The following is a 71,729-nucleotide window of genomic DNA, read 5'->3' on the forward strand; positions in this document are numbered from 1 at the left end:
TTGGTGTCCCAGACACTTAAGAGCACACGTGGGATTGTATTGTCACGACGGACTTGAGAGCCCAATCATTGCGATCAAAGGGGCGAAGACGCCCAACGACTAGGCGCTGACCATTACTTGAGTCGGCACATGTCGTTTGCGTGAGTACATTAGGTAATGCAAACATATCTTTACGGTAAAAGTGGCTGTTAGACGAATCGGTCCGCGATTGTACAAGAAGGATTAGTTGTTAGGCTGTGCACCGTAATGCTGTATGCATTAAAGCTGCAGTGTGCTCACAGCGCTTCTGCAATTCTTTCAATAACGGCATCCAGTTATCCAGGACATATAGGGTGAGGTTTGTAATCCCTAACTCCCCGCCACGCCACGCTACGCAACCGTTCGCCAACAACTTTCAACTTCGAAAGTGGTGGCTTGGACGGCAGAGCAGGATATATGTCACCTGCAGCAGCTACAAACTCAGCATAACAGCCGCGGTATACGTTCCCAATTCGCAGACTTATCAGTGTTGCGCAAAGGCGCGCTTGGCCAACTGTTTTACACCGCCAGTTTCAGAAGGTTTATTTTTCTCCTGGCGCCAAACTCCCACCAAATTCGTGGTACATCCCGCGTTTCAGGGTTTACTTGAGCCCTGTTCCCTGTAAAAAATAACATTTCTGCGCGTGTATAAAACTTCCAAATCCACCTTTTGCGTGACAGAAAAATGCGCGATTTGTTCCGCTGTCTCCACCTACAGGAACGAAAACAGCGCAGAGTTTTTGGTAAGGTAGTAATCACAACAAAAAAATAGCAAGGAAAACGCGCGAAGTCAAGTAACTGTTATGCTGCCTGCCAAACAAACGATCTTTCTCTAGCGTGCATTGATGCGGCAGGTACTCAGCTATAGGTTGTATGTTCTTGCATCCCAAAGCCCGGTTTTTAAACTTTTCCTTTTATTGCGAAGCAGCAAAAAAAAAAAACGAAGCTTACGAAAAAGAGGATTTTAACGAAGCTCGTCAGCCCTGTTTGCAACAAGGAATCGTGTTAGTGTAGAAGAGGAGAGGCAACGAATGAGCCCGACACACGTTCGTCCTTTCAGAGATTACAGACGGTGCGAAGGGCGTGTTCGTCGAAAGTGCAACGGAAACCTGGGCGAACGCAGAGGGGGTGTCTCGTCGACGCAGCGGCGTTCGAGAAATGATGACAGGATGAAGAGCGCGCATCGAGCAGTCATTAACAGCCGCCCTGCGTCGGAAGAGCGTTTGGCCGCGCTGCTCGACGTGGCGTCGATGGCAACGCTTCATACCGGTCGAAATATGCATATACGATGCTGCGCGGCTTAGTGCGAATGCGTCGCTGCCGGTGTTTTGCAACGCTGCGCTTTTCGCCTTGTTAGGCTCCCCGTCGCAGTCTGCAACAACACGCATTCGCGGTCCGCACTCTTGGGCATAATGCGGGAACACGTCCGTCGCCTCTGAGATTACAAGGTGTATGAAGGGGCTCATCTACTTGAGTTATTCCTAGCTTACAGAGCTAAGGAATCGAGTTGCAGAGTTTATATTTTGGTGCGTAGACGTGACACAATATTGGGCCAGTGACACAACATCGCCTACGGGCTGCACAACCTTTCCATATCCCTTCCTCTCTGCCTAGCATTTTACGGCGGTGTAATAAGCCGCAGTGCTCGACGAAGATCGCCATATGCCAAATGCTTGCTCGGTTATAAAAGCTAGGGCTGCGGAAGAAGAAAGTACTCAGCAGTATTGTGACGAACATGGAAGGAAAGTTGTAAGCCGGCTTCCGCCTTTCCTACACTGCTGCAGCTGTAACCGCAACCTGCCGGAGGGAAACAATCGCAGTTTATTCGTTAAAGTTACCACGGGAAAACTGCATGGATATAACGATAGTCTGCGGGTCACAAGCGTTGGTAGCTCTTTCGACTGAAATGAAGCGCTGCGCTGAGCCCGTAAAAAGTTTGTGGATCTGTATGGATTGGAATCAGACCACTTTCGCCGTGTACACTGCATGTTCACCCTCTGCGCGGGAATCGACACGCTTAAAGGGACACTGAAGTGATTTGTAAACAATGTGGGATTACGAGCGCAAACTGTAGTCCGGAGTCCCTGGGCCCTGTTTCGACCACTCTGTGCGCGTTTACGCGAATTTATTTAGTAGAAAAATCTATTCGAAAATGCTGTCCTCCTCTCTTTACGCTCGCCCATTTTCTGTGGCGTTTTCGTGTGACGTCAGCAGGAGAGGAGCTGACAATTGGCTGCGCTACTGCACGGCTCGCCGACCTTCCGCGACCGAGTCAGTCGGCCCACCGTTTAGTCCGCCGGCCGCCAACGGGTCGTCGCAATTCGCTCGATCAGTTGAAACTAAGCCACAACACGTTTGGGAATGGAAGAATGCGCCTTTATTTACTTCGTTAGTTTGTACACTCCAAGTCAAGGTCGCTTCACACAAGCGCTGCACAAGCGCACATGCGACGCTTCGCTGACTGGTACGCCAGTAGGAAAATATAAGGCCTCTTGAAGGGGGAGAAGAGTGAGCGAAGTCAATATAGGTACTAAGGAAATAAAATCAACTGATATTTTTACCGTACAGCGTAAAACTAGGGTGCTGGAAGCACTTTTTTGCGCTGGGCAAACAAGCAGAGCGGTCAGCAGCACGACTACGCATATGCGAACGCTTTCCCGTCTACGAAATGCAATCGCTAGACGTGAGCTATTGTGGAAACTCGGGGGACGCTTACTGCACGAGCGCAATACAACAAATAGTCACCTAAGCTGCTTGAAATACTAAAACTAAATAAAAGTGTAAACTGGTTATACATTATATACCTTATCTTTTCCATTGCCGCCACCGGCCCTTTGTGGCCTAGTCGTCTGGGGTGCTAGGTATGTCGTCCCAAGTGTTTTGCCAGTCACAAGTTCGAATCGCCGCGGGTACATCCTTTTTTTTTTTTAATGAGTTAACTTTTTTGTTTTTCGCCGATGTTTTCTATACTGAGTTCACCTTTTTGGGGCCGCAACGTTCATTGCTCCACGAACTAGTCCACAGAACTCGCGCAGGCTGGCACCGCCGCGCTAGCGAGTTCTCGTTGGCGTGCTGTTGCCATAAGCACCGACTGCTTGCGGGCAGTGGGCACAGGCCAGAATCAACAGACCCTTGGCATGGTGGGAACACGCTTTTTACGATACAGGCATGAGCGAGGCAAGCTCCAAATATGGAGGAAAAGCGCATGCATTTGAGCGTCTGCGGGGACGCGGAGGGCGTTTATGCACTGCGTAGGCCTCAGATAGTGAATGCTACGATTCCAAGCCGTCCTGGGAGGCTTATCTTATGCATTTTACAGCCGACAACATGGCAGAAGCGCGGTACTACGATAACTGGGATATTGATAATGCCCATCCAACGACGCCCTCGAATGTCAAACATGTTGTTTTACAGACCGAAACCGAAACCGAAACTTGTTTGATTGCTAACCTTGGGCATCGTCCAATCACGGCGCCCCCTCCTCCTAACGTCACAGCTTAGTTTGTGCGGCCGCCGCAAACCGCGCATGGTATATTTTCTTCTTTCGCGCTTTGTAAAATAATTACCGATTTGTCAACCGGATAAACGATGAAAAGTGTGCTAATTTGAGCCAGTCTACACAGTGCAAGCAAAAACGGGAGCTTGACAAATTCACTTCAGTGGCCCTTTAAAGGAGCCATGAAGAGAAAATACAACTTCGTTTAATTTGAAAGAACTAGGATTCAGTACCTCACTCAGTTCCACTAGAGCCACAAAAGTGGTTTTTTAAACAAAAAAAAAAGGATGAAGTATTTAAAAACTTTCAAATTTTGCGCCACAGTGACGTGTTATGAGCAAGAATGACGTCATACGGGCCAACAATAAAACATAATTTTCAGTCTGTTAACTGCACGTTAGCATTCAAGTGAAGCGGTCAAATGGAACTAGAGGCCCCATTACAGACGTCCAGTCATGTGTCGTCGCGACAGGTCAGTTAGGCGGCCGCCAATCGCACAAACAAGGTTCCGTGACGTCATAGGAAAGTTTTGGGAAATTGGCTAGGGGGTCGCGACTGCTTCACACGTTTTCTTTAATATCTCCGTTATTTGTTCGAAGATTGCGATGATATTGGTATCATTGTTATCAGGACTAAGCAGTCTTTGTAATAAACCCAACTTGTATTTTGTCTTCATGGCTCCTTTAAAGCGTAAATAATGGCAGTGGAATATTCTGATTAAATTATGTTTAGAACGAGCTCTTGAATGGTTAAACGCGCATACACCCATCAGTTGAAGCCCAGGTGCCTCCGGCATCAAACCATCACCATTCAACGCTGAAAATATTAGGCACCAAATGATTTTAGTGAAACTTAACACCGGCAGTTTTTGTGCTCACGTGGACGTTCACATTCCACTGGTGAAAATGGGCGGGTTACTTGAGAATTTTGTGGTATTTAAAGTAGATTCAAATGACATGCTCGACCAATTTCTTTGCCGAACGGTCGGGATTTTTTTGCAGCGTTAGCTGCTATGGCTGACAGGGATACACGTATGGAAATATGGAATGTCTTAACGAAGATGATAGGAATCATTAACGTTATAGAGCTTTTCATCCAGTTCGCTCACATATCGTCATCAGCATCATAATAATCATCATCATCAGAGTTGTCGTCGGGACGTTCCTTGAAAGGGGGCTTCACCACAAGTTAACTTATGCGACAGGGAAGGCATCAATACAGCAAGGAGGCAAGCTATTATATCGATGTCTGATAATTACAATTGTAATTTAGGGTGACTGCAGTGATAAAATATGAAATGTCATGCCAGAGCCGTCAAGAGCTGCACAATGGCATTACGTTTGTGTAATAGTCAGCCATGTTTAATGCGTCGCGCGTTACTTGAGTGAGTTCGCTATAAACGAGCCGACGCCAAATACGGGTAAACCCAGGGCGGTGAAGAAACCTCGAGAAAAAAAAATGTAAGAAATTGTACTTGGGCCTTATTACTTGGATATGGTAGCTTTTGTTGACTTTCAAAAAGTGTGTTTCTATAGGAATGATCTTGTGTAAAATAGTGAAGCCATCTTCAAAAGCCTTATCAAGAAACTTGCTTTCTGTAAAGCTTACTCTTTTCCGCATGAAAAATTGCAGTGAAGCCAACTGCTAAGGAAATAAATACAGTATTTTTGAGATTCTAAGCGCCCTCCGATCCTAACCACCCTCCCCTTGTTTCGAAAAAAATGAATTGGAAAAAAAATTTTCATGCGCATCTGAGCAACCCCTTTTCTAAGCAGCCCTCCCAAGCTATATTTCAGACGAGGGGAACCGGGCCCGAGTCGACGTTCTGGCCAAGTCATTCATGTTTTTAATAACAGACCACTTCAACGGAGCAGAAGACGACCTGCTTGGGGATACTGAGAGCAGCGGCCCAAGCGGCACAGCGGACTCGAATAATGAGAGTGAGGGTGGCTGAGTATCAGACGGAAACGGTCAGTTCACTGTCTGTACGTATTTTTTTTTAAATGTTTGACAAATAAAACATTATTCCTTGCGGCCTTCACGTCGAGGTACGGCCGCGAAAAGAGTGTGTGTGTGTGTGTGTGTGGGGGGGGGGGGGGTAGTTTGTGTTTGTCGAATCAAAGCCCCTCAGTTTCGGCATTGCGATCGTGGAAAAAAATGGGGTGGTTAGAATCTAGTAAATACAGTAGTTGTTGGCTGTTTCGAGGCAACATGCACTCAGCAGCCCAAAACTCAGCGAAACTGAATTCAGCGACGTAACTGGGGGATATATCTGAGCGACACGTAATGCTAGCGCATTCTCAAACGATGAGAGATGCTTGAACGTCCCCATAACTTCGCAACAAGCGAGCCGCGTCAAGCCGCCGCTTTGCCCCTAATATGACTTTATTTTTGCAGTTTTTCTCGCCTCTCGCGTGGTCACAGGACTCTCCAGCCAAGAAAACATGCATTTCTCCCGCCAAAGCCTCGTCAATCCGAAATGTCGCTGCCGCTTCACGGAAATCTGCCCCAGGACACACAGTCTCCGTTGCAAGAGAAGTCTGCAACATGAAGCACGTGTGCAGTGACTGTTATGCAAAAGGAGCGCCGATGACGCGGGAAAAGTAAGTGTGCCGCTCACGCGGCGTGGCTCGCCGGAGGAAAAAGGGGCGCCAACTTGGCCGGTTATAAAAGCCGAGGAGTGGCCGCCGCGCGTTCCGATTCCGTTCGCCGGGCCGCCTGGATCGGCGGCTCCGCCCGGCGTCGCTCTCCCCGCTCAACGAAGAGAGGCCTCGGTGGCCGCGGCGGCGCCGTTCTCAACAGGGCGACACGCCGAACACGCGCGTGAACAAGACTCGCAGCCGACGTCCTTCGAGCGACCTTCCCGGGGAAATGGGCGTCTTTCGATTCATTTCGGCAGAGAGAGTGAGAGAAAAACCCGGGGATGGCAACCAACTTGGCTCGTTCAATGAGCAGCCACAAAGCTGTACAAAGTAAAAACAGTGAATCGATTTTAAAGGGATCGGTCGCACCTGTACCCACACACACGAATAACAGATGAAAGCGCTTATCGGGGGATGTAGTGCCTGCACCGCGAGAATAAGCAACCGGCGTACGACGATTCGCTCGCCGCCAAATTGCGGCTGGTGGCGGCGCTAAGTACGGCGGCGCGTTGCGTTCGGGGATGACCATCGGCGGCCGCTGAGGCGAGCATGGTCGCCGTGAACAAAGCAGGTCGTCGTCTCTGTGGGGCGGCTCCTTCGCCCGCGGGTGGGTGGCCCCGATCGCCGCTTATACTTAAGCCGAGTGGGCAGCCCAAGGGAAGTCAGTGCGCGCCAGAGCCTTTCCGGAAGCCCAGCACGCGCGCCGTGCTACTGCCCTCCGCCGCCGCGCCCAAGCCGACCGCTGCCACCATGCGAGGCGCCACGATACCCGTGAGTCAAGACCGCTGCGCCTGCGCCGCCCCACTCGCGGAAGGGGGGTTCCTGTGACAGTTTTATGATCGAAACGGAACGTTTGTATTTCTTTAGCGTTCGCTAATGTATTAGGCAATTTGTCCCAGTCAGACGCCGCCGCTTCTTGAACAGCCCGCGAGTGAGGCCGTGGGAAACGCGCACAACAATACCGCGTCTTTCTCCTTGTTTTAAATGCATTGTCTTTCTTTTCTTTTGCTCGTGCTTCGTTGTTGAGTGTACGCCCCCACGTTACACGTTGAACATGCGCGTGCACGTCACCCATTTCTCTAGACTTAGCTGAATAACGTTTGCACCCATTTGACAAAGCCGAGAACCATATGTTCATATCACCGGACGTGTGAGAAAAAGGCCACGAGGGATAATTGCTACAGGCGTCTGAAACAAGACTAGCTTCGCTGTTGTGGACACTTCATTGACTAATTGGAGCGCAACGGATCCAAGAGGGAAGCAATGATCCGGCATGAAGCCAGCTGGATGGGAAGGCCTTGATGGCTTGCTCATTAACGGAGGGGAGGGTCCAAGTGACACCAATTCGCGCAGGCGCCAGGGACATTTGGTTCTACGTTACGTGCCTGTTGCCGGTCAATGACCAGGTATATGACAAGTTCAATGATACGGTCGTTGCCTGGGTTGCAGCGACCATGCTCCGAAACTCAACTCTTTCGATAAACTCTATTCAGGGTATTCGTTAGCATTGTGTTACCATTTTTATGGTAGACATTATCTTTTCCCTCTCCGTAACCCTTTCTATCGTCAACTAAACTTTCAACGCTATGTAATGCAAGGTAAATGTTCGATTTTAAGACAGGCATTAGAAAATAGCTCGAAGTACCTTTGCTCTACGTGACTTTAAAAGACCTTAGCAACATAATTTAGGCGTAGCTGCTTGCACGATGAAGACACTGAGCCTAAGCACAATAGTATTGGTAGCGTAGCCGCTGTCGCATTCTGCTACCACCCACAAGATGGCAGAAGCGGTATTTCGCAGCGGCTCCGTTTCCGGCAGAAGCGCATGATGTTAGAAGCATGGATTTCGGCAAACCTCAAGGAATTTAGATCTTCCCAATAATTCCACAGCTTTATGCCATGATGCGGATAGCCGGAGGTAGCGTCGGCACATAATATGACAAACTTGAAGTTGAGACTCCAGTTGCGGTAGTATAACGCTGCAGGTTCGAGTTGCGTAGAATCTAAACCTGATTGTGCGTTTTAAAAAGAACCAGGTTAAGGCAACGGGGCTGCAGTAATGAAAATCTCACGCGGAGGGAAGTCTTGCCTCCAAGGCTGCTGGCGAGCATCAGTGACGAGGAAAGTGGAGACTTTCACCGCGTGAAAGTAGGTGCCCGCCGTGGCTTGCGTAATAAGAGTATTCAGGAAACTTTCTGCTAGGCTCAACGACCGATTATTTGCCAACTGCGGATCGGAAAGAGCAGCACCGTGATGCAGTTTCAAAGCGAAGCCCTATCTGGCCAGGCGAAAGGAAAATGCGGCGGTCATATGTACGCAGAAAACTCCTCTGTCGGTTCTCCATGCGCATGCCCGAAAAAAAAAAACGGGTTGAAGAGAAGTTAGAAGTGAGGGGAGGGAGATTAGCTGGGTTTTTTAGATGATGTAGCTACACTCTGGCATCTTCCGACAGTGGAAAGTGGCAGCGGCACAACGGAGGGAGCAAAACACACGGCTAACCACTGGAGCCTCGCTGGTTTACCATCTGGGCTTAGTGCACGGGCGCAATTTTTTTTTTATACAATGGGTACGCTAGAACAACAAGTAGACTACTGAGCGTACCACTCTTGTTTCTATGTAACACGTTATATGCGTGTGCCCAAAGTACACCGCGCACAGACAGAAACGCATACTATCTTTGTGCAGGCAGCTTGGTGCGGGACTTGAGCTGAGGGCTGTTTTGGGTCCTTGGTCGGGTCGCAGTCAGGCTACACGGGCAATCAAAGCTATCTTGGAGTTTTTTCCGGAGCACAGAACTAGACAGAGTTTTGTGATTGAAAATATTGGGTGCATCAAATGACATCTTTTCGTTTTCACATTTTTTTTCTTTTTCTTTTATCACCAAACGTAACAAACCAGCGAGACGGCTGGGCTAACATTGGTGGTCGTCATTAAAGGGGTGTAGGAAAAAATGGTCCCGGAAAAAATGGTCCCGGAAAAAATGGTCCTGGAAAAAATGGCCCCGGAAGAAATGGTCCCGGAAAAAATGGTCCCAAATCCAAGGTAGGAAAAAATGGTCCCGGAAAAATTGGTCCCGAAGCCAAGGCACGAAAAAGTCTTGTTCGAGTAAAGCCGGTTAATCGAACCAAGAACGTTTGCCTTGCTAAAATGGACGAGGTATTAAAGAAAAATATAAGAATGTTCAGTTTCTAAAAATATCCGGAAAGAATTGAAGACGGCACCAATCTAAAAATGCAAGTGCTGCGCTAGATTGTTGTCTATTACCCATGTTAAGCGAAAATAAAAATATAATGGCTGTTTCAAACAAGCAAGCACACGATAATTCGGTCGCCGAAATGTTTGCGCACGGAGGTGTCCGTGCAGGTATCCATACACCGATATGTACGTACACCAAATTGTCTGCACCGAAACGTCCTACACCGATATGCCTTGCACCGAAATGTCCTAGACCCGAGACGACGCTGTGCGCTTCTTTGATGGAGCTCCCACGGCTTTTTGTGCAATTTTCACCGATACTGACGAAACCTCGCAGCGTAGAGCTTCTATGACCTTCCAGACACTGAGATGGCTGTGTTCGACTAAGCTACTAAACCGACGGTTCCAGGCCTCGGAGTCGCTTGTGTGGTTTTAATCCAATCACTTGCATTAAAATATTTAATCCATGCTCAGCCCTACCATCCATCCATCCATCCATCCATCCATCCATCCATCCATCCATCCATCCATCCATCCATCCATCCATCCATCCATCCATCCATCCATCCATCCATCCATCCATCCATCCATCCATCCATCCATCCATCAAAGCGTCCGTCCGTCCGTCTGTCTGTCTACCCAATTTTCTTTGTTAGATTTTAGCCTCCAAAGGCTTTAATTTCGGCCCCTAATAGGAATATTAAAGCATTCGATCTTTCTCAAACCTTTACCTAAAACGCAAAGGGACAAAATCAAACCGCAACATCAGGTCGGTTCAGATCGGACTAACTTGAAGGGAAACACGTTGGCTGGGCCATGGGACCATTTTTTCCTAGATGGTCACTGGGACCATTTTTTCCGGGACCATTTTTTCCGGGACCATTTTCTCCGGGACCATTTTTTCCGAGACCATTTTTTCCGGGACCATTTTTTCCGTTTCCGCATTAAAGTTATTCTCTCTCTCTCTCTCTCTCTCTCTCTCTCTCTCTCTCTCTCTCTCTCTCTCTCGTGCAACACCGACTGACGTTACTTGCTATCGCTACACGAGGACTCCCTACCTAAAGCGACAATAAAGAAGTGAAAGTACGTGTACGGCAAACTAGATTTCAATGGATTCCAGCTACCGAACAAATTAATTTCAGTGTGGGTATTTCAATGCTGCAGCTGGGCATATGCGAATCGTAGCGCAGTAGATGGTTCCCAAACAAATCTACCGGCAGGCGTTCATATTCATTAGCTGCAAACTTTGGTGGCTCAAAATTTCCTGTCTTTCGCATCATCTAACTGAAACACGCATGAAGTTAATGATTTTAAACAATGGATTCATGCGGAATACGAAAGTGTCTTAGCCTCAATGTCCCACAAGGAAATATAAGAAAGTGCCTTGTATGGTTCTCCGACATGCGCACTAACGTGACATGGGCATACGTGACATTAACAAGTTCTGGAGGCGTGTTAGTCTTAATTCAAGTTTAATCAACTGGCAGCCATATAGTGCGAGAAGACATTCGTGTGGGACTTGAGATACGGTGAATCCCTGCGGTATATTGTCGGGGAAGCGACCTTCATTCATGCACCGCAACAACGTAAGAAACTGAAAGCCAGCTTGTGGAATGAGACCTTTCCGCTTGTACTGTGGCTTACACGGCAATTCGTTTAACGTGAAAATTCCAGATCGCATGCCGGGTCAATCTGCAAAAGTAAGACTATATGCATTCAGGTCGCTGTCTCATCTTCCTCTGTTCTTTATTATGCAAAAATTCCCACTCATGCTCTGCATTAGCCTGGTTTGAAATAGTGATTCCAATGTACCGGTGGGCTATAAAGAGGTCCGTGGGGATCTCTCGTAGGTTCACATTTTCACGTAGGTTGCAAGTCTACGCCCTTCAGTAATTTTTTTGCTGTCGATACTGCGATAACAAATCCATTGGTGATGCGGCATTCATTTCATGCACTGTGTTAGTCGCCTACTGTTACACGAAGCCATGTACAATCATGAGCAAATGAAACGCGAACACGAAAGTATGAACCAGGACACGCAAAATTGAAAAATACTTTTCGCTAAGGCCCAATAATTGTGTGCTATGGCTATATTTGAAAAGCCCCATTTCCCAACTTTGTTTCTGTAACATCGCCACGCGTCATTTTGACTTGCATGAAAAGAAATCGAGCTATTTCTGCGTTCTGGCACATATTTTTGTGTTCGCGTTTAATTTGCTCATGACTGTACGTATTTCAAATGTTCGACATAACGCACGTTGCGTGCACCATAAATATACAGGAATAATACAGGAATGGATTTCTGATCAACTGCTTTTTTGCGTCCAGGTCCTGGGCGTCCTTCTCCTTCTGTGCTCCCGTGGAGCGCACGTCCTAGCTGGCGATCCATCCCAGGGCAGCGCCGGCGGTGGCGCCCCTTCAGCCGGCGGTGGCCATGCTTCCGGGGGACCGGTATACAAGTTGGCCCAAGAATTAGCGCCCGGCGCCCCCTCCGGCCAAGTGGCTAAGGTTCCCGCCTCCGTACTGGCCGGTGGCCAGGGCGGCCATCACGGCGGGGCACCGGCTCACGTTCCCGTCCACGGCCCGGCCGGGGCCCCGGCGCCCGGTGGCCTTCCGGGATTGTCTTACGGCGCCAACGGCTTTCCCGTCAACGCGGCCGCTTTCCCCGCTGCCGGCGGCCACGGATTGCCTCCCGGCTACGGCTTCCAGCTGGGCGGTCTCGGTGGAGCGGGAGGAGCCCCCGCTTCAGCTTACGGCGGCGGCCAGTCGGCCCACCCGTATGCCGGCGCCGGGGGTCCCCAGCAGCTCTTCGCCGGGCCACCACCTTCGTACGGCGCTCAGCAAGGTTACGCCGGCCAACAAGCCTTCCCCGCTCAGCAAGCCTACGCTGGTCCGCAGGCATTCGCAGGTCCGCAAGCCTATGCAGGCAACGGGGCCGCGACTGGGGCGTTTGCTCCACAGTTTGCTGGACATGTCGGGGCGGGCCAGGGCGGGGCTGGACCTCAGGCGCTTGGACTGGCGGGCCCTAGCTACGGCGGCCACCTTTCAGCTCCCGGTGCTGGGTATGCTGGAGTAGGCGCTCCGTCAGCGGGTGGACCTGGAGGAGCTACGGCACAAGGCTACGCTCTGCCCCAAGGTGGGCACACAGCTGGTGGCAGTTCCGGCGTATCTTTCCCGGCCGGAGCCTACCTAGGACCAGCGGGGGCTCAGTTTGTGAGCGCCGGAGGACACACCGCTGGCCCAGCCCTGGCTGCTGGCCTTGTGCGAGGTCCGCCAGTTCTTCAGTATGGCGGGGGCGTCGGCGGAGCAGCTGGACAGTATCCGCTGGGCCAAGGGGGTCACCAGGCAGGAGTTCCTGCCCAAGCTCTAACCTACGGCGGTTTCCCTTACGGAGGCCAGGGTGCTCCCTATGGCGGAGCCGGAGCAGCATCTGGTGCTGGGGCAACAGCTGTGTACGGTTATGCCAATCCAGCAGTAGCAGCCCCGCTCCAACAAGGCTTCCAAGGTCACCAAGGTCACGCAGCCGCGTACCAGCCAGCGCAGGCAGCTTACGGCGGGCCCGCAGTGAGTTCCGGCGCACCGTCATCGGCTGCTCAGGCTGGCCTCGGGGTGTCGTATGGCCATGGAAAGCCAAAGTCCTCGTGATGAATGTGAATTTCGTTGGCGCTGTTGACAGCAATACAGCGGAGACCACGAATACAAGACGCGTCTCTCGTGTGTGGCAAGTTTCTATTATGCGTTGTGTGAACTCCGTGCATGCACTTAGACGCAACGAGAGACTTGTCCTGTTTTTTCCCTGGTGTTCCTTCCTTTTCATTGTGCAATCGTTTGGTTTCACCGCGTGGGTTATTCACTGTATTATGTCCACCCGTAAAGTTGGTGAGAGCCTTCACCGTTTCGGCTGGCCTCATTAGCATTTGCAAATACAGGGCAACCTCTCTCATCGCAGCAAGCTTTCTGGCTGTAGGGTGTATCTATGGGTTGCGTTTGGCTGGCATGATATGTTGCATAAAAAGCATTCCTACCACCATTTGTTGTTGTGTCTCATTGCATACAATTGTGCTTTTCTGTTCACTTTACCCAGCAGCACAACCAGGAAGTTTGTAATTAAAAACCACGCAACCCTGACAAAGTCTCCAGCTACTTTAGGTACATTTCCATAGCAACACCTACCCGCCTTCAAAAAAAGAAATAAAGGAAATGTTGACTGAAAGCTGGGATAAAACACATACAGAGGAAGTATCGCAAAATACTCACACGCTGCTATAAATTATTTAACGCCATTCGTTTCGTAAGACAAAAAAAAAGTAACTGAGACACTAGCACAAAACTTCTGCTTCGTAAATATAGAAAATATGGAGCGAGAGGTACAGCTGTAGCGGGTACTAGTACCATTAATTACTAAACGGCAACACTTTCACGCTTGATTCACTGTATGTCTTGCTCCACCAAGATGACGCAAGCACCACGGCATGGGTAGGGTTAAATGGGCTCGAGAGGGATGTTTCTGTGATAGCATCAAATTGGACTCCCTTGAGAGACATGCCGGCCCCTCGGCTACGTGGGGGAGTCACTTGCAGGGATTTATAAACACCCCAGAAGGATATAACCCCCCTCCCCCCCCCCCCCCCCCCCCACCAAACAGATTCTACAACCACGAGCACCCTGCCCAGGAACTTATACACCCCCCCTAACACCCCCCCCCTCCCCCCAAATTCGAAATTCATGATAAACCCCTGGTAACTTGTATGACTGGCTGTGGGGGAGGCAGTTCTTGTACCCAGAAGCGCAACGCATTGTGTAGCTGGTTTGTGTTCGCTATGCACCTTAAGTACGCGCGCGCGAAACGTTCACGCCGCTGGGCTTGCACTATCATTTCTCGGCGTGGCGCGGCACGATCCTAATGCATCCCCGAGCCTGTACGCAAATCGTACGAGCCCCCGGCGAACAAACTGGGACAACTCGTGCCAGCACCATTGTTTCTAGCCGCCCGCTGTTGAACTTGAAGCTAAGCAGCGACGAAATGGCGGCCGCTGCGAGTCCGCCAGCTCCCCGCCCAAGTGGGTCGCATGATCGGAAAGCAGCCGAATCGTGAAAGCGACGCAATAAACATTTTCCCAACAAACCGACGAGGTTTGCACGAGCAACTTGCAAAAGCGTTTTTCTTTTCTGCTCCGTCACCCAAGGTTGCCGCGCGTGCAGCCGCCCGAGGCCCACGGGAGCGCTCGTTGGCCTTCCAGGTGGGGCGCCGGCGTGCTTGTCCAGGGGCGGGCAGGGTGACTGGGAGTGAAAGATATTCGATATCGCGGCCACCTTCTGGTGTTTGTCGAGCAGTACGAGCGAACACTCGCTTACGCTGCTACGCGCTTGCGGGGAAACGCAGTCATTACGAGGCCGTCCGGGACAATCGAAGCTCCGTTCAATGCATTAGGGTTTGTTGTTGAAGTTGTTGAAGTTTATTTTTTTCTTTCCGCATACAGGGCGAAATGACGGAAAGACCGGGGGAAAAGCAAAAGGCTAGAAGCCTGACAGAGGCTTTTCCCCCGATGGCAGTTTTGCACAGCTATGCATTTACACAAGAACATGTTAGGAAAAGTTACACAGCACACATCTTTGATGTACCCCGAAACACTATTTCAGAATTGCACACATGAACAATAAGAACGCAGTCTCTAAAAAACGTACAACTTGTAATAAATCAAAATATGCGATGTTAGCATGATACATAAAGGCAGCAAAAGACACAGAAAAAAGATACAAGATACAAAGTTTGCCCGAAAGTGAAGCAGCTGGAAACAAAAAACAAGTTCGAGAATGCTGTTTACATACACAATCTGAAACATTACAACAATTCTATGTCATTTTTTATAAGTAGTATTTTATATTTCTTCTTTGATCTTATATTACTAAGGTCGATTAGGTGGCCAACTTTATTTAGAAGGGTAGGAACTTGGTAGTTTACGTGTTGCTTGCCATAGTTAGTTCTAGTGAGTGGTTTCTTTAATTGCGGTTCACGGAAAGTATAATGCGGAGTTAGGGCGCTAGTGTCGCTAACGTGTAATTTGTTGCAGCTGATGTAATGTAATAACTTGACATAGTAAACTTGGGTTGCTCGCAATATATCATGTTTTTTAAACAGTGGGCTGGTATGGAGAAGTCGAGGTGGGCCTGTATATCCTTCGAATAGCCTTAAAATCTTTTTCTGAAGTATAGTTAGTTTGTTGTAGTTTCTACAGGTCGTGGTGCCCCATACTAGCGTGCAGTAAGTTAACTTAGAATAGAACAATGTGTAATACAGAACTTTCTTTAACCATAGTGGAATAAGTCGTGACAATTTGAATAAGCAACCAATCGATTTGCTAAGTTGCACAGCTAGTTTATCGACATGAGTGTTCCAACTCAAGTTTTCCTGGAACCACACGCCTAAGAATTTTTCCGTTTTTACACGCTCAAGCTTATCTCCACGAAAAACAATATCAATTTTTTTAATCAATGGTTTGTTAATAGGTGCAAAGATTATGTATTTGGTTTTTTTAGCGTTCAGCTGTAACTTATTTATGTGAAGCCATAGAGATAATTGTTTTAGATAAGCATTCACTATCTTTTGGAGTTGGATAAGCGAAGATGCTGTAAAAAATATATTGGTGTCATCGGCATACATGATCAATTTGGGGGAGTGAGGAATATGGCACAGATCATTTATGTATATGATGAACAGCAATGGCCCAAGTATGGATCCCTGGGGTACACCATTTTTTATGCCTAAAATTGATGACGACGCTTGGTTCACTTTCACAAATTGGTTGCGGTTGGCTAAGTAGCTTGCAATTAATTTTAGCACAACGCCTCGAACACCGTATTTTTGTAACTTAGTCAAGAGAACATCGTGGCATACAGAATCAAATGCTTTGCGTAGGTCAACGAATAGTCCTAGAGTGTACAGTCTATTCTCAAAATTAAGTATAATGTCATGTTTGATACTTAGAAGCGCTTGTTCTGTTGATTTCCCTCTCTGAAAACCATACTGCATATTGCTAATTACCTCGTGTTTATTAAAAAAAATTCTCTAATCTGTTTTTTATGGCACCCTCAAATACTTTCGACAAGACAGGTAGGACAGAAATCGGTCGATAGTTTGACAATTCCTTTACGTTGCCGCCTTTATGTACAGGAGATATTCTGGCTATTTTAAGACGGTCGGGGAAAATTCCAGTTTCAAAAGTTGTATTTATGATGGCGGTTAAAACTGGAGATATGATGTCGGACACATATTTAATTGGAATTGCTTTTATCTCGTCGATACCAGCGGCAACATTATTCCTAATGTTGTTGATGCTTGTTTCAATTTCGGACGGTGTGACAGGTGTTAGGGCTACTTAATTCATAAGCGCAAACTCGGTCAAGCAGAGTGTTTGTACATCGACACCAATAAGAGGAGTTTCATCGTAATTAGCACTATTTACAAAATATGTGTTCATTGCTGAAGCAGCACTGTCACCGGTCAACGCTCCAGTGGGCGTTTCTATATTAAGTGTAGGGCTACTATGCTTTTTTGAAGTCAGATTTTTTATCTCATTCCACACTTTTTTAGGGTCACCACTAATTTTGGAGAATAAGTTTTCGTAATATCTGATTTTCTCTTTTTTTATCTCAGCGTTTAACTGATTCCGAAATTTTTTATAAGAGTTGAACTTATTTATATCGCCGGTTTTTACGAAAGAATGATACATTTTATTGTTCCTTTTAATTTTTTTCAACAAATCTGCGCTAATCCAGGGCTTTCGTGTTTTACTAAGGCCTGCTTTACTTCGCTTGAGAGGAAATGCTAAGTCATAACATGTAAAAAGCTTTTCATAGAACTTGTTGTACGCAGTGTTTGGGTCTTTTTCAATGAGTATGCACCTCCAATCTGTATTGCATACAAGTAAGCGAAAGCGGTTCAGACTGTGCTCATAAATCCTACGCTCAGCTCATGCTGTTTATTTTCTCTTTTTCGTGATACCGGCAAGAAGAAAAAATAGGCAAGTGATCACTTATGTCAAGTGATAAGAGACCTGCAGCGATATCAGGTGGATGTACATTTGAAATGCACAAGTCCAATAGCGTTGCGGTTTTCCCAGTGAGTCGTGTTGCCTTAGTAATAAGGCTTGTGCAAGCGAAGGAATTAATAAGTTCTTTAAGCTGTAGGGATGGAGCATCATCTACCAGCATATTTATGTTTAAATCACCCATAATTACAAAGGACCTGCGGTTGCTGCAAAGGTGGCAAAATAGGTCTTCTAGAAATTCAAAAAAATGAAGTTTGTTCCCAGCGGGTGGGCGATAAATAACAACAACGGTACAAATACCCATATTCACAGTTAAGCATTCGATGTCAGGGTTGATAAAAGAAAATTCTGCTACTACTTCATGAGGTATTGTTTGCTGAACATAAATGGCAACGCCCCCACCCCTGCCATGTGTACGCGTCAGCCCGTTATATACATAATTGGGAAAATTTGGGGCTTTTTTATCACCCACCCATGTCTCCGTAAAAAGCAAGACATCAAAAGTGTAGGAAATGGATTGGAATAGACTACACAATTCATCTTGTTTGTTCCTGAGGCTCCGAGCGTTTAAATGGAACACAGAAAACTGCTTAGGACGATCCTTAAACAAATTATTTAGAGCACATACATCATGATATTCACTTGCTTCAGAAACTTGCATTTGTGACTGAACACTGTAATAGCCACGTCATGTCAACGAACACCTTTTACCCCGGCAGCGAGGTCATCTTGTCCAGGTCTGCCATGCTAGCAATACGCAAGGCGGGAGCCTGTTCGTCTCTCCGCACGTACACCTTCCCTCCAGCAGCAGCAGCAACAAGCTGCAGACCAGACATGGAAGCTGCAGACCAGACATGGGAAGGGGAAGAGTGCAGCCATAACGTGTTGCAGACATTTTGTGAAAGGACCTTGTTTAAAGACCAGTGGTCCTTTTCCTTTGCTATAGGAAAATTTTACACGTTTCACTGTTTCGTATGCCCAGGCGTATAGGGCAAGCCACTTAACAATAACAACAAAAAAAGCGGAAGAGTTCTCCAGGGTGCCACAAGTGTAGCTTTAGATGCGCAACTGAGATCTTTTAAACCTTATATTGATGGAGATTCATATAGGTAAAGGAGCTTTTAAAGGAGCCGCTGTGGAATGGACATCCCGTGGTGTTTTTTCTTTAATATTTACACCCTCGCCTATACATCCAGTCTCATCAAAAACTGATTTCGCTCGTTCGGGAAATCTTTGAATGCATGTATGTATGTGTTGTTAGATGAGGTGGACTTAGACTTGCATAACTACCGGTAATTGCTCCGCCTAATCGTCCCCATTATCGTATCGGAGACACGGAGAATCACCACGCATAACTTTGACATGTGGACGGCAAAAATCCCCGGATAAGACGAGACACCTCCCATCGCGAAGTTCATTGGCGCCTATAGAAAAAATGATGCCTCCCATGTAGCAAGAGGCACTCCAAGCAGCCGGAGATAACGAAAAAAATGTTCGTCCGCTCAAGGTTGGTTTTGGAGCATTTCATAGCATAATGATCAATGCCACCAGGCACACTGCACGAGGGGCACAAAGGGGATGAGACAATGTTGATTTTACATAGCCAAGCTGGTGTACGGGCTGTTCTTACTCGGTGCAGCAGACAGACGCCGGCGCTCATCAAACATTTCGCCATGGCAGTATGATGTACCGGTCTACACAGCCGCCTAAGGTGCTCGCTATCTGTCTATTTCTGCATCCGTTGGAACCTTGTACTCCAAAGGCGTCCCTCGCTTGGCTTCCATCATGTTCGTTTCCCGGTACACCGACGTGCGACGGGATCCACTAAAATTGCACGGTGGAGCCTTCATGATTGAGCCGCTTTAGTAAAAGTAGGAATTGCTGACAGGGATTTTTCACGGGTACAGCCCGTTGCAACATGTAAAGAGCTGACTTTGAACCGCTGAATATTGCAAATTTGGCCCTTCAAATGATGACATTTTGCGCAGTTGCGAAGCTTCGGTCGCAACACACTCATTCCGGCTGCATGAAACCAAAGGCGTCACCTTGGCAGCCCACGAAATATTCAAACTGGGTATGAAAAATGCCTCTGCGCACATCCCTCCTTCTGTGTCAACAGAGCCATCACTGTGTATGTGCAGGGAGTCGCCGTAGGCACGTTAGAAATGCTTCAGCACCAATGATCAGGCTTCAGTGTGGCCCCAATGGTCAGGGAAAAGGGCTATTTTAAACCCGCCTTAGTCTCACGAGAGCGTGGACTGTGCACTGACATCTCTCATATTCACCCGAAATCTTTGAATCTACTCAGTAGCCTCTTTCGGCTCCCTTGCTTGGAATAAAACCAGTCATTCGAGGTTTGCTGTAACATTGTTTCACATGGTACGACTTTATTCCTTGGTGTGTTGTGCGTGCGATAGTTAACGCGACCCTGACCGACAAAGAAACGCCAGAGTCGGCGCTGAATGGTGATTTCAACAGAGACGTCCATTGTTACCACTCTCTGCTTGCAAGCCTTTGATACAATGTCGTTTCGAATCGCAAGGAGGATTGAAACAGGTATGACAGCTTGTGTTGATGAAATGAGGTTACCACATTATGTGCGTGGTGCGTTCAAGGCACATTCAGTCACACGCAATCGTCTCGATACCCCAACTTCTTGCGGCCCGATCCCTGTTGGGTTGAGCCACTCGGCCCCGACGTGCATTTCACTCTTTCGCCATTCCTTATTGCTGCCCACAAAACTACAGTTAAACCCGGATGTAATGAATACCTGTGTAACGAATTCCTGGGGTTACGAATTTTTGAAAATTCCCCACTTGTAGCCCTATTATAACACATGGATCGGCGACCTCTATGTAACAAAGGCATTGCGACGGTTAATCTTGATGTAAAGAATTTGCGACGCTGATGACTCATTGTTTTTTGCGCTTTTTCTGAAAAATTGAATGGACAAATGCCCAAATTTGGCGGATTTTGCCCGCACCGCAAACTACAGTGCGTTTCCACGTGTGAGTGCGAGTATGTCTGTCGGCGTGTTGGCGCGCGTCTCCAGTACTATCTGTGGTGTCGGTTCGTGGACGATGGTTTCTGCTGCACGAAAACGACAAGTTCTGTTTTTCCAGGACGGGCTCCAAATTTAAAAAGAGGTGTCCTCCGGCGAGAAAGGAGAACGCCGCCGCCTGGTACAGTATCACAGCTAATACCCTATCATCAATTTTGCGTGCGGATATGAGCATCAAGGTCTCTAAAAGGCGTCCCTTCAACATAAGTTTGGTCTTTGAAATGCGTTAAGGCACCGAGAAGTGTCAAAAGCAAAATAAATAAGAAAGTTACGTTTGTGAATACCAGGTTGAGTGACCTTGCTTCTTCGTGGGGCCGCGTAATGACTACGCTCGTGGGAAAGCAGCAGGCGTAAGTCATATTGAACTCCCTAGCTTTTCTAAGTGGAGGGAAACAGAACAAAGCCTGACGTTTTGACAATTTTCGGTTAAGTGTGAAGTTTGTAATTTCTTTATAAAAATAGTTTTAGTCCAAAACATAAAATAACTACGTGAGCTCATTTTACAGTATGCAAAGTCTCCGCATTAAAATTATAACGGGAATAGCTGCAATACTTCGTGTTTTGGAGCCAAAAAGTTGCGAATTTCGCGCGACTCTTCAAATGCACTTGCCACCAGAGACGGCTATAGGAATTTTTTCCTGGTTGGGGGACCTTTTTTTTCTGAAAACTAATTTCAGATATGTTTTCCCCTTGTGCACAAAAGGCTATATATAAGTTTTCCTGAAATTTAAAAATGCCCACCGAACCCGCCGGTCCTGTCTCTCGTGATAATACCCCGTGGGAAGTCTCTTAAAAGTGTTTCGCTCAACACACGGACACACGTCAACGCAGGCCCACCCTGCTTTTAATCGTGCTCTGGTTACGTTTCACTGTTAGGGACAGCCAGGCACGGGAATTAAAAGTAACGAAAGGGAGATGACAAGTGATAGCAAAAATAATAATTTCACCTAATGCATGAACTCTCCGTCAAGTAAGTTATGTCATTAGCAGTTTGGAAGCCACATTTTGCACTTCAAATTAGAATTATTGTTGGTAAGCTTTCCAGGGACAGGATTTGTGCACGTTAATTTCAAAAATGCCAATTTGGAGTCTATTTCGGCCGTGACGTAATTGCACTGGCGAGGCCTTAATAGTCGTCTGCTTTAGTGACGGTTGTTTTGGGCCCGTTTAGGCGCAGCTTCGCGTCCATTGCGCGCTTCCTTCGCACGGCTTGATTAAATTGTTCGACAGCACCTCCTGGGTAACTCCGACACGACGGAACTATCTGGTCGTACGGGAAAGATACGTTAAAGATTGGTTTGCAGGGCGGGAAAACAAAATGTAGAGACCATATACAGACATCTGGCAACTAGACAAACACTACCTTTAGCGCACTGCTTGCCACGAATGGGACCCTGTTTTCTAAATTGGTGAATACCAATTCAGTTGTGTTTTAACAGGCATTACAAAAGGCGAAAGGAGCAACTGGTTCTGATAAATAGCGATTATTAGAGTTCCCTCAGCTTTCTCGCAATTCTCGAACTAACTAATTTCTCTGTAATGCCAATTTTCTCAACGTGTAACTCCTTTTGTTTCTCTCTTATTCCTATTTTTCTATTGTGTTTTATATTTACCCTTGTGCGTGGTATATACATGGTAATGTCAACCTTCTCCCCTGTCCTCCTATTCCTATGTATTCTTTCCTCCCTATCCCCCCCTCCCCTACACCAGGAGGTGTTGCGGTGTGCGCCCCATAGGCGAGACAATTTACGCCTGTTGGTGGATCTTCCTTTTCCAATGAACAATCAATACATACATACATACATACATACATACATACATACATACATACATACATACATACATACATACATACATACATACATACATACATACATACATGCATACATACATACATACATACATACATACATACATACATACATACATACATACACACATACATACATACATACTAACTAAACTAGTTTAAATAGGTAGAAATGGGAATCGCTAAGTTCACATGCCGAATTGTTTCGGTGTCCGTGCTCGAGTCACGCGGTGGTGTAGCCCCGAGCTAGCCCATCAGGATGGCTAGGTTCCGCTGTCCCCCCTTGGAATGACGCTCCTCGCTGTTTTCTTTCTGTCGACGCACGTCCGTGCTACAGCAGCGGCGTCGTCCGCCGCTCTAGCCAGGCCGTGGCCAACACTTTTGCGTTCGGCACGGCGCCCCTGCGAATTCTAAGTAAAAGCAGGCAGAATGGGTGGTTTCACTCTTTGTAGAGCCACGTGTGTGAATTCTAGTGACGTCGCATGAGCAATTGTCGTGGGTGTCGTTTACAGCTGTGCTTTCCAACCACCTTCACAGCGTGGACTGGAGACAATTTTCTGAGAAATAAATGGGCAGAGAGAGAGGCAGAGAGAGAGAGAAAGTAAGAAAGAGATGCCTTTAATTTGGTCAGGAGGACTGTAGGTCAAGTGCGGGAACAGGAGGTGTAATGTGTGATCTGTTTGTCCTGGGACGTCTTGAAACTGGACAGTTCTAACAGTAATACAGGCGGGCCTCTTGAGAAGGCTGGATATGCCACGGGGGAGAAGTGAGCAGGTTCCCAGCTCTCGCGTCAGACCACTTCCTATAGAGTAAAGTCAGCGTGGAGGGTTCCAATGTATGAGAGTCCATGCATGAGGGAGGGGCATTGAAGGTTCTGTAGCGCGTAAATTTCTGGCAGTGTCAAATTAGTTGCTGGAGAATTGCCGGTGGGGGGGATGCGCAATAGGGTCATGGAGGCGACGGCGGTGAGGTGTACGATTCGGAAGTTCTCTGCGATAAAGCTGGCATTGGGGTAGGCAAAATATTTGTTGGTGAAAATTTCGGCTGATATAGGGCGCGGGGCCGAGCGGATAGAAAGCCGATTGGAATGAGAACCTTGAGACGGCCATTTTTATTTCTTTTTGTACCGTAGGAGCTGAATTAAATAGCAGCATGGTGAATTGATGTTTTAATGCGTAGCGTTCTTTTCCCAGTACTCCCACAGCCAGGACCGTGTAACTCCCTGCATTTCCACAAAAATGCAGATATCGCGGAAGTTCCACCGGTAATCGCTTTAATGGCGTAAATGGAGATAACTGGTCGCACGAAATTTCGAAAAACTAAAAAATAAGACAAATATCAGAAATTACGGAAAATGGCGAAACGTGTAACGCCCTGCATTTACACAATAATGCAGGTTTCGGAAAAGTTCCAAATGTATGCAATTGTTGCAGTAACGTAAATGGAGATAATTGGTCGGACAAAATTTAGAAAAACAAGAAAAAGAAAAATATTTGAAAATACAGAAAAGAACCGAAAATATACCGCTCGCCATTTCCCCAATAATGCATATTTCGCGAAAATTCCACCTGTAATCGTTGTAGTAGCGTAAATGGACATTAGTGGTCTACCGAAAATTTGAAAAACTAGAAAATGAAGAAAATAAAAAATAATTACGGAGAATGATGAGGCCTGTAACGCCCTGCATTTCCACAATCACACATTTCGCGAAAGTTACCAAACATAATCGTTGTGATAACGTAAATAGAAGTAATTGCTAGGACGATATTTTGAAAAACTAAAAATAACAAGAAATATTAATAAATAACGGAAAATGTCAAAACGTATACCGCGTGGCATTTTCACAATAATGCAGATTTCTAGAATGTTGCACCTGTAATCGTCGTTATAAAAGCGCAAATGGATATAATTGGCCGAAAGAAATTTTGAAAATATAAAATATAGTGAAAATGGAAAATAATTATGGAAAATGGCGAACCGTGTTACGCCCTGTATTTCCACACTAATGAAAATTTCGCGATAGTTCTAAATCCAATTCTTAGAATAACGTAAACGGAGATAATCGCTCGGCCGAAATTTTGAAGAGCCAAAAAAATAAGAAAAATACTAACAAATTACGGAAAATGGCAAAAACATATAACGCAGGATATTTCCGCAGCATTGAAGACTTCGGGGAAGTTCCACCTGTAATCGTTATAATTGTGTGAAGGGATATAATTGGTCGAACGAAATTTTGAAATGCTAAAAATAAGAAAAATATCAAATAATTGCGGAAAATGGCCCAGCATTTTCACAATATTTCAGATTTCGCGAAAGTTTCCCTTGTAATCGTTATGATAGCGTAATTAGGGATAGTTGGTCGGATAGGATTCAGAAAAAACAAAAAAATTGGCTGAAAAAATACTTGCACTCAAGACAGGCGGCGTAAGAATGCTACGAATTCGTCGATTATTCTCTGAATTTCTGCAGAATCTTTTTTCTCCGCGCGAGCCCTCTGCAGCTGTCACACAGCTTGTTTGAATAATAAACTGACAGCGTGGCCTTCTGAGGGGGTAAACAAACTAGATATTTGCCTTCAACAATGGCATTCTTTTTGATTAGTATAGAATAAATAACTGTTTTTACACGCGGGATAACCGATTAGGGCAGCCTCCAGTCATAGGGCAGCTTGCGGTGATGGTTGGGGAGGTCGATATAATGGGACGAAAGGAGGGGCGATTTATCAGAGGTAAACGCACTACTTACAACTATACTACACAAACACGACACGCACGCGCACGCACATACACGTTAACTGGATCAGTATCGAGGCCAGGCCGCAAAGAGGACAATTGGGGCGGGATTACCTGACATTACACTGCTTCCCGGTGCTGATAAAGGACATGTATTCAATCGAAGCTTGAAATAACTGACTTGTACGTGTGACGTGTGTATGCTAAACGTCATGCAGTAAAGCCCACCTTAGTGGGCTTCACCTAAGTAAGGCCCACCTTACTCATGCTGTAAAGCCCACCTCATCATCATCATCCTCTGATGATGATGATGATGATGACCTGAATTCACGTTCGCAGGTCTATGTGCAGGCTACGGGTCATTCTTTTAGCCCCAGAACAGGCCGTTATGCTCATAGCGTAAAAAAAAAAGAGAACAAGAAGAAAAGTTACGCAGGTAAAACTTGATCTAAGGAAACCCAATCTTCCGAATTTCCCGATCTAACGAACAAATTCGCATTTCCGGCAAATGCCCATGCGGCTCAATGTTTTTATGAACACAAACTAACGAAGCAGATTCAGCGCCATTCCGGATGTAATGAAGAATTTCGAGAAACAAACGCATTTAAAAGAGCAACTTCGAATCTGTTTAGTCAGAACACCACAAAGTTTTTCGCGTAACAAAATAAAAAAATGGAATAAAAGGGGCATGTGGTTTGTTTTTACAGAAGTTTTGCATGATTAAAAAGTCATATATTGAGTTTCGGGCGCACAAGAGGTGTCAGAGGATGCTGAGGATCCATACACCGTGTAAGCTCCTCTTCTTGGTCAGAAGCAGGTGATAGGCATTAGTGACTTGCTCAGGCGCTTTGCTGGGGATCACGAAGGAACCGGGGACGCGTTGAACGCGCTTGCATGCTCCGAAAAGTCTGTGCGGCCAATGTTAACGTAGCGCAAGAAGGCGAAAGTCCCAGGTGTTTTTGCATGGAGATAAATTCGTATCCCCCGGAACCCCTAGCGTTTTATCGTTATTATTTTCATCTCATACTTACAGCGCTTGCAATGCTAAATTATCGGCCGGGGAGTGCCGCGGCCCACGCAATGACGATGTCATGGCAGCTGATGGGATGCGCCTCACTTCAGACATCGATTTAGACGTAACGTGCCTCCCTTTATGGAATCAACTGCTTGTAAAAGGACCGTCCTGATTTTACGAAGTTACCCATTTAACGAAATAATTGGTAGTTCCCGGTGAGTTTGGTAGATCGGGTTTTAACTCTATAGGTAGAAGCAACACTAAACACTTGAATTGAATTCGTATATAAAATAATATTAAAATTGAAATTTTAAAAATTAGAAGGAAGCAAATCATATAAATAGAGGCAACATTCAACATAGATGTACTTGTCAGGTGTGTTGGATGAAGCTCAGCGTGAGTGGTCGTTGCGAAGTGCGTGTTTACCATCAAGCTTCGGGTGTTTTACATTTCAGTTTAGGGAAGGCACGTTTGAGTATTTTTTACACACCGAATCAGTTCCCCGAAGAAGACGGTAAAGAGTATCGGCGGCAGATGGCTATCGCTACCCGATCATGCCAGTCGCCTTCGAGCAAGTCCGCTACCCGGCCTCTCCAATTAATCTCGTCGCCAAATAAATAAGGTTCCTGCTTGCCCTCTAACAACCTGGCTATTTATGTATGTATGTATGTGTATGTATGTATGTATGTATGTATGTATGTATGTATGTATGTATGTATGTATGTATGTATGTATGTATGTATGTATGTATGTATGTATGTATGTATGTATGTATGTATGTATGTATGTATGTATGTATGTATGTATGTATGTATGTATATATGTATGTATGTATGTATGTATGTATGTATGTATGTATGTATATGTATGTGTATGTACGTACGTGTGGTTCTCGATTCAGCGGACCGGCTTAAAAGTTGAAAATAATTTTCGAACGAAACGTTTATAAACGCAAAACAAATTAAATCTACAAATCTGGTAGGATACTTCCCACTTGTCGACACAGTCCATCAGAAAGAGAGCATTACGTATATTTTGAAGGGGCAATACATAAATACGTAACTGGTACTGGTAGTGTTTTCTTAATAATAAATAGACGTGTGTCTAATTTTCGAACTGATAAAAAACCCGTGTAAAGAATATTTAAGCCGAAAAATACCAATGGGCTCGTACCCAAGCCTCCAGCTATCGGCCAGAGTGCCAAGCACTACAAAAGTTCCCAAAAGATGGCGCTCTAGGAACGCTATCTTTTGGAATTGACTTAACCAAAACTGCACTGCGTTCATTATGGGGGGAGCTAGATAGGAGGGGAACACCATGAGATGTGGGCGGGGGATAGAGTGGCGGCAGTTACCCAGCAGAAACGACAGAAGGCTATCGTCTTTCGACGACATTTGCAACGAATTGAGGGGATGTGAGGCCAACTGTTTATATATCTCCTCCATGTTCTCGAAAACAATATTCACCTACCTGACCTCTGCATTATCTGGGCCCAAAGTCATTCGGGCATAGCCGGCAATGAAGCGGCACAAACCTCGGCTCGAAAGGCAGTACACCGGGCCATTGCGGACAGCCACAACCCTATGCCAACCACCTACATTCACTATCTGCCCCAACCCCTGCTAACATACAACGACATCCTCCCTCACTACCGACTATCCCGACAACAGTTTCCTCCCCCACATAAGCTACTCACCAAAGAAGGAAGAGTTATACTCGCCAGCTCCAAACGAATACCTTCCCCCACCCACAACACACTCTGGAACAAAATATTCCCTACTCAATACTCCCCTCAGTGCATCTTCTGACCCGCATTAGGAACACTATACCCCGTAGTGTGGGCATGCCCGAACACCCCAGACCTCCCTCCCAATTCCAACCCTACCCCTTCACAGTGGGAGGCGACGCTGACCAGCTCCGACCCCTGCTCCCAGCTTCGGTTGGTGAATAGGACGCGGAAAGCCGCCTACAGCCAGGGAGTCCTGGACTGAGTACACCCCTGACTAGTCCGGGCTGACTGCACGTACACGGATGGGATAAATAAAGTTTTTCCTATTCCTCCTCCTCTGTTTACAGCAGCGGCCATTTTGGTGCCGTTTCGGTAGCCATTTGGCCATTTTGGTGACGACGACGACGACGACTACCGTCACAGTTCGCGTTTGATGAGAAATCTAAGGATTTTGGCTTGAGTACTATGCAATAATTTCAACGGAATTTTCTGATTCATGGCACTCACCACGTACCTCTGCTGCAAAATAGGCGCTTGTTAGCGTCACTTGTTAGTACAGATAAAACTGTCGTATGGGAATGTGTATGAAACGCCCGTTTTAGTGTTCCCATTTTTATATGAGCCTACTCGTGTCCCTGTGACACTTCTCTGAGCTAGGCTCTTATATTTCGGAAGAACAACAATCGATCATTTGCGTGCATTGAAGGAGGGGTCATTCAGCGTCGGAATGATCTGAAGATTTCCAATCACAGGCGCTAGCAATTGACCACTTGCCGCCCTAAGTTCAATGTGTTGTTCACCATAGCACCCACGAAAAATATTTCTACCGGTGCAGCGACTCCAAACTGCTTCCCCCACGTCCATTCTATCCTATCATTTCAACTTTTAAAGCAAGTAACTCTTATTCACTGTCACTGGCCACGCCTCTGCGCTCGAAACTCTTTTTGAACGTGACACTGAACATCGGCGAAACAATGTTTAAAGCGGGCTCATCTTGCTCAAACGCCCCGTCGCGGAGGCCTTGGTGGCAGGGCTTCTCTGCCACGAAGCGGAAATGCAAGCTGATGTAAAGATAAGGCACATGGATGACATAACTTCTGTTTTCGCATATTGGGAATGGCTACTAAGCTTACAAGAGAGTAGCGCGGCGAACCCACCTGGAAATGAGAAAAGCAGAACGAAGATTTGCAAATTAATGTAAGGTCCTAGATTTGGCGACGACTTCTTCAGTTATAAAGCTTTACATTCTTTAGGCCTCCCTAAGGGACCGAGAAGGGGTTACTACCTTTTCCTCGTTACGGCGGCAGTTCGTCAAGTATTTATTTACAGACCAAAACTATATATATTATATCATTTTAGGACACTTAATTTTAACCAATGTTTTGTATCTTTGACCTGCACATACCGTTGCTTGAGCATAAAATTGGTACCGAATTCGCTGTTTTTTTTTGCAGTCGGGAATCGCGTAACGACTGAGAACTGCGCTGTAGGGAGGATGCCGAAAAAACTAGAGCAAGAGCAATTATTTCTCTTTTTTTTAGCATTTGCCCCAAGTTGAATGGCACATAATGTTTCTTCCACAATTGTTTCCCCTAGAGGCAGAGTAAGAAACATCACGGTTAGAAGTTCTTTTGAAATTCTTCTTAATTTCTGCGTTCTGAAAGCTTCCGTTAGTCTGCTTTGCCATAGTGCGCCTAAACAGACAGTCTCTTTGCCAAAAAGGAAATACATTTTACAAATAAACAGGCCAGGCGTATGTAGTATTGAAATTGAGTCTTGGACGTGACACCATGGAACGATGAAACGCACCTCTTTCATTGCGTGATGTCACGTACCAGAAAACATTTATCGCGTCAGAACTCGTCATTGGGCCATTTTTATTTTTGCATCGTCATTCAGAAGCGTAGCTTCACGTTTCGACTCAGTGTTGTCGCAATTGCCGTAATGACTTTACAACATGACGCTACCTTACATTTCAGTTAACAGAATTACGTGGAACGGTCTTCCCAACATCTGTTCCTTACAATATGCTTTTCGCGTTAGCAACTCTAAAAATAGCATTATGTACGTAAGCATGCTTGTTTGAGCTTAAGCTAGCTTGGAGCGCTTCATGCTTTCTAATGTAACATGCAAAGGTGGGTCACACATGGCTTGTAGTAAACCCTTTTCCGGGGCATCTCTGTTACAACGGAGCGGAGCTCCCACCCTTTCTCTTAGAGCATATGCTCCGCGAAGGTCGGCACGTGCTCCTGGAACACCTGCTTTGGACCATGCAATGAACACCAGGAAGTGGAGTCGCAGTCAACCCGCTTAGATATACACCTGGAAACCCGAAATCGCATCGGGCCGGCGCCGGCGACTCCAAGGCTGACCGGCCCGCCGCTCATACCCGCGCGAGAAGGACCAAGCGTCGCCGGCGAGCAAGCGTGTCAAGAACAAGCGTTACCTAATCGGGCTATGATATATCCGACGGTGGCCGCAGCGGGGCGAGCCGCCCCGGGCGGTACTCCGGCGGCCGCGCAATCGAAAGCGAGCGCGTATCTGATGAACGGCAACTCAACGGGAGCGCTCGACGGCGCCGGCACACGCCCAGCGCGCATTCCGCGGTCAAGCGGCGAGGGCCGATCCGCCAGTGGACGGCCGCCTAGGTCGCCGTGCCAGCAGACCTCTCCACCTGGCCGGGCCTTTCCACCCCCTCCCCTCGCAGGGGCGACGTCATTGTTTGGCCCGGTATATAAGCGGCCGGCAGTCACTGGGGAAGTCGCAGTCTTCTGACAATCAGCAGCAGCATCACCATGAACGCCGTGAGTATCCCGTGAACGTGAAACCACACGCTCGCCTCGAGGGCTCCTCCGGAAAAGAGCGCGCTCGACGCCCCCGGAGAAACGGGCACGACCAGGAGTTCCGCACAGAGCCGCTGGTTCCTGGAGAGAGCCGCTCTCCTTCGCCGCATGGGATTGACCGACGCGTATTCGCTTACGACCGAGACGCCGCCTGTTCTTGCTTCAGGGCGCCTACGCGTAGTTGGACCAGTGATAGCGTAAACACTGCTACGCCAAGGGAAAGTTCAGCCGTAACTAGTTCTTTCCAACCATTCGGTCAATAGCTCCGACGAGAGGAAAGTGACACTGATAGCGGCGCGTTCCGATAGGACTGTAGCTCCCACAAGCACGCGCACATCAGCTGCGCTGTGAACAAGAGTCGGTTGTTAACGGGTCGCTCGCAAGCCCGCGCCGGGATTTCCTCCCATTCCGCTTTATTTTATTACCTCCGTCGAGAGAACGATCAGTTCGTCGGATCTGCTTCCGCGGCAGTTCGTCGGCGTTAAGTGGCGCGGCCGCCGTCACCGTCGCTGTCGAGTAATTGCCGCCTCACGCACGATCCCCGTTTGAGTTCGCTTCCGTACGGAGGCTCACTTCCGTTACTGCTCTCCCTTCGCCGGCTCCCATTCGCATTTGGAGATGCATTCTGGAGCAGACGAGATTAGCGTCCGAAGCGGGGCACACCCGGTGCTTTCCACACATCGAACTCTTCGGCAACCACGCAGGTGTGCTGCTATAATAAGCACCCACCATCTTCACAGGCCATTGCGCCGTTAGTGTCTCTAACAGGATAGTCCCTTCGCGCCGCCGAGGTAGCTGAGCAGACCGGGTGGACAGTTAACGAAGGTGGTGGGCAGCTTGCAGCGTTCGGTGACATTTCAAAGGAGGGGAGGCATTTCGCTTAGCATCTATACGGTGTAGCGATAGGGGAAGCGTGGAGGAATACTTTTGCACACAAATAGTAGCCAGATACAAAGTATAGAAGGTAATAACGGAGAGCAGAGCTAGGGGAGGCGGAGCCCACATCAACTACCCGCAGTGGCATCTACAGTTCTACACTCACTCATTTTTTTTTGCCAATAGTGCCTACGAACGTGACTCGATAGGGTAGTGGGCTGTTTGTGCCCGACGTAGTTGCGCGCAAAGTGGGAGACGCAGCGTGCCCGTAGAACGTCATCTTCAGTGCGGATAGCCCGTCATGAGAACTGACGCAGTCCTCGTCTTTTCTCATACCCCGCAGCTTACCGCCGTCCTCGTCCTCGCTGTCGCCTACACCGCCAGCGCCGGTGGCTTCGGCCTCGGCTATGGCGGCTATGGCCACGGCTTCGGAGGCTACGGTGTCGGTCTCGGATATGGTGGTTTCGGCCATGGCTACGGCCACGGCGTCGCCGTCGCCGCCCCCGTCGCCGTTGCTGCTCCCGCTGTTGCCAAGGCTGTCGTGCCCGCCCAGGTGACCAGCGCCGTCACCTACAGGAGCGACGTCTATGCTCCTCGTCTCGCCAAGGTGAGTCGCGAGCAACCGTCACCAGCGCCGGATGCTCTGAACCTTGATATTCTCCTAGAAAGCACGTGCAAACCTAAGAGTTTATTCATGACTCCGAGTACCCAACTACTTCTTTGTTAATGGTAACACCTCCCCCATCCCCGTAAATCAGTATTTATCGATCTCTTAATTTGTTGAACCTCCACACTGCAGCGTTGACAGCAAGCTGTATGGTCTGGTGTCCAAGATGTAAGGTATAAACGATATAACAAGTAGAAGGCAGTCGAACAGCACATGATCTTAACACTGTATATTATTCTCAGCGTAATACGACTTTAAGTACTTGGCGTTCAGAAAAAGCGTTACGTCCCTAAAGCCGTTGTCTCCGACAGTAAATAAGTTAGGTGGGCTGCTCTATCAAGCAAGAGTACAGCTTCAGATAAACGAAGGAATAATCAAGTACCACATCAACGGGGCTATAATCAAGAGGCTGAAAACCAAGCCGCTAAAACAACGTCATGCTGTTTACAATCTAAGCACTTACGTTACAAGGGCTTAGCGCCAAGACAACGACAACTTCTTTCCTGGCGTTGTCGGTAGCAAGCGCTGCTCTTAGCGGAACCTCCTTCTGCACTGCTCTTGCTCCGCGTCCTGCATTGCCGCTCGGAAGTAAACTCCGCTCACCCTTGCTCTCTTTCCTCCCAGGTCGTCGCCGCTGCCCCCGTCGCTGTCCACGCCGCCCCCGTCGCCGTGGCTGCCCCCGTCGCCGTCGGATACGGACACGGTGGTTTCGGATATGGTGGCTACGGTCTCGGCCACGGATACGGCTTCGGCCACGGCTACGGACTCGGCCACGGCTACGGACTCGGTCTCGGATACGGTTACGCCGGCAAGCACTACGGTTAAGCACCCTAGTCCCACCACTTAGACCACTTCGAAATGTACGAGAGCATGACTCTAGACGACCTGTACAGCCCACGGGTTCAATAAAGATTCGGGCGGATCACCATCACGCCCTCGGGCATAGTGAACAACGTGTCCGGCGACGTTCTTCTCACGCCTGCGCCCTAGCGACTCGTGCACAAACCTGAGAAGGGGTTCTACGCCTCGAGGTTCTGACACCACGTGCTCATACCTGAAGCCCATAGTTGCTGCTGTGACAGGCGGGAAGGGGGGGGGGGGGCAATTATTCCTTCCTGCCGAGCTTCTGGAGAACAGTAGTGAACCTTCAATGAATCAATTAATGTTCAAACCCCAATTGCATGGTCGCTGTCACGACCTTAAAGCACCAAGACGCTCTAAACGCTAACATGAGGTACAACCCGGTGCAACTGCCGAAGGACGCAGGTAATTAGGCCACCAACACTTGGGCGTGATCAGGCCCCATTTCCGTGCCACGCCCGGCAGCTGAAATCATACGGCCGGCAAAATGAAGGCCACCCTCAGCCCGCTCCGTTGTCCTCAGCCTAAAATCTCGGAACGCCTTTGGCGATGGCCTCTCCTACAGCTAAGCCTTGAGGTTTCGTGAACTCATATACATGTGCTCGATACTGCCTATTATTCCGATCCCACCGGCATACTAGGTCACATGAGACAATTAGGGCCAGCAAAATATATCGCTGGAGGCTGCTCCGCGTAAGTATAAACAAGCAATTCAAAATAATAAAATAATTAAGCTCATCGTGATTTATAACAGTCTGTAGTATTCTGTGCACTTTAAGGCTGTAAATAAGGATGCAACTAACTGCGAGGACGTTTGTTTTGCAGTTTGAAGATAAACGGATATGGATTGATTGATTGATTGATTGATTGATTGATTGATTGATTGATTGATTGATTGATTGATTGATTGATTCATTGACTGATTGATTGATTAGTTGATTGACTGAATTACAAGGTATTATAAAAGCGAAAAATAAGACAATATATGCAGAAAGATTCCCGTAAACGTTTCCCGTCTTTCGAAGAGCGAGACAAAAAATACCGACCTTGCACATTATTCCGCAATCATCGCCGCTCTTAATCGAGCCATCACATCACAGTGGAGATAGACGAGGGATTTCTACGAGGGTATCAGCAGTCTTTATCATTGACCGCTTGAGGCTGCGACATTTCAATCAGGTTCACTTCCAGCGCTATAAAATGTCTCCCCCCTTGGGAAATTTCTGATATTGGTGTCATTGTTTTTTGCCGTAATCGACGTAAAACTTGCAATTTTTAAAAAGTGCTAAACGATAGAATCGTTACTATATAAATTTTAAAGCTACAATTCCAGAACTTGTCATTAACGGTGATCACTAACCCTGCTGCTGTAAAAGTGCACTGCTATAGAGAATGAAAAAAGTGCGGGCAAAGAAAGCATTAACCATATACACAAGTGTTATACCATATTTTAACTCATTTCATGGTTTCTCCGTTAACTTGACAAGGCGGCCGACACACTCCTGATTGATCATATGCCGTAGTGTACCGCCGATTGTTTTTGTCGGGAGTACATTCATAACCCCGATGAAAATGCATGTGAGTGCCAAAACGACATGCTACGTTGCGCAGATTAAACGCACTGTGGTCAGCGACTCGACGGCCGTGTCACGTAGCACTCATAACGTTAAAAGGTAATGACTTTCGCCTATTCAAAGAAGTGACCTCTACTGGAGCACGCTACGCGTTCTCATTTTAAGCGTGAAGCCGGTGTGGCTACCTTAATTGGAATACTAGGCAGATTGAAAGTGAGCGCCATTGAACCAGCGCCGACAGTTATACAGAAATGTACTTATGAACTAAGCACCCATGATGCGAAAAAGTTTGTTCTGAAATACCGGCCAGGGCATGTGAGCGGAATTGATTGTATTTCCTGGATGACAAGCAACCTCAGCAGCCAGCGCAGAGCGTTTTTAGCAAATTATCCTCGTTGCTTAACCACTCCTTCGCCCCTCAAGGGGAACTACCCCACAATTAAACCGAGTGTCCTAAGTTAATAGTTGGCCTTATTAAAATCATTACCACCCCCCCCCCCTTCCCCCCAGTTCAACTTATCTAGATTCCACTTCACGTGGTTTGCACTACTGCCTGACTAACCCTGTGATCCTGCAAAGCTGAGCAGAAACAACATCCAGCAGATTGAACACTTCGTGTGCATGAAGGAAAGCGTAAAAGGATGTAGAAGAGAGGCTGAAAGAAGAGAAAGAGTGCTGGCAAAATAGAAAGACGAAACAGAAGCCACCAATAATTGTTTACGCAGCGTTCACTCGGGAATAGTCTCGGTGCTGATTTCCGAGCAGTCGCACATAGTGGGGTACCTCGGGCGCATTAGTCGCACAATAGAAACTCATCCGGGAGGCAACCGAAGTTGACACAGTATCAGCCCACGTGGCCAAATCAGAGCTTGCCCCGTTCCCAAGACATGTATTCGCGAGACGTGTAGCAGTGGGGACTCGTGGCTTCAATTTCGTGCCATGCGATTAATCTGGTGCCGGAGCGTCCACAGTGTACGCTAATCCCGAAGATTGAGAAAAGCTCTGCCCTCGCGTGGACTCGCTGCTAGACGGGCGAGACGCAATACCGTCGCGATTTCTCTGCCCTCGAAGCAGAGAGGCAGACAGGGACAAATCACGGAAGCAAGGGACCAAACGCCGGCAGTGTTGGCCTCTTGGCCCGGAAGAAGCGTCGGTAGAAAATCGGGAACAATGAGATTGTTCCTTCTGCCTTCCTGCGCAGACAGACCTTAGTAGACGCGCCGCCGTACGGCCATCAATCCTACACTGCCACCGGGAGGCAATAAGCGAATGTGGATGAAAAAAAAAAAAAGAGCCCGAAAGACGGGAGATGCTTTTCGTTGTAGAGCGGTAACAAATTAAGGGCACTTAAGGAAGATTTACGACGCAGCGGCAGGAACCGGAGGCACGCGCGACGTATCGAACGGTTGAAACAGCAGTCGAAAAGAAATGATGGCCGCCCTGTGTATATTGCGAATAGTTGTCGCGCATGCCGGCTTTTGGGGGAACGTGATATATCCCCGGGAGGCCGTTATACCACTGCAAGCCATATCGGACGCATGATGGTTTCCGGCAAAGATGAGTGTCCCAACTAGCTGAAACCAGTTTCTTGTTTGTGCGCTGCTGCATACCGGTTGAAGAGAAGGCCGACTGTCATAAGACGGATGGCGAGGGACATAACGAACGGGTTTCATTATTGCGGGGTAGAAAAGGAGCCACGTGCAAGATCCGATTTCTAGAGTAGGGACGTTATTTGTGAAGGCGGATTGCATAGTCAAGGAAAGGTTCCCCATAATGGCGGAAATTTGATACTGCGCTGATATTAGTGTCGGGCTGAGTACGGTTGCGTATGACGTCACGACAGCTGATGGAGATTGGACATCGGATAGTATGGCGTTCAGCTGGTTTTCCCGCTCAATTTAATCCAATCGCCATACAATTTAATTTAAGCGCCATCTAATTTAATCCAAGTGCCATCTAATTTAATCCAGGTGCCAGCGAATTTAATCCCTGTGCCAACCAATTTAATCCGGTCGCCACCCAAACTAATCCAGATGTCTGATGGTTGTTCAGGGGTGTTTTGTGAGAAATTAGGCAAACCTATACGGTCTTTGTGGTGCGCGGTCTGCTTAAAACGTGGTGTTTCTTGATCCATTACGTGCAAAATATCTTGTCCGCGGAGCGTTGTGCATATATACTAATACACGCAGACTAGCAGAGCGGTCTTGCTTGATCCATTGGTGCCATGTGCTGTTCGTCTGCGAGATCGTCGGAAGTATCGTCTGCTCGCGTATTGTACTCCAGCAGATTTTCCAGCGTATTGTTACGCGAGCAGACGATACTTCTGACGCGAGCAGGCGATATTTCCGACGTGAGCAGACGATATTAAATTTGGAAATAGTACTTAACACCGCAGAAAAGCATTAGTTGATTATAAATCAGAATACAAAGGGCATTTAAGTAATGTGTTTTTGTCAAAGGAACTTCGGAAGGCGTTGTTACGCGAAGAGCAGACGATACTTCTGACGTGAGTTACCGGCGGCGCTCTCGCTGACGATCAGCTCACAGCACGCGGCACCAACGGATCAAACAAGACCGCTCTCTTGGTCTGCGCGTGTCAGTATATGCTTACTAAGCTGTGCGCATAAGATATTTTGAGCATAATTGATAAGAAACACCACTTTTTCACCACACCACGCGCAACAAAGCGCGCAAAGCTGCACCTTATTTCGCACAAAATATTCCCGAAAAACCTCCAGACAGCTGCATTAATTAGGTTGGTGACCGGATTCAATTGATTGGCACTTGAATTAAATTTGTTGGCACCAGGATTAAATTAGACGGCACTTGGATTAAATTACATGGTGCTTGGATTACATTGGCTGGCGCCTGGATTAAATTGTATGGCAACGTTAAACGGAGTGGAAAAACCTGTAGCTTCCCCAGGAAATGTCACCGAGACTCTTCGTAGCTGCAACGCAATAGCTGCGTGCGCACACCACTGTATGGAAAGTGCGTTCACACGCGCAGTCGCGTAAATGTGGCAATGCCCACGGTTAGACAGTCTCGTGAGGCCCGTACGCCCAAGTTATCGGGGTGCAGTTCCGCTAACGCACCGTGCGGACGCGCATTGAGTTAGCAGGAACAGACGTAACACGGACATTCATCTCGAGAGAACTGTGATCACATATATGCTGCTACGCCTATCTACAATAGTTCCACAAGGCTTAGTACAAAGTACAAGTGAACGAGGTGATAATGTATATGGGAGATAACTGTGGCCAATCCAAACTGTTTGCAAACGTGAGGTGGCCTTTTGAATTCGCTGGTGGGGCCAACCACTCTTGAGAAGGAGAGAGGAAGTAGATGCATAACAATTATCCCGTGTAAACAAAAAAAAATGGGGATAAGAAAAGAGGAAAGAACTGGATACTCCCCATATATTCTTTTTCCCTTTTGACCTCGCCGACGTCTTTGAAGTGCACACGATCATGGTGGCTACAACGACATATTTAGGGTTGAAGGCTGCGGGAGAGGGGTATGCGGGATTTCGTTTCTTGAGGGGAATGGGAGCGGGAAAACGGGAAAGGAGGCAAGAAATGAAACACCAACCATAAAGAATAAGGAACCCTGACAGCGATGTCTCAACAGGAAGAAATGGAAAATTAAAGACGAAAGAAATTCGTGATTACGCGTGCGTACTCCACATGGCCTTCATATTGTTTTGTTACTTTTTGTCTTCCTGGTCCGAGCTGGCAGATCGTGGGTGTGGTTGCAGACATCGAAGCGTCGTAAAATTTGTGCGTAGCTTGGATGGAAAAACAGTTATTGGTGATTGTTATTGAATGACAGGTAGAGTTATGGCCACGGCAATCTACCTTCCATCCCTCGATCTCCAAAACTCCGACCCAGAAAGCGGGTGGGGTAGTGGTCTCAGTCTCCTTTTCCCTCTCCTGCCTACACCAGTGGCAGCGGGGTATGTGATTACGGAAGGGCCCGCAGCTCGACGGACACAAAATCGTCAGAGCTTAGTTCATAAACGCTGCTCCCCATTGGGAAGACTAAATTAAATTAGGGTGCGCGTCCAGCCGCGCTCGTGACGGCGCGTAAGGCAGGATGAGTTATAATCGCTTTAAAAAGCTCAGAAATTTGTGCAGGATAAAGAATATAAGCCGCCGGGTATAGCAAGAAGCCCGTAGTGTTAAAGAACACAGATGCGTGCGCTGTTAACCTCGCGACAGCGCCGAAACGGAAGTGACAGCTTACAGCGGACGGGAAAATGCTTTGGTTGCTTAGCAGCTTGACGGTGCAGTTTTTCTTTTTTTGCGTGAGTGCACAAACATTGTCCCTTCAGAACTGTCTGGCGGGACGAGGTCACAGATCAACACTTTTCTTGATTAGCGCAGGCTGCCTGTAAAGAGCCATCTTAGAAAATTTGTACCCGAGTTGTTGAAGACGGAACGGCGCACTTCGACGTAATTAAAGCAGACGGTTCTCACCCGTGCCGAAGGCACAATATACGCGCTTAATAATCGAATTACCATAGCACGGTGCACCATAATTGAAACTGCGGACATTTGAGATAGCCGGTGTATGAAAGGAAGCCCTGGACTCGGTGATGCTGTGGCTCTCCTACAGTTATTGTTGGTGTGCAAGCCCCGGCCGGAACTGGAGAGCGGCGATGGCATACGACCGCCCCTGGAGCGCAGCCGTGTTCGAACCTCAGCCGCGTGGCACTGCTGATGCCGCCGGGCAAGCACGATGGTGGCAGTCAGCTGTTCATGATGAGGACAGTGGAACTGCAAGCAGATAACGATGCGCCACTAGCCCCCCCCCCCCCCCCCCCCCCCCCCCCCGTAGCGCGAAGCGCGATGAAGTATAAAAATTACTCCCACCTCCCCTCGCGGGAACCCCTGTGTAGATGCGACGCATAGGGGGTTCCGTTGTTGTTTCCGTTAGGTTGATTCTCCCATCGCGTGAAACGTGCCGTGAACCCCCTGCCGCGGCTATGACGCAACGTGCCGCAGCTATGACGCAACACAATCCACTTTAATCCAATCCAAATCCAATCCAATCCAAGCCAAGCCAATCCAATCGAATCCAATCCAATGCCCCTCGCGAGAGAGTGTTCGCTATCAGAGAGGAGAGGTAGTGAGCGGCGGAGAGCGCAGCTCGCGCGGCGAGGAGAATGAGGAAGGGGTGTGGACGGACAACGACGCCGTATGGAGGGACAAGACGAGTGAATGAGATGCAGTCGCATCTAAAATGTCCAGAACAATGCACGAAAACAATGTACAGGTATTTACAGCAGAGTCAACAACGTTTGTTCGCATTCAAGTTAAGACCGTAATCTGTCCTGGTCAGGCCGGTGAGAGCATCCCGGGCGTAGACAACCCTTGGATGGCCTTGCCTAGGAGTGGCGCAGAGGTCGCAGGCGGCAAAAAAGGGCCTGCGGTGCGGAAGCTTCTAGGAGCACCCAGAGGCAAGAGAAACTTGCCAGAAAGTTAGAATGCACTCTCTGGACTACAAGGTGATCTAAAGAACAGGATGGCTTGCGAGTGTTAGGAGGCTCGGTTATGCGAACAGTTCTTTTGTTGAACGGGGTGCACCAACGTGTACGGCGTAAGCACCGCGGTCTACCCAGTGTTCGTCTAAGAGTAGGCGGTTAAGGGGCCCTGGACCGTCGTGGTGGGTTGAAGGGACGCTTCTGATGACGTGTGAAGACCCGCGAGTCACTTAGCATGGGGGTGAATGCCTTCGTAACTGCAACGAACTGTTTTCGTTGGGGGCGAGCGAAAGGGCATTTCCGCCTAGTTTGTGACGTCCTCACAGTCGTTGAAGGGTCGTGTTGATGTTTCAAGTTTCAAGTTTCAAGTTTCAAGTTTATTTCCAACGTTGCAGTGTTAAGGGTCCACCAGGCGAAAAAGCGGTCAGTGACCACTTGAAGGGTGCCTGGCAGCCCGTAAACACAGCAGCTGTTTGGCAACGGTAAAAAGCATACACATGCTTATATATACGTGAAATTAACAGATATATACACATGTAAAAACACACCTATATACGAACAACAATGCATAAGTGTACACACTCTTAGATAATATTAATCATGACATACATTAGGTAACAATAGAAAAAATGCATATACATAATAAACACAATTTTGAAATATAACGGAACCAGCTATACCTTATCCAAGGCATGTGACACTTCACTGTGTGAAACAAAAAGAAACCAGAACAAACAATAAAAGCCAATACAAGCGCACAAAAGTAAGACCAATAGCTATCTGGCCACAAAATATTTTCGCAGACTCGTCTTCGTACATTTTCTGTAGTCAATACCATCTTTTTGAAATTTGGTAAGGATTGAGGGGAATGAATATTGCAAGGACTGTAGAAAATACCCGGTGCGCCGAAGGGGAACGAGCAACCTGTCACCGCTGCGTGTGCGACAGTCGCTTGTTTGAAGAGTAATACTTGAAATTGTTGTAATAAAGTTTCTGAACTTGTCATTAGAAAAAAGATACGAATTAAGGAGACGGAAATCATAGAAATTCCTCGCGCTAACTATATCATGACGGGAAAACAGCGGTGCACTATTTTTTTATAGGATCTCTGAAATGACATTTGAAGTAAATCGAAGTGCTTTCTTTTGCAGGTGTAATATTAAATCTGTTATGCATCGTAGTTATTCCCCACACTAGGTGGCAGTAGTTAATGTGGGTAGCAAATAGGGCGTGGTAAATTTTTATCTTAATGTGGAGCAACCATTCGGGCGCCACGTGCGCGGCGTTTGTGCGGTCGCCTAAAGCTGCGATGGGTTGGACCAGAAAACGCATCGTCGTCTGGTGAATGACCTGGCCAGAGTGCATGAGGTGTATAGGGAGGAGAAGCACGAATGGAGTCTTCCAGGTTCTGGCTCACTGGTGGCGTCAGAGCTTCGTGCGTCGCAAGTTTTGGGACATCTACCGTCGCTCGCTCAGGGTTGGCTAGCCCACATTGCTCGCGGTTGTCGGGCAGGTCACGCGGAGAAACGCTAGCTGTGTCCAGAATGTTGCGGTGGCTGAGAGCGTCATGCCTGGAAGAGTCACAGTGTTGCTGTTGCTTCACCAGGACGGGAGACGCAATGTCATAACGGCAGATGGTGGGTGCGTCCATGTGCATCTCATTCGTGGTTAACGGCACCTGCCGTGTAGTCTGGCACTGAGGGGGCAGCGTTGTGGTGGAGAGGTCATGCGGTGGTGCCGTCAGCCGCGGAGGAAGTGAGGTCACCGCCTTGATATTGCGTGGCTCACCGGCGCCTTTGCGTGGAGTTGCAGAAGGGGGCGAGGAGGACGGTGGTCGGTGGACGTCAGCGATGTCATCGGCTGCCAGTGCCGTCGGTAAAGGTGTGACAGCCGCGGTGGAGGTAGAGTCTAGGATGGCGACACCCGTGGCAGGAAACGACGTCGATGGTGCAGAAGGTACGATGTGCGACGGCGAAGCGTGCCTGGTCCGCGCGGGTACCTTATCTGCTGCAGGCCGAAAGCAGTCGTCCCCGAAGCTATAGAGCGTGAGCACGGCAGCCCTAAGTGTGGTGTAGTGGCGCCCTCTGTGGAGCGCCCGCGCACTGTGTGCGTTTGTGTTGTATTAGGTTGTTACTAGATGTCGTTGCGGTGGGACGCACGTGATGCTTATGGTCCAACCACGTGCGTATGCGTGTCCGGTGGTGCCGTTGTGATGTGAAATAAATTCTGATTTGTCTGGGGTTGGAACAGCGAGGTCGCGCTCTTCTTGTGGGCTCGTGCGTGGGCCGGCGCGGTGCGCCTCCGCTCCCGTCGCTGCCGAGGCCGCTCGCCGTCGCCCACGACACAACACTAAGCTCATCATAGGGTGTTTCGCTGGGCGGTGGTAGTGTGAGGACGCAGCGGAGCGCTAGGGGAAGCGTCTCCTAGAGGATGGAGTGCTTGAACGGCTGAATGGTGACGTAATTCAGCGAGGAGCTTAAAATTTGGGCCCATCTCCCCGCGAGGGGGACTCGAGTAAATGCGTCGCATAGGGGGTGGGTGTATTGCGTTAACGTTTAGTGTTTGGGGAGTTGGTGGTAGTGAATGCGTTGTATCAGCAGCTTCTTGACGTAGTTTGAATGAGTCAAGGATATAAGGCGCGTTCGTAGCCTCCCATTCTGTGTCGGCTTTGTGGCGCAGTGGGTAGAGCACCATGTACATTGCGTTCCGCCCGCAGGGTCGAGGGATCGAAACCAGGCGCCGGGTAGTATTTTTTTTTGTATAGTGTAGGGGGAGGGGTGCGGACTACGACTACGGACGTCAACGCGGGTGACATCGTGAGTCACTGAAATGCTCTGCATTTAAAAACCAACCTCTGAGGTGGCGTGCGTCGAACACAGGTATCGGCGGGTACCCCCGGCGCCATGTCGGTGTGCCGCTGGCCGGGGATCACGTCAGGGTCAGAACTTGTTGGAAAGGGAGCCGTGGAGTCGGTGATGCTGTGGATCTCCTACATTTATTGTTGGTGTGCAAGCCCCGGCCGGAACTGGAGAGCGGCGATAGCATACGACCGCCCCTGGAGCGCAGCCGTGTTCGAACCTCAGCCGCTTGGCACTGCTGATGCCGCCGGGCAAGCACCGCTGATAATGATGGCAGGCAGTGGTTCATGATGGGGATAGTGGCGCTGCAAGCAGATGATGACGTGCCACTACAGCGGAAATCACTCATTTTGTTTCTTCTTAGTGAAGGTGTGCCACCCGAGGCGGGACTTACCGGAAGCAAAAGAACTGTGGTTGATTCCTATGACATAGGAATTAGTAAAACACAAAAGTGAGATGTGCAGCGAAATCTGCAGCTGACCATGATTTGTGGGTCAGTGGCCGTCTTGTAGGTGTGCTTGGTGAGCGAAGTCCTGCTAAAGGGTCGCTTCGGCAAAGGTGTACTTGCATCATTTCCGTGACGCATATGACGTCAGTTAAATCTTGGGGTATCACGGCATAAAACACTTTCGTGTTAAAATATAAAACCCGAAAACGAACAACCCGAAGTATAACGTACTCTTTAGTACTAAGGGTTGCTTCCCCGCAAGAACACCCTGTGTGCAGGGGTGCACCCTTTACAGGCCGCTTGCTTCATTGTACTGGCGTCACTTCCGCGACGGATATGACATAAGCGAAATCTTGGTGTATCCGGGAATAGAACACTTTCGTGTTAAAAATTATAACCCTTGTCTTTTGAAGAACGCAAGACGAATTTAGGCGATTTCCATAAACAGCAAAATCAAAATAGGTGTATTCTAATGTGTAGAAAATGCTTTGACAGCAAGCACCCAGCTTCTCCCTCGTTAGAAAATAAACTGAACATCGACCACTTTTAGCGGAGTTCTCGTCTCGCGTTTAAAGTGCCGGAAAGAGAATTTGCATTGCATGAGCGAGGAAACAATTGTACGAGCCATATGGGCGACTTTCGTCCCCAAACATTCCCTCAAATGATCCTGAGATGTCTCCACATGGGAGCGTTGCATTGTGTCGCAAAAACTGGCCATTTAACAAACTTATTTCGTAATAATCAAATTACGACCACTTAGAGATGAATCATCTGGATATAAAGAACAAAAAAGAAGGACGGGGGTATGTTTTGATTCTAATCAACATATAGCATCAACAAAAAGAAGCGTTTATTTTTTGCGCAATGCTCAAACATAACGCCCGTTTAAAGTTTACGCTGTGCAAACAGGGAACGCGCTTACCGAGAGACCGGGAAAAGCGATAAAGCAAGCGGAGCCCGTTGAGCGTGCGGGGCTGAGCACACGGTGGCTGTTTCGCAACCTGCCGTAATCAGCTCGCAAACAACGCGCGAAAGAAGAATAAGGAACCAGAGAAAAGGGCGCAAACTGTGTACATGGCACCGGTGAGGCGAGAGTCGGCCAATTAGCGCCGGCTGCGGCGTTCGCATTACAGCCCGACTGGGAGATTGCGCCGGAGCCCCGACTGGGCCCTGCGCGCTTCGGTAGGCAACTCACAGAGATGCGGCCTGTCGACGCTCAGCCCTTTTAACCTGGGGTAAAATGGTCACTAAGCCGGAAGCTAACGCTACGGCGCCCGACAGGAGCTTCTGGGAATGTTTGCGGGGGTAAGAAGAACAGATAAATATTTTGCAGACTAGGTATGCATACATGCATCGCGCGAAGGTTGCAGTTGTAGAAGGTTTAGTCTGGGGAGAGCAAGAACGAAGCCGGCTTGCATTGGAGGTAGCAGCTCACTCCGTGTTACCTGCACGATGCTGCCTTTTCTCGCTTTTATGTTTAGACGAGAGAATAACGTTGGTAAACGTTGAATCGACGAATGTATACTGTCCGGAATGACTCAGCAATATAGGGACATTTAACGGCAGAACTTAAAAGAAGCTACTGCCAGACTTCGAACACTCGTATGGTTCTTCATTACACCTTTGATAATAAATTAACGCTCGCAATCGTGCAAGGCGCAATGCTCAGGCGTGTTCTACTTTCTTTACTGTTTCTCTCTGGTAGTATTATAACTGGCATAAGAGATCGGAAACAGTTTTTCATGGTGAGTAAGAAGGAAGTTCGGGAAGTTGGGATCTATTACCTTGTGGAGTTACGAAGTGCCTGCTCTTCAGGCTGCAACGACGGAGACCGTGATAATCATTATGGCGATACAAAGTGGAGAGTAAATCAAGAACGTGTTTTTGAGGTTAAGAAAATCAGTGGTATAAACAATGTTGAAGTTGTGGTAGGAGCGAGTGTGAGCAACACTACCGGTAAGGAGGTTATCGCGCACAGGGAAAGGGAAACATCGGTGTGAGGGGATGCTCGGAGAAGTTCTCTGAATAAGGGCGATGTAGGGAAGGGAAAACTGCCGCGTCAAATGAGGGTAGAAAGCTGCAGCACGTGCAATACACGCCACATACACGCCACATACAATACATGCAGACAAAATAGAAGTTTGTTTTATTCGAAAGATTTCGTGTTTTATCGCTCTTCCAGCGCTTGTACGGATGTAAACGATGCTTTATTTCACTGAAAAATTAATCAATGTAAGTTAAAATATTTATTTTCCCGCTACATCATGTGTTTTCGTGTTCTGCAATGACATCACAGGAACCGACCGCTCTGCAGCCGATTGCGAAGGTTAGTGAAGCTAGATGGCGTCACCATACCACGGCAAGCCGTTTTCTGCCTTGGGTTTGTTTTTGACCGTATTTAAACCTGGCTTGTTTTTTGTTCTGGGAGAAAATAATCGTTTCGTGAAACATAGTGCTCTCTCGAAAAATATGGTCACGTATGGTCTCGACAAATATGGTCGAAAATACGGCCAGTGTCGTCTGAGACAACCCCAAACGCCCGCAGTGCTGTGCAGCTAAACTAAGAATGCTCCGCGCAGTACCAACAGCAGTGAGCATCGGTACGTCTATGTTTACGTGTGCTTTCGTAACTTCCACTGTTTGTCCCACCATTCTTACTGCTTTAAAAAGAATGCAACCTTAATTTAAGTGCAAATAGCTCGTTCGGCAAGCCTATAAGCTCTGCCTAATTTGCGTTTGTTTTTGCCGGCCTCTGCAAATCGCAGAGCTGGCTGGTATGACATCATAGGTTCTGTTGCGGGAAATGAGCTTGGGGGTCGCATGGCCATCCCCTTTTTTTCGTAATTATATAGCTTATCTGAGCGAATTTTACGTTCAAAGTGGTGTCAGTATGATTCTAACGAGGCAATCTTTTGAATGAACCAAACTTTCGTTTTGCCTTCGTGGCCCCTTTAAGAAGTGATTGTGCCGATGGGGACGAACGGGGGGGTCCTCCCGATGACGAGCTAGCGGAACGAGCTTTTAACGGTGCTGTTTAACGATTAACAAATTGTACTGCTGGGCGAGTTGGTAGTTCATTTTAGAAATGGCTACAGCGCGAACAGAGACAAGGACACAGAAAGACGGCGGTACGAGCGCTGACTTCGAACTGAATGTAATAAGAGAAGCCTCACACCTTTTATAGGCACACTGGTTAAAAATTTTTTTTCATTGTTGTTGTTTTATCTTTAATTTTTCTCTTTTTTTATTATGGGTTTGTACCTGGAGTAATAAGCTTCGCTTAAAAATATGCCCAATGCCCCATCTAGCCTACTTTCCAACACAGCACTTGGGACAGCTAATCTATGCCATCTGCGGACGCTGCTCGAGGGATATGTTCAGAACCAACAATGAGGTCTGCGGCGGGACACTTGAGCGTGGAGTTTTTTTTGCGACTGTAATTTTCGGTCTTATGTTACGTTTCTTCGGCCGCGTCATTCGTCCAGCCGCCAACGTAGATCAGAAAGAAGGACTGTTTTCTTGACGGGATAACCAGACGAGACAACAGGGACAGTATTGTTTAGTGCGTCCCATCAAACTCTGAAGTCGAGCGCTCCACGTGCTCTCGCTCGGGATTCGCTTGTTTGCGCCAGTGCCTGATGGCAGTCCTGCCTGTCTAGTCAACTGTGGCACCTCATCACTGTTTCCAGCAGATTGGGGTTGTCGTTGTCTATATACAATGAGGAGAGTGTTGACAAGTGCCGCCACAAGTTTTCATGGAAATGATAAATGGAGAGGGTGATACTTTTTTTTTGTATACAACTTTTTTTTTTGTATAGGTTGGTAATTTAACCCTCTCGGTCGCTCAGTCAGGTGCAATGCCTTAAAGGTGCTATGCAGGCAAAATGCAAGTTTGGTTCGTTCGAGAGATTATCTCGATAGAGCTTTTAACGCAAACTTAACTCAAATGAGCTATATAATTAGGAAAAAAGAGAATGGCCATGCGACCCAATAGCTCACTTCCCGCACTAGAACCTGCGACGCATTTATTATTGGCGGCTGTGCGATTGGCTGCGGTAGGCAAAATCCAAATCAGATTAAGCAGGGGTTATAAGCATGCAGAACGAACTATTTGCGGTTACATTTAGTGCATATTGTTTTTATAGCGCTAAGAATGGGGATGAGGGCGAACAATGAAGTCACGAACGCACACGCAAACATAGAAGTACCAGTGCGTACTGCGCGCTCTATGCCGGGTATAGTTGTACAGCCGTCCGGTGCGTTGAGCTTACACTGGCTAACTGGCACAAGCGACATTGTCTTTTGTGACTTCATTCGTTGCGTATACCAAATATTTCATGAAACGAGTACTATCGACCGTAACAAACATTATCCAGGTCAAAATAAGGTCAAAAACAAACGGTATGGTGGCGCAATCTAGGAGAACTGACAGCAAACAAGGCGTTCCGCCGTTCTCTGCAGCCCTAGTCCACATACTTACGATCGCTTCAGTACTTGCTGTGGATACGTCATCGCAAAAGGGACAAAACGCACGATTCAGCGGGAAAATTAAAATTATGGCTTATATTTCTTAATTTCTCAGTGAGTAAAGCATCATTTGGAGCAGGACAAGCGCTCGGGGCACTATAAAACACCAAATCTTCGGAATAAAACAAACCTGTATTTTGTCTGCATGGTCCTGTAGCAGCATCAACGCAGCGAAGACGACGAAGCACCACTCTGTGGCTCACTGCGCGAGCCTCGTGGGGCGAGCAGTCAGTGCTCCCTGGAACTCTGAGCGTTCGGCCAGGCATACCTGCCGCTGGCCCGTCAGTTGCTGACGTGTTCTTAATATATGTGTTGTTCTGTGGCCCGACGTTTTTATTAAGTGCGAATGCACTTCTTAAGCGACCCTGAACCTGCGTCCACCGGCGATGTCCGCGCACGTGGAGATGGGCGCGCGCAGCCTGGCCGCTGACATGACACATACCCACGTGGGGGATTGGCCAGGAATCTCCTCGTCTTCCTTGGCAACGGGGAAGAAGGGGCGCGCGCTGCCTGGCCGCTGACATGGCACATACCCACGCGGGGGATCGGCCAAGAATCGGGCGTGAGAAGGGCTAATGCACCTGCTTAAAGGCGTACTGACACGAAATTTCAAAGCTGAGATCCGCTCTAGCAATCAAGTACAACGACAACACAAATAGGTGTCTGTGAATAAATGCATCTTTCTTTCTTTGTAGTTGTGTGTGTGTGTGTGTGTGATCTCTCTTTCGCGAACATTACCGAACCGCGCAAATTCAACTCGTGCATTCGCACTTTCACATTCTTCCCCTCGGGGCAATGCGGGGAATTTTTTTCCTCGTGTTGCCATCCTGTAGCAGCATCAACGCAGCGAAGACGACGAAGCACCACTCTGCGGCTCACTGCGCGAGCCTAGTGGCGCGAGCAGTCAGTGCTCCCTGGAACTCTGAGTGTTCAGCCAGGCATACCTGCCGCTGGCCCGTCAGCTGCTGACGTGTTCTTAATATATGTGTTGTTCTGTGGCCCGACGTTTTTATTTCCTCGTGTTGTCACAGTCCCTTTAATGACTACGGCTCTGTATGGACCCAGACAGCGCTTTAGTAAAACCAGGAGACGCACAGCCTCTACCGGTCGATCGGCAGAGGGTGTGGGACTCCTGGCTCATGTCTTTCTTAGCTGTTGCCCCTTTGCCCTAAATATAAAAATTATAAATACAGCCTCTTAACTCTTCATTTTTATCGCAGAACTCACGAGCCGTGGTGTCACTCTACGGTCTAGACTTAAATTGCAGTTCCCCCTTGTAAAATTGTCAAAGGATTTTACATTGGTTGAAGCAGTCGCCTTTGGAGGCATACACAGGGTGGGGTGTAGTAGTCATATCTATGTAATTCTAAAAGAGAAAGAAAAGAAACCGGAATGATTTAAGCGAATGAAAACAAAAGACAGTATCAGAGGCTCAGTATTTCAGGCCGCGGGAGTATGAGGGTGCTGGCGATCTCTCCCCGAAATGAAATCCCGGGTACGTCACTGCACGATGGAAAGAAAATGTTTCATTCTGTATAAGAACATCAGGGAGCATTTTGTGATTGCAGGCATACGTCCATTTTGAATGTACGCGCCTTTAAACGGCCGACACAAAGACTGGTCCCGCACTGCCATCTATCGCAGTTACGAGGAGCCTGTTTCGCTTGCTGGCCATAGGGCACCAGGCACCAAGAAGCTAGCCCCACCTGGTGGCTGCACTCCCTAACCACTTTTGCTAGAGCGGGCCATTTAAACGAAACTTCGTCAGCTAGGCAACCATCCCAAATACTTCACAATTTCTCGCGCCCGCCGTGGGGAATTACACCTAAGGCTGATGAAAAATCAAGCTCTTCTTACGTTCATGCTTTTAGGAAATTTAACAGCCAATCTCTATCTAAAAGGTAAGGCAATCACGGGGGAAATCTACAATTTAAGCAAATGTTTTTGATGCGGACTCGTGGTTTACCGACCTGATTGATATATGAATTGATTTATTGATTGATTGATTGATTGTAGTGTTTAACGCACCGACGCAACGCAGGCGATGAGGCGCGCCGTAGTGGAGGGCTCCGGATTAATTTTGACCACCTGGGGATCTTCAACGTGCGCCGAAATCTCGAACACACGGGAGTTTTTGCTTTTCGCCTCCACTACAAAAGTGGTCGCCGCTGCTGGGAGTCGAACCCGAATCCTCGTGCTCAGCAGCGCGCGGTTTACCGACCTGAAGACGGCATCAGCCTATGACTGGGCCAATACCAATGGCACCCAGGGGTGGGCTTGTAGGTGTGGACTAGAGGGGGGGCAGTGCAAATTTTTTAGAGGGATGATGATGATGATGATGATAAGATTACAATAGACGACATTAATAACATTGATAATAACGCAATAAAATTAACAGCCCTGCTAATCAACCACGTTTGATTATACACCCGGGAACAATCAACTTTATGTGCGTCCGAGCATAGTAATTTCTTAGGTCATTTAAGGTTCGCCGCTGAATGGCACCAAGCAATTTCCCCTTCCATATGCCAAAACGTCCAACCGTGCGGCATAAGAACAACTGCGAGAACTTCTGTTGCTTGGGTCCCGTATCTTGACGACCATCCCAACTGAACAGCAACTGACGGAGAAGACCGCTACAGGTTCAAGAAAGAAAATAACTTGCATCACAGTTTTCTTGCAACATGAGTCTTAGCCAAATGAATAAATAAGCAAGCGTCATCGCATGCTTGTGCGGTTTCGCCAGCCGAGCCTTTTGCGTTTCGTCCGTCTGGCTTCCCAAATGAGCAAAACCAACATCTTGCATAAAGTTACCACAGATTGCCTTCTGCTAGGTGGCGACTTTAACATGCCTGATGCTTGCTGGCGAAATGGATTGCCGGTGTTTTCCTACATGAGACTTCCTACATTTATTTAGCTCGCGTAGAACCGGCCAGAACGGGCGGCCGCCCAGCTGCTGAGTCGCGTTCCAACAATGTCGCGTGGAACTCCTCACGTGCCAGTCCGGTCCACTGATGATGATCGTGATGCGTGGCCCTCCTCACCTGGCCAGGCACCGCTGATGGTGATTGTGGCGCTCATGATGATGACTATGGCGATGGTGTCGCTACACATCAATGATATAGGCCAGGACACAAAGTCAAAAATCAGGCTTGATGTAGATATCTGTGTTTTATACCGGGAGGTTACAGAGCATTCTGATAAAATAGCGCTACAAGCAGTCCTCGGAAAATTCATTCTTAGTGCTGCACATGGTGTATGCCTTTGAATATCAATAAATGCCAACACATTCTAATTTCTAAGAAACACGTGCCTTTCTCAGTTGAATATCGTTTGAATAACGCACTCATTCCTAAAAAACCCGAAGTTAAATAGTTAGGAGTAAGCTTTTCAGCTGACTTAACTTAGAATCGTAACATTGAAGCAGTGTCTTTCAAAGCTGCATCATCTCGACTTTATTCGTAGAAATTTTAGACACGCACCTCAGGAAGTAAAGGAAGGCCTATGCCTATCAAACATTCGGCCCATCCTCGAGTACACGTGCGTTGTGTGGGATCTTTACACTCAAAATCTTATCGACCACCTAAAATCCGTTCAGAATTGTGCTGCTCGATTTGTGACCCAAAATTACCGGTTTCCAACTAGCATTGCTTAAACGATGAACTTGGTTGGCTGGCCTAACCTTTCTTTGCGACGGACACGTTTTCGCATTTGTTTCTTTGGTAACGTATACCTTAAACGCACTGCCGTTACCAGAAATCTATATTTAAAACCATTCACCCATGCATCTACTCGGCGTTACCACCAATTTGAGATAAATGAAATACTTGCGCGTACCTCAATTTTTATGAATTCTTTTTTCCTCGTTCCATCAAGCATTGGAATCGCCTCCCGCAACTCGTCATAGAAATGATAAGCGACGACGGATTTTTTAAATTATTAACCCAGCATTTTCTCAATGAGTTGTATGGTATTTTTTTTTAGCCTCCCAGAACATTGTAAAAGATTTGGCTTGTATATGCCGTTTTAAGCCCTGTTTGTGTGATCCGTTTCATGCCCTGTTTCATGCCTTGCTGGAAGTCTTTAGCACATATCGTTGAAATTGTTAACTGCGGCGCTTATGCTTATTTGCCATCATATTGTTGTTTGCGTGCACATTCTATTTCTTTCTCTGTCCAAAAATTTCTCTGACTGCAGCATTTAAAACTGATACACGCAATTCTTTGACTTGTAATAATTCGCCCCCGACCCTACTGTAATTCCTTACGGCGAATGTAGGTACTCAAATAAATAAACAAACAAATAAATAAATAAATAAATAAATAAATAAATAAATAAAATGAAGCAAAACTCGTTTATATGATTCTACACAATAAGTATTTCGGCATAACACATTTTTTTATTTGGCGGCACACGTCCCATAGGATTAATACATTTTTATTTATAACTTTGAACATTTGTTGGTTTGTCCGCGCAGTACATGGGCAAGAACCTTGGAAAAAGCTTCATTAGAGCAGCTGGACCGGGCCATCGGTCCCACTGATCAGTGGCAGCAAGTGGCAACTTATGCAATTCGAACAGACAGTCGCAAAAAAATGAAAAAGAATTATACATATGATATTGTTAATATCAGCACGTGCAGAATTCACGTGAGCGGATAAGCAAAAAACAAACAATCAAGATAGAAATACATAGCTCACACACAAAGCTTATTACAAGATGACAAGAAAAAAAGGTGGGGGGGAGGGGGAGGGGCACGAATATATCGGTAAAAGCATATTTGGCAACTCGTACAATTTGTACCAACACGCGCAAAAAAGGATTCATACGAAAATTAACCTCAGTATTCAGCGTATTTACAGCTCTCAGTAAGTTAGGATTCACGTGAACGGAGAAGCAGAAAAAGTCACTGTAGAAATACAAAGCTTACTATGGGTAAAATGATTACAAGAGGAGGGCGGGGGAGGATAGTTAAAAGTATGTTCTCTCCGCTTAAAAAAGAAAGAGACATCAAGAGGCATGGTCCGTCGCAATACAATGACATTTTGTCTAAAATTTTATAATGTACCATTGGACTGCTACACTTTGGGACTTCCCAAATTTGTCAATTTCTCAAAAAAGAACGAGAAGGCAAGATTGAATATCTTTATCCGCCAAGCTTATAAGGCTGTAATAGGACTCCAAGACGTCTACAAAGGAACTAATTCAACTTGAATTGCACAATAACCAGGAGGAGATAGAGTAAGCCCGTCATACCGCTCAAATAGAACGGCTCAAGCTGACGCCAACAGGACGAGCCACCCTAAGAAGATTGAATTATACAACGCCACCAACACAAGGCCACAAGGTTAGGAATTAGACAGAACATCAGGGTAACGCCACTACCACGCAACATGCACCGAATTTACAATCAAGCTCGCCGAATCGTACGAGCCAAGGTCATGAACATAAGGTATGTCCAAAACCCAAGTACAAGGTACACTAACACGTCTCTTTATCCTCAGCGGTAAGCCCACGCGGTATGAGTCAGCGATTCAACAGTTCAAAAATTGACCTGCCTCACCATCCGTACAACACAGACGGAAATCGCAGAGGAAGTGGATATTGCCCTATAGCCGCAACGAATAATGAGCGTGCCATCACAGTGCTTACGGGTTCGCAAGCAGCGTGCGGCAGTTATCTACGGGCACGCACTCCAAAACAGCGCTCTGCATTCTCGAAACCAACGGTCAGCTACCCGAGATTGAAATCGTCTGTGTACCCGGACATACATCCCCCGCCGGTAATGAGGCAGCCCACGCCACTGCCCGAGCGCATGTATACCGGGCCATTATCAACGAGGGACAAACATCGCCTGCTGCTCCTAAGACAGAACCTCTCGTAAAATATGCGGATATTCAGGCCAACTATCGCCAAAGCAGAAGAATATTGCCAGCCTCCGAAGAATACGAACAAGCTCCTATCCTCACCGCACCCTTCTTCACGCCACCTAACCCACCATATACCCGGCCACCTGTAAATTCTGTCTCTTACCCGACACCCCACACCATCAACTATGGGAGTGCGGACAAAGTTCGGGCCTACCCCGAACCCTTCGCCCTCTTACGAGGAGTGGGTGGCCTGCCTGAAAACTCCCGAGCCTGGGACCCAGCGCCCACTGGTGAAGGAGGCCTGGACTGCCAGTGAAGGCCAGGGAATCCCGGACGAGGGACTCCCGGGGGGCCTAACAGCAGCCACAGCGCTCGTGAAAGAAACATTTATTCCTCCTCCTCTCCCTCCTTCTCCTCCTCCTGCTCCTCCACGCTGCAGTTGCCAAGAAAACGTTGAAGTGAGCCTCGTCAGGGAAACATAACCGCTGCCGCATAGAATTGTGGTTGGAGTCAGGCGGTGTTGCAGTCCCCCTCGCGAAACGTACGTAGAGGAGGGAATCGAGAATATGGGATTGCAAGTTGCGTGTTCAACGAGTTATCTGGATTTTTTCTTTTCACTGAGAGGTCCACCTTGACGCACACCTTTCCATTGTTCCGCTGGTGCTGCCCACGACTCAAGTTTCGCCTATGCAATAATCATCATCGCCAAAACCATCGTCGTCTCCGCCATCGTCGTCATTATCATCAAGGAGACGGAGGCGACTACGGCGGTCGGTGTGCGACTGCAGCCGACACCAGCGCCGCGTTTAACCTTTTTCGTAGCGTCGTCGCTAACGCTGAAGTGGGTATCCTTTAAGGGAATCTTACCTGGCTAAGCTTCCATGTGTTTTTCATGTCCTGAGTCTCCAAGTGCCGTTGAAGCGCGAGGCGTCGGAAAACAAACCTCCCTGTGGGTTGAGCACGCGGTCACAACCAAAGTCGCAAGCAGTTAAAAACAAGATTTCAACATCAAGGGTGTGCGTCTCATCCCTTGCGTATGCATCTTCAGTAGATTAGTTAATGACCGCTGTCAACGCTGAAAAGAAATAAAATTCGCACATACATTTCCCTTATATTCCGCGTCACCAGATGTGCACACGAGCTAAAAGGCTTCAGGAACCATTCACCTTCAAAGTGGAATGACTTATGTTTTTACTAACGGAGCTGTTGTAGCTGGCCGTAATGGGTGGCGCGTAGCTCGTTAAAAATACAAGTAAAAATGCCAAGCGCTCGTGAGCTCGTGCCTCGCGGCGACCGCCCAGCGTCCCCGGCACGCGCAGTGGCTTTACCAATGCGAATAAAAAAAGCCTGGTGAAAAAAAAAAAAAAAACCGACAACACCCCAGCTGGCGCAACACCTGCTCCACGTTTCCTCGACGCGTCTCGTCGTTCACGTTTCCTCGTCGGGCACGTACTCGCCGCCGCTGCGCCCCAACTGTCAAAAGCTACGGCGCATTTAATGCTTGGCATGAGGAACACGACGATATCGATGCACATGACGATGACTGCTACTAGTACAGTGCGAAGCGACGACAGAACATGTAAATAAACAACTTCAAACTTGTACACATACGTGGTGATGTCAGTGATGTGTCCTTCAGTGCACCCGTATAAAGAAGTCCTGCAGCTTCGCTATGGTTCAAGCCTTGCGGGACTTGGTGCAAGCTTCGCCAGTTTTTTAGGGGCGAAGCCCCTTAGGGACTGAGGCTGTTTGCGTCTCCTATCGCCGTCGTCGTAATTATCGTCTCATGCATAGTGGCGGTACTAAAACCCCGGGACACTCATTTACAAACACCGGGACGACACTCGTTTACGCTTCGCGCTAAAACGTTACGTGCTTCAAAGACAGGAGACTTCTACAGCAAAGCTGTATAACTCTAACCCCCCCCCCCCGGAAAGGTTTCATCTTCGTTGGCGAAAACGTCAAGGCGCGAAGAATACACTCTACACTGCATGCTTCGCCCCACCCCACGTTTCACGTTAGTGGAAATGGCTCGGGATTTTTTTTTTCAAGCTTTCTTTAAAGCTGTTCGGTGATACTGAAAAGAAAAAAAGCCAAGTGACAAATCAGCAGATATTTTAATTCTGCTGTATAAACTGGATTTTTGCCGAGCTCTAATGATACGTTTATCCAACAACTTTTATTTTCCGTCTGCCGCGAAAAATGGACCGACGTAATGTCTCCGCATTCGAATACCGGCCGCTGTTACACGGTGCCCACACATCCCGCCGCATTGACTGCTCAGCGTTCACTCGGGGCGCTGACAGACCGTGCTGTTGTAACCGGGCACCTTTCACGTGATGTTGCATTGTATTTTAACGGCCTATCGCCTGAGGGAGCGCAACGTGACCAAAAGTAACTGCGGCCAGGCAACGACATTATAATACCGCCTTGACGTAAAGGATAAACTATATGAAAAGTGGAAACAAATTGATTTATACGAAAATAATTTACTTAACCATTAGGGGAGGAATTGGGGGGGATAGGAAGAATTCTGCGTTCGGATGTTAAGGAGGATGGCATTATGCAGCTTGCAGTTCACTGTTGGCAAAACGGCTCGCTATATAGACCTATGCCAGAGGTAGAAAAAACATGCAGAAAGTAGAAATGAAAATGCTCAGCAAAGATGGCGGGGGTGCAACAGAAGGAAGTTGAACGACTTGTCAAAATAAGGATTCATGGTGCTAACAGACATTACACAAGCTGAAGCGACAGGAAGGACGAAACGTGTTGCTTTAGCTTTGTTGTGTGTAATACTCCCTAACACCATGAATTCTTTCGTTAGCAACCCATTTGCCCAACTTTCCGCTGTAAGTGCCCTTTCAAAGCTTATTTCGTCCAACCTTATCGCATCCAGAGTAGGCTTACACCTTGCTCCTTCCCGGTTCGTCAAACTTGTGTTGGACATTCTTGTCATTACAACTCGATATGAACATGACCACCAGTCAGATAACATTGTCATTCGCACTGACTCACAAGCCGCTCTGCGCACTTTCCTCCGCAACGAACTGCTGCCAAATATACCAGCTGTACTGTCAGAGTGTGGTCAACGCCATTTGGCTGTATTAATAACCATAGAATGGACCCCAGGACTTTCTTCATCCTTAGGCAATGCTCGCGTCATGCTAAAGCCTCAACGGCCTGTTGTTCGAGCACTTCCCAGGCCTGACCCGAGACATACCTTCCGGAAGAGGACAGGAAAGAGCGCCACCGGGAACGAAGAGCCTACACGAGGACACTCCGAGTAGCTCGCAGAGAACTGCTCACACCAGCTCAGTTTCTTCCAAGGAAATGCACGACACTACTAGTACAAGTACAAACATATTCCCTACCGAACGACTACGTTCTACACCGAATACAAAACACCCTGAACAGACCACATTTGCAAGCGTGTGGCTCCGTACCCACACTCTGCCACAAATACTGAACCTTCCTCAGAGCCTACAAACAGCGGCGTCGCTCACTACACCAACAAATTTCCACCTGGGACGCCTGGCCTGCCAACCTGGGCAAGACGCCCTCGTCGTGGGCAACCCGTCTTGACCACCTTCTTGACCATTCGGGTGGAGATCGTTTGATTTCAATCTCGTGAAGCGTGGACCCGGACATGGGTTAGAACAGAAATGTTTACTCTCTCTCTCTCTCTCTCTCTCTCTCTCTCTCTCTCTCTCTCTCTCTCTCTCTCTCTCTAGTTACTCTCAGTTCCGGGTCACTCTTGTGTTCTTTAAATCGCTTCACAGCGTTAATACCTCCGTAAAGGCCAGGACGCAAAGGGGCGTACAGTTGGGAGGGTTTTGTAACTCCTGTTGTAGATGCTAGAACAAACATATTTGGCAAATAGAATTGTTTTCCCGCGGCAATAATCCCGCAGCTGCTTGCTTAAAATGACATCAGCATCGCCCACTGGTGGCCAGTTCGTATAATTTCCATCTTTATCGATTTGTGTAAGTTCCGCCATGCGCCGCTGTGCGACTCACCAGCTTAGAGAAACTCTACTCCGCCGAACAATTCAGCACGAGGCAGCAGAAGTCCCCCTTCCCAAACACGCAGCTTGTGTGTTCTTCAAGCTTACTCTTTCGAAGCATGCCATTACAAGTTCTTTCGATTTTGATCGGTACAAATTTAGTGAAACAGCAGCGCGCTCTGGCAATCATTGGCCACTGGACTGAGTGGTTGCAGAAATATTTTGAATGGTTATCTGCTGTTGCAAAACCTTTTTGTGTGGTGGCAGGATGTTGTATCGGGATTATCAAGCACTCTTTTTTTACCTCCTCAGAAATTAGGATGACCGAAATGCAATGACATTAACGGGGGTTTATAATGCCATTTGAACTAAACGTAAAAACCACGTCCGTGCGTGAATGAGTGATTGGATGAGTGAGCGAATGAGCGAGTGAGCGAGTGAGCGAGTGAGTGATTGGATGAGTGAGTGAGTGAGTGAGTGAGTGAGTGAGTGAGTGAGTGAGTGAGTGAGTGAGTGAGTGAGTGAGTGAGTGAGTGAGTGAGTGAGTGAGTGAGTGAGTGAGTGAGTGAGTGAGTGAGTGAGTGAGTGAGTGAGTGAGATAACAGGTAGATGTATTCAGGTGAGTAATCTGCACCTATAAAGAGGAGTGCCCGACTGATTGACAGACTGACTGACTGATTAATTACGGCCCAGCCGAAACTGCTCGAACAGACTTGAAGTCTGGGGAGTACATTTCCATCATGTTGTAGGGACCCACAAAGGATGGATTTTCGGCGATTCCTCTGCAAAGGGAGGACAATGAGGAAGTTGTGTTTTCCCGAATTCATGATTTCGTACGCGCCCCCGTAATTTTTCCCACTTTCAAATATCTCTACATTTTCGTCTACACGCCATTTCTTGCCGATCGCATCTAAGTGAAGCCTTCTCATCGAATGTATGGGCTTGCTGTACTGCCTGCACTTAGCAACGAGAAGAAGAAAGCTGTTTAGCTTTACACCCCCCCTCCCTTCCCCCCTTCATTTACACACTTCCAGCCGTTGGGAATTTCCGTCATGCCATATGAGAAGTTAACTTGTGCCTGCGAGGTCTGCTATTCAAGAAGGCCATGCGTATCGACAACGGCGCATTGTCTGCGAGGCCCGACGGAACGATGTGTTTACGAGCCGAACCCCCAGCCGTCGGCTCGCTTGCCCGCATCCCCGTGAAGCGGCTGCTCCGCAGTAACTTTGCGGCCTGTTGGACAAAGGGAGCTGAATTCAGGCTCCGCATACCAGGATTTCGATGCCGGGCTCACGTTGGACTGCCATCATTTGGGCTGGCGCAATCACGACGCTCAGCACTGGTGAGCTGCGTTGCCCGCTTTTTCTTTCTGTCTCGACTGTAGTCGGCCATCCACATTTCAAACAACCCGCCCCAGCGACTTAGTAGGTGTGTTGCTAACTCCGAGATCGCAGTTAGATTGTCGGCTGCAGCATCTCTTGTTCCGGACCTCGTGACGGCGCGTTCGAAGAGCTATAATTAAGGGTCCCCGATACATCTAGATTGTTTCTCTAGCCTCACACTAGCGCACCTCATATCTTCGGTGTAGCTTCAGCCGTGGAATCCTTTGAACTTATTCGTTTGGGTTTCTTGATTGAAACCAACCTGCGAAGAACACTGTTGGGAAGAGAGTAAAACGGGCAACCTCGGGTGATGTAACGCACATACCACAGGCACCAAGTCCAAGGTCGAAATGCCAACATGTATTTTAACTTTCATACTCTACAAAATAATAACAAATATCAGGGATAGCGTTTTAAAACAAAAATATGTTGACAAAGGGACGAGCCGCCAAGACCCCTCCTGATGATTCCCCTAATCGTACGAACCCATCATGATGATTTTGGGCGCACGAGCGAGGCAGTTATTTCTTTTACAACAACCTCCCCCGCGCAACAATGAATGAGCATGGTCGACGCCCAAGAAATTGTTTCGTACATGGAGAGGTCCTTTCATGTCCATGTGAGCAAGAACATTTCGACACCTTGCGGCTTCCACCCCATCGATGGTAACGATGTCTTGGCGTTATTGGACCCATGAATGGAGCTACTGCGGCCGCTAGCTGAAGCCCTATGAGGAGACTAGTTGAGTTTCTTTTCGCTGTCTTGGTTGCAGGTATTACTTGCTGTTTTCACCTCACGTCATTTTTAGAGGCAAAGCATCACTTGCTCTCGGCTCCGTCATCGGTCGTCCGTCGTCCGTCCATCCACCGGCCTCAGAAGACACCGGCAACACTGCCGCTCCAGGAGCCCTTTAAGGGGAAGCGTGCTCGTCTCGTGCCGGCCGAGGAAGACACCGGCAACACTGTCGCTCCAGCATCTCATCTACGCCGCTGCCGCACGCATGAGCGAAGAACTAGACCAGCTACTTCCGGATCGCGGGTGGAGGAGTGAGGCAGCGTCGAGACTCTGCGAGCACGTCTTCACCCGTTGTGTGCAGACAGAGAGGAGGACGCAAGAGATCCCTAATCACCGAGAAGTCTTTGTACAGCACGTGCCAAGACAAGTGCAGACCTTCATCTGGGAGCGCGGATGGGGAGTTCTCCCCACCAGAGACCGCTTGTCAGGATGGGGGGTTGTGCCGAATGACAAATGCGCCAATTGTGGCGGGCACGAAAGCTCCAAACACGTACTGGAGGAATGCGTCGTGGCGAGAACGTTCCACACGCTTACCTCTCGAGCATACGCAGTGCCCACGGCGCGACCGGGTAGGCACCAAACGCGCTTTGCGCGGCTCATCACAGAGGTCACCAGCTGGGTCCTCTGGGAAAATAGGAACGTAGCAGAGGTAACACGTCGACCCCGAAAGCTGATGTTTCCCCTACTTAGCAAGCTCCACCTTTTGGTCTGGGGCTACTTGGATGGACAGCTTGTAACTCTAGGTGAAGAAGCCTTTCTGCGTAGATGGTCAAGCAGATATATTTCTATTAATCGAGGGACGCTGACCCTGCACAGAGCAGACTTTTAGAAATACGTCCCATCACACCACTCCTTTATGGGGCGATGGCGTGGACATGGCACTACAGGAACTAGAAGTAGTTGTTGAACATGTCAACGAGAGTTTTTTTTTGTAGTTGTTAAATGTGAACATGCCAATGTTTTGGCAGGTAGCTTGGAACCTGACGGTGACAAGCTGAGTATAGTAGGGGGGGCGCTGAAGTTTTCCCACTGTGTGGTGAATGCACACCGCGCCACCCCCTGTTTTCCTTCCCCCTCCACCTCCCCCCCTCTTTAATTTTAATTTTTTTCCGACAGGGAATACTCTGCATAACTGTGATTGTGGTTGCATTTGTACATTCTATGTTGGTATATCAAGGGAAGGTATATTTTGATTAACCATGGGTGACTGGTCCGTTAACCCAAATGAATTGTTAATAGTAGTTTGGCCAGGGATTGCTATATGGCCTCTTGGTATTTCACGGAAGTCAGTACTTGTGAATCTGTTTCCTTGTTTAAACGGGCGCTTTGTTTTTCATGTACTTAGATGGTGTTCTTTTTTTGGTTTACTGGTGTGTACACGGCCTCCTGTTGTGGGAGTGTTGGGGTTCTTTTTGGCTCCTAGTGTGTAGTGTGAATGGTTGCATTATGTATCTGAGGTGAATGTGACCAGCTAACGTTTCTTTGTATGAAGTGCCAAGATGTTCCTCTGTACCCGCACTGTTTGGGTTAATAAATACTCTTCAAATCTCATGGTCGGGGATATGTCCCTCCCTTGTTGTGGCGCCGTCCATACCCCCACTGCGCATGCTCGGCTCATCTCGGGCCGGCCCAGGAAGACACCGGTAACACTGTCGCTCCAGGAGCCATTACAGGGTAAGATACCACCGGGCGTTCAGCAAGCCGAGCATGCGCAGTGGGGGTGTGGACGGCGCAACAACGACAAAGGAGGGACATAGCCCCGTCGCATCTAATAAAATTACACCATCTTCCCGTAGGGGAACCCTGAGTAGTATGCAAAACAGCCATGGGTTCAACGCACTTTCCCATTTCGTAGTTCCAGTAAGTGAAAAGTGTGGTAGTAACCATGGAAACCAAACTGTAAATATAACGATAGCTACGTACCTCAACCTAACGGAAACGACGAACTGAAAACGAATGGGCACTTGAATCGACCCCATGGCTGCTTTGCATACTAGTCAGGGTTCCCCTACGGGAAGATGGTGTCATTTTCTTAAGGGCAGATGGATGCAGGGGTGGGGGGGTACATATTGGAAGCAGGCTTGTCTTTCCAGGAGATGATGCGTATTGTTGTCCTGGGGGCTAAATCAGCTCTGTGCCTTGGCTGGCGGAGCACTGTACGCACTTTCGCTGAAAACTTCCGGTGCCCACGGATATTCTTTCCTTCCTCAACCTTAAGTTTGCGGCGCCGGTTCTTACGGAGTGGGGATGAACTGCGATTCAAACGAGCTTCCAGCACCTCTGTCTTCGGACGTTTCCGATCGACACTTCTTACTTTGTTTCGCTTGCACTGCTTCCCCTGGACAATATTCATATTAACACTGGAAGTCCAAGTAGGTCACGTCGTAACAAACATCTCTTTTTGTCTTCGACCAGCGAATCGGTCAAAAGCATCTTGGGCTCTCCACTCTTGCAGTTTTCTTCGCTGATCACTTGAGGTACTTTAAGACTTGAGGTGCTCTTAGGTATTTTATGTGACGTCAGGTTGTCCACGATCGAGTCGCTGATTATGTTGCTTATTATCGATAGTCTAATCTTGGCAGGCATCATTGTCCTTTGATATGATAGTTTGTTATGGGTTGTACCCTATTCGTATTCAGTCTCTTCGGAATTACACACTAGATGACCAGTTTCCAGTAGCGTTGCAACTTGCAAATTCACGTTCGTTTTTCTCATAAATCAACCCGTGTAATTCACTGCTGCACTACTCTGATTTGTGTCTGAAGTATCACTACTGTTCCATATCTTGTCAGTGTTCCTTCAGTTCTGTGTAGGTTAGACCTTTGTAAGAAGCAATTAGGTTTTGTCGAGCTCTCTGCGCTTGTACCATTTTAAACTCAGCCTTGGCCTCTGCCATAAAAACTTCGAACTTGAGTGCATCTTCAACCTCGGCCTCTAATTTATCAATGACCACGGTGTCTTCAACTTACCGGTTAATCCTTTGTAGTGCGTCACTATTCTCATTCAAATTACGAAGAAGCTCTTTCAGCTGCCTTATTGGTGGCCTGTAGGAGGTCTTCAGCCTTGCCGATGATGGACATGATATCTTGTGGTACGATGCGCCGCCTTTCGAGTATACCCTCCATAGTCCTGTCCAGCATAGCAAGCTCCGTAAGGGCTGGCGACCGTGCTCAGAAGGCAGAAGTCGTCGGCATCGTCTCCCTGTCAGTATCGTCTCCACATGGGATCATCATGCGCTCTAGCGGGCAGATATCTCCTAAGGCTGGGTTTGTTCCATTTTCTTCTTAGGCTGCTCATAAATGTGAAATGTTAAAGGGAAATAAAGCGAAATGCGAAATTTTATATCTTAAGCGAAATTTAAAAAAATGACCCATGGTCGTGTGACGAACATACAAGCGCGAATACAAGCTGGTAGTGCAATGTTCAAAGCAGTTTGCACGTTCTCGGATCTCTCGTATTGTTTTGAAGCTAATTGCTTTTCTGTGGGTTAAGCCTACTTTCTCTTGCCCAATAGGCATACGAATGAACATCGATTTTTTAGCTTGTGAGTAAGAATCTGGGTGGCTTAGTGTTGATCATCTTTTTAATGAAGAGATAGTATGTGTAACATCCAAACTTTCCTTATCTGTGCACGAGATATAAAGTTTATTTCGGCAAATGCACATTGGCTAGATCGTGCACCTGCTTCGACCACCACGATACCTTTATCTTTCCTTGAATGACATACTTTGACCAGTTCATCGTTAATTCCTGGGACGGAGGGAAGTAGAAAACGACGGACGCATGCTAGAGGAACGTGGCCCCATATTTCCATTCGTGTGTACCACGTATGCGTAGCTTGTGTCTTCTACTCTGACCACAAGAACGCTTCCATGGTTCGCTTAGTTTGCAGCACTAGGCGCCTACATATGAGGAGATGGTAGGAATAGTGCATTTATGGCCCCACTTACATATAGACTTGCTGTTGTTGAAAGGGCTGGGGGATGGGTGCAGTTACAAAACAAGAGCACGCAGTAGTTGTAAATTTTATTGTAGAGATCAGACGGCTGGCCAGTGAGACGACTTTGTCGCAGCCGTGGTGTGCTCGGCGCTCGAGCCCGAGTGTCTGCATCCGCTGGTGAGGGGCTCGTGCGGCAAGCTGTACGGTCGCTTCTTCTTCAACGCCAGTGCCCGGCAGTGCCAGGAGTTCTTCTGGCTGGGGTGCACAGAGAACGCGAACAACTTCGAGAACCGCGAGGATTGCGAGAAGGAGTGCCTGCGTGAGTACAGCGCGCGCGTCGTTGTTGAGTTCCTTGCAAGTTCTATTCTAGGGAGGCTGTGTACACTATATGCCGTGTACAGAACGCCAAATTAGGAAGTTAAACCACCATTCATGCGCTGATGCTGCCTGGCATATTGCATGGTTGTGATGTTAGTGCTGGTGATAGGTCGAGGCGTTAGCAGTCGCGTAGTCATGTAGGATTAGTTTCCAGCAAACAGTCGGTATACAAAAATATTTCGATCTTTGGTACGGCACGCAGTAATATATTGAAGGTAACAGGAGGCTACTTACCTAATCATGCAAAGCTGCTGCATTTGAACGATACCGATGCCATCACCGTGTAGTTTGGGCGCATTTACAAAGTTTAATTACAACAGTATAGTAATGTATATGTCCCACGCAGCTGTGTAACGTTCATAAATCAGATTTCAAGTCGAGCATCTAGGTGAATGTTTTATGGGGATTTCTATTCGTTTTTGATGGCACATTAGCAAGAAAGGGAGGGACGATGAAATAAAAATTAAAACAGCTCCACTCAACGTGAAAGCTGTCGAAAGTGCAAAGCAGGGATTCGCCATAGAGGCTGTGGCGCCGTTATTCGCTTTTTGGGCCCTTTTCCCTCCCTTTCTCTCCCCCCCCCCTCATGTAAAAAAACCTCTTCGCATCCGCTCTTCCCCCATCTGTCTCACTCTTCTCTTGATTAATTGAACAGAGGTTGGTTCAATGCAATTATTTTCCCGCCGTCGCAGTGCACGCGCGCCGTTGTTGTTGTTGCAAACTTTATTAGATAGGATGGCCAAAGGCCAGGTGGGGGTGGGAGGGGGGGGGAAGGGAAGGGAGGACGGAGCACTGTTCTTATAATGCCGGCTTCAAGGGTTCTCTTCAGGAGTCGTGCAGACCACTGCTATATTGCCCGTACTAGGCCGCTCTTTGTGGCATAAATGGCGATTTCGAAGAGTGTGTCGTGTGAGAGGGATGTTGGGTCGATGTAGGTAGAGGTGTCGTGGTGTGGGGGAGTGAATGTACGAAATCGTTTTCTCGATTTCGTACATTCACTCCCCCACGCGCGCCGTCTCCTGGCACAGCTCGCATCCTTTTCTTTATCTTCTGTTTCTTGTTCTTCACCAAAAATACAGAGGGTGAAAAAATGGTGACCGGAAAAAAGCTTCATCAGAGCAACTTTACTGGGCTACAGCCACCGTGCTCAATCTGACTGGGGCTGAGTTGAGCTGCCATAGTCAACTGCACAGAAAAGCTAAAGGCCTAGTTGTCACTCGAAAAGAAGGCGTCGGGTTTCAGTTCCGCCGGCTGATGTGTCCCTTGTCCAGACTAAGTCCTAAAGAACCCGGGTGTACGACATTTCGGCAAGCGTTAAAGGTGCCCAGGTGATCTGAATTAACCGTCAGGAGGAGTACTTGTGTCCGCCTCGCAACCAGGGTGAAGCGCTGGCACCGACACTTCAAACACAAACGCACACTGTAGATACGAAGCTAGGCGGAAACAGACCGGCTTGCATGCTACAGTCAAATTACTACTCATTGTTGCATATTATCTGCAGACGTCCCCATTGCGTTACGCGCACGGTTAAGTGCGCATCTTTGGTGGTGGTGGTGGGTGGCGGTGATGTATTAACAAAGGAGGGAAGAGAAAAGGCCTGGGGATATTGTTGAACTCCACGGGGAGTTCACCCTCATACAACCCAGTCCAGTCGCGGCGGCAGCTATCGCCACTCCTCTCCCTCGTCCCCCTTCCTCTCTTACGTTCGTACTTAGATGGCCCCTTTCAGATAAGATGGAACAAAGCATAGCTGGTCGACCTCTTCAATTCGCTTGTATTTTTTTAAAGACGATAGTCTTTCTTGGACTACTTAAACCCAGAAATTCTGGTCTGTCTGTATGTCTGTCTGTCTGTCCGTCTGTCTGTCTGTCTGTGACTCGATTCAGCCACCCGGCCAAAGCAAAACAATCCCTGCGCCATAGTCTTATATAGTCACAGCTAAATCTACCCGTCTATGTCCGGTGTAATGTTCATACTTGTCAACGTTGTTGAAGAAGAACAAGACATTACGCAAATATGAGGCAACAAATCCATACAGAAGTGATATTTGCAGTGTTCCTTTATAAAAAAATCAAACATGCTTGACTTTTGCGAAATTAAATACTTCATCAACTGCAGAAAAAGAATTCACTCCGCCGTCGCCTGCTGTCGCCCGCGCCCCTATAGCTTCTGGCGCCATTTTAAGAAACCAACCGGCAACAGTTACGCAAGGTTCCACTAGATAGTTTCCACGTTCTGCTTGAAACGCACGTGGAGTAGGGAAACGCGGTTCTAAAAACGTTTAAGTAGGGCGCATCGATTAACGAGCGTCTTCGCCGTAAGGCAGCGTTCGCATCGAGACACCCGTTTTGGAGCAGTGGAACGCGGGAAATTTAAAATGATTTAAGCAAACCTTTGGAGTATTTACCTTGGGAGGAGCGCGACGCAAGAGGAACAACATGAGAGGTGAGCGGGAAAACGAAGGGAGGCATTTACTTCGCAAAAGCCGATAAAGACTATTGTCTTTTGACGGCATTTGCAACGAAAGGAGCAGATACCCGGCCAATTTTTTTACCTCATTCCCGCATGTATGTATTGTGCGGATTCACAAATATTTTCGGGGGAAAAAATTTTGGCAGACTGAAAAAAAATTTGGAACCCACCCGCGTGGACCCCGGCTGCTACCTGCCCATGCGTCGCGGCCAAATTTAACGACGTCTACCAAAAAATATACCAATCAGGCGGAAAAGGTAATTTTTATGCTTAATTTACGCCTGGTGTACATTTCGCGCCCAAAATACCGTTGGCTAGAAAAACATATATTTTTTGTAATAAATTTCCAAATCTTGCTCAGAGCGGATTTTGCTCTGTACTTTGCGGGCCAGTATTATCGTAATGGAGCTAGAGCGTTCAAATTTGAGTGAAGGCTGCTCCTGGCAAGCACAAATGAGGGCTGTAAATATCGTGTCTGTGCACACTACGGTTAAAAAGTAAATGGCGCACAAGTGTGAAGAAAAAACTAAAACACTCCGAGTTCAGAGGCTTATTTAAAAAAAAACACTTCTTCGAATTTGCTGAAATTATCCCCAGATGTTAACCTGTGAATGTACTGCATTGGGCTAACAAAGTTTTACTCGTTGCGGCCTCGTTGGGTCAAATGTAGTCATCAGCAAGAAGTGTGTGTCTGCGTCTACTGCGCCAACTACAAACTCTGTTGCCGCTGTGGAAAACGCTAGCAACTCAAAAATAGATGCCAGTGGATTGATCGCTGCATTCCTCTGCACTGCGGCATCAGACCACTGCTTCTTAGGGGAGTGCGGCATGTGCCCAAAAGGAGAGTCCTTGACGCTCGAAACACTAAATATCCCCGAAGAAGAAGACATTGTGGTTGCCACGTGGGAGTCCGGCGACCTTGTGAAGAAGACCCTTGACCCTTCAGCATTCCTGAGGGGACTCCGTCTATAACTGGCTACACGGATTGTGCACAATCACATCCGAAAGACCCAGGGAGCTGCCATCCACAATGAAAAGAAATGCGAACAGCGAGGAAGCGTGGTCTTTCACTTTGATTTTGCCGAAAATTGGACTGCCATCCTTCCCGACGAGGTGCAAAGCTACCATTGGCATAAAACCCAAGTATCGATATTCACTTGTGTGGTGATGACGACCCGAAAAAAACAGTCATAGCTTTGTGGTTGCAAGCGATGACGTCTGCCATGACTCTGCGCATGCCTGCTTGGCTTTATAAAAAATCAGGCTGTGGGTAGACGACAATCTCTCACTATACTCCAAGGTGACTTATGTGAGTAACGGAGCTGCCAGTCACTTTAAAAAGAGGTACGAGCTTCATGAGTTGCGAAAGAGCGACGTGCCTGAAACGCAATGAATATTCTCAGGAACAGGGCACGGAAAGAATGCCTGCGACGTTGTTGGGGGGATCGTCAAACACTAGACGACACTTTACAACCTAAGAGAACCACTAAGAAATGCAATTCAGACGGCAAAAGACATGGTAACTGTGTTGTCTGAGAAGATCAAGGGCGTTCACTTCATATACCTCGAGGGGAACGAAGTTTCCAGCTAAAGCGAAAAAAAAGAGAAAGAATGGCGAACAGTGCGTGCCTTTCCCAGCATACAGTCCTGGCACGTGTGGCGTCTAAGGAAGTTATCAGAAGCAGATATATGCGAACTATACGCAGCGCGGACTGTTTGTGCCCCTTTGAGGAAACTGTGAACATTGATGCAGCAAGCAACGCGTAAATAAACAGCTGGTAGCTGCACGGTATTAATGGGGTGCCGATGGAACGCTGTCATGTCAGACGTTGACTTCATTAATGTCACTTGGCTATTCTATTCTCCTTATCTCAGACGATATTCTGCCAGTTCTACAAAATAAATAAAGGAAATCTGCAGAAAGTCACAATCGTCGTTTTATCTCTCAGCTCCTAGTGACGACCATGCTTGACAAAGCTCTTTTGCTTTTCGGTAATCAAAATAATGCGAGTTTTTTAATAACTCACGGAAGTAAATTAGGAGGAAAATATCTGTGGAAAGCTTCATAAAACTCGAAGAAGCGTTTTTTTTTAAATGCGCGTGAATCTGGAGTTCCTGCGTTTTTTCTTCGAAGAGTACACGTTTAGCGGTGCGCAGATTGTTTATTTTCGTTCCAAAATTCACATAAAAATTTCAGTTTCGCTTCTGAATTCTCTGTAATACTATTAATAAGTAATCGCCTGCTTTTGGTGCAAAAAATTATCGAATATCTGCACATTCACTAGAAGTTGCTCTCACTGTTTCGTGTCTCAGGATCTTGTGAAGACCTGGACGACCAGACTTTTTTCTCGCGCTGTAGGCGCGTCAGGAACAAAATGATGCAACATGTTTTTAATGATCATTGAAGTACATTCACAGGCTAACATCTGGGGAGAATTTCAGCAAACTCGAAGAAGTGTTTTTTTTTTAAATAAGCCTCTGAACTCGGAGTGTTTTAGTTTTTTCTTCACACTTGTGCGCCATTTACTTTTTAACCGCAGTGTGCACAGACACGATATTTCCGGCCCTCATTTGTGCTTGCCAGGAGCAGCCTTCACAGACACGATATTTACGGCCCTTATTTGTGCTTGCCAGGAGCAGCCTTCACTCAAATTTGAACGCTCTAGCTCCATTACGATTATACTGGCCCGCAAAGTACAGAACAAAATCCGCTCTGAGCAAGATTTGGAAATTTATTACAAAAAATATGTGTTTTTCTAGCCAACGGTATTTTGGGCGCGAAATGTACACCAGGCGTAAATTAAGCAGAAAAATTACCATTCCCGCCTGATTCGTATATTTTTTGGTAGACGTCGCTAAATTTGGCCTCGGCGCATGGGCAGGTAGCGGCCGGGGTCCACGTGGGTGGGTTCCAATTTTTTTTTCAGTCGGCCAAAATTTTTTCCGCCGAGAAAATATTTGTGAATCCGCACATTACATACATGCGGGAATGGGGTAAAAAAATTTCAAGTGAATTGAAGAGGTCGACCAGCCATGCTTTGTTACATCTTATCTGAGAGGGGCCAGATATAAGCGGGCCTGGCTTTGGCAATAAATCGACGTTCTGCTCTCTTGCTGACCGGCGTGAGCTCTGTCCTTCGGCGCGCCTTTATGCGGCCCATGGGATGCTACGTTCATTACCCGCTTGAACGGGCCCGCTGTCTCCGCTCACGCCATCCTCCCCCCGCTGCCCCTTCCCTTCCCTCAGTAAAAGTCCCTCTGTGGCTTGACGACTTCACCAGTATAACTCGTACCCAAACCACGTAGAATACAGTTATTGTTATCTCAGACAGTTTTCATATAGATATAAAAGTTGGAAAAAACGCATCGATATTGTTTAATATTGTTTATATATTACGACATGTCCTCAGGGGACTTGTCAGGGCCGCAAAATTACCAGCGATGAGTAGTGGGAGACCGTAGTGCTTAGCTCAGACCCGGCGGATCAACTATGGACCGTTTAGTTAAGTTTACAAGAAACGAGCTGAACATCGAAAACGAAGGGGGTAAATGTAATTTCATATTAAACTCTAAACTTAATATGCACCAACTGGCCCAGCAATAAACTCTCTTGTATTACCTTTCAGTTAGCCGAAGACGCTGTTAGGGCCCAGGGGCTCCCGGACGACGTCAAGGGCTGAGGCGGTCTAGCCCTCTTTAAAAACTGGACAAATAAATGTCTTTCCCTCTTTCTGGGGTACACCGTGCCATAATTGGAGCTTATTTTTTGAAAGACCACCAGCGTCTTCTCACTACTTTTGGTGATTTGTTTAGTTGCGCAAACTGTAGTTTTACGGTGATAAGTAATGAAATTTGAGCAGGTTATGTGTAGCATCGCTGCAATTGCTTGAGAGGAAAAAGGCAAAAAAAGCACATTCGTTGTAAATGTATGTGACTTAGTATTTGTGCACTTCATACATCCAACATATTTTCATTTGTGTATTTTTTTTTCTGTTTTTTTCTCGCCTGGCGTAACAAGCCCGGCGTAACAGCTCAGTGAACGTCGCCGTCACCGTTAATTTCATTCTGTCCCTCTCATTTAAACAGAAGAGAGAACAACACTTTTTACTGTGCTCCTTATCATCGAAATTCGTTTCACCGCGCTAGGACTGTAATTTCTATTTGCAATACGGGCTCCTGCTTTTTAACCCACCCCTCTTGGCGCGGTGTCGTTTAACGTGTCGTTAAACTCTACTGCGGTTCCTGGCACTGCCTAAGATTACATTTTTTTACGAATTATTATTCGGTTTCGGTCAGTGATTCAGTCTTCTGCCTCTTTCAGACACGGGAACACCGCTGCCAAGACCTAAGGGCAAGTGACAAACTCAGATTTTCTGCAAGCATTCCCGTTTACCCCACACGCGTAAGGTACAGCGTCACTCTGGCAGACGGTTGGAGAATAAGGCCGGGTTCAAACTGTTGCCGCAACTGCTGTAATAACTTTAAAGAATGACGTCATTTCCGTTCTCAGGCCACCAAACTGCCTGACACGCCGTTTTTTATGTCCATAGATCACTATATGGCTTTTGCGTCGGTAGTCTGAACATACCCTAACTTGTTCGTCGCCCCTTGGAGAAATGAGGAAGCTATAGACAGTCTAAACGAGAATAACGTTCCGGCAAGGGACGGGCAGTCTGAAACCCTTTACAGAAACTCAAGAACACCAAAAAATATCGATGGCGCAGCGCAAGAAAGTGGGCATGTAACAAAAGGATGACGTAATTGTATTGCACTATATCTAAAAGAGAAAGTAACTTATATTGATAAACAGCGGGCCTATAGCCGTCTCTTCAAGGGTCAAGCCAAACGATATTAAGTTTGTAGACGGTTTATTTTGCCTGTAATTACGTTGCTGAACAACGCAACAACGTTCACCTTCCTAGTAACAGCATCGTAGAAGTCGCCCATGAAGCATAATGTAATTTTCGGAAAACTGAAGCGGTCTTGCCTTCTGACCGGCGCCAA

The 71,729-nt window shown here is 47.6% G+C and overlaps 3 protein-coding genes across 4 annotated transcripts in view; all 3 read left to right on the top strand.

Moving 5' to 3' along the window:
- The first annotated feature begins 6,382 nt into the window (after positions 1–6,382).
- On the top strand, positions 6,383–13,372 carry LOC144167726 (uncharacterized). Its single transcript, XM_077696906.1, has 2 exons — positions 6,383–6,927; positions 11,680–13,372. The coding sequence occupies exons 1-2, from the start codon at positions 6,706–6,708 to the stop codon at positions 12,994–12,996; spliced, it is 1,539 nt and encodes a 512-aa protein (XP_077553032.1). The 5' UTR covers positions 6,383–6,705; the 3' UTR covers positions 12,997–13,372.
- Positions 13,373–30,367: 16,995 nt separating this feature from the next.
- Positions 30,368–33,085, top strand: LOC144167727 (uncharacterized). Its single transcript, XM_077696907.1, has 3 exons — positions 30,368–30,550; positions 31,809–32,072; positions 32,757–33,085. The coding sequence occupies exons 1-3, from the start codon at positions 30,542–30,544 to the stop codon at positions 32,955–32,957; spliced, it is 474 nt and encodes a 157-aa protein (XP_077553033.1). The 5' UTR covers positions 30,368–30,541; the 3' UTR covers positions 32,958–33,085.
- A 25,898-nt stretch (positions 33,086–58,983) lies between these two features.
- Positions 58,984–71,729, top strand: part of LOC144167728 (inter-alpha-trypsin inhibitor-like) — a 16,392-nt gene continuing 3,646 nt past the window's right edge. The window contains exons 1-3 of one of the 2 annotated variants that reach the window (XM_077696908.1): positions 58,984–59,100; positions 64,009–64,194; positions 71,047–71,076. In XM_077696908.1, coding sequence (XP_077553034.1) covers positions 59,040–59,100; positions 64,009–64,194; positions 71,047–71,076 — 277 coding nt within the window. In that variant the 5' untranslated portion in view covers positions 58,984–59,039. The remainder of the gene's footprint in view (positions 59,101–64,008; positions 64,195–71,046; positions 71,077–71,729) is intronic. The other variant, XM_077696909.1, reaches the window with a different exon arrangement.

Source organism: Haemaphysalis longicornis, unplaced genomic scaffold (assembly GCF_048455015.1).
Source record: "Haemaphysalis longicornis isolate Haplotype H1 unplaced genomic scaffold, Haemaphysalis longicornis Haplotype H1 scaffold_2, whole genome shotgun sequence".
Lineage (NCBI taxonomy): Eukaryota > Metazoa > Arthropoda > Arachnida > Ixodida > Ixodidae > Haemaphysalis > Haemaphysalis longicornis.

Excerpts from the sequence above, each read along its gene's own strand:
- LOC144167726 (XM_077696906.1), top strand. The coding sequence starts at position 6,706 with ATGGTCGCCGTGAACAAAGCAGGTCGTCGTCTCTGTGGGGCGGCTCCT. Across the intron at positions 6,928-11,679 it reads TGCGAGGCGCCACGATACCC|GTCCTGGGCGTCCTTCTCCT; the intron begins GTGAGTCAAGAC and ends TTTTGCGTCCAG.
- LOC144167727 (XM_077696907.1), top strand. Across the intron at positions 32,073-32,756 it reads ATGCTCCTCGTCTCGCCAAG|GTCGTCGCCGCTGCCCCCGT; the intron begins GTGAGTCGCGAG and ends CTTTCCTCCCAG.